The sequence below is a fragment of the Lactuca saligna genome, chromosome 1 (assembly GCF_052625555.1).
Source record: "Lactuca saligna cultivar CGN05327 chromosome 1, ASM5262555v1, whole genome shotgun sequence".
Taxonomy (NCBI): Eukaryota; Viridiplantae; Streptophyta; class Magnoliopsida; order Asterales; family Asteraceae; genus Lactuca; species Lactuca saligna.
This window is the reverse complement of record NC_136417.1, coordinates 31378807-31450895: the sequence shown is the minus strand read 5'-3', so window position 1 is coordinate 31450895 and position 72089 is coordinate 31378807. Positions and strand designations below refer to the sequence as shown.

General features: G+C 34.1%; 3 protein-coding genes, 1 long non-coding RNA gene and 1 pseudogene across 6 annotated transcripts; 3 read left to right on the top strand and 2 right to left on the bottom strand.

The window, feature by feature from the left end:
- The first annotated feature begins 25222 nt into the window (after positions 1–25222).
- On the top strand, positions 25223–26301 carry LOC144996953 (uncharacterized). Its single transcript, XR_013659683.1, has 3 exons — positions 25223–25568; positions 25675–25838; positions 26090–26301. It is a non-coding gene; the product is annotated as an uncharacterized LOC144996953 (long non-coding RNA).
- Positions 26302–37560: 11259 nt separating this feature from the next.
- Positions 37561–38761, top strand: LOC145004477 (E3 ubiquitin-protein ligase RSL1-like; annotated as a pseudogene).
- An 8302-nt stretch (positions 38762–47063) lies between these two features.
- On the bottom strand, positions 47064–48460 carry LOC145004467 (uncharacterized). Its single transcript, XM_078963402.1, has 2 exons — positions 48062–48460; positions 47064–47924 (listed from the first exon to the last, which is right to left on the bottom strand). Exons 1-2 carry the CDS (start codon positions 48458–48460, stop codon positions 47064–47066), a joined length of 1260 nt encoding a protein of 419 aa, XP_078819528.1.
- Positions 48461–54551: 6091 nt separating this feature from the next.
- On the bottom strand, positions 54552–57801 carry LOC145031218 (uncharacterized). Of its 3 annotated transcripts, none has more exons than XM_078979739.1 (8): positions 57481–57801; positions 56564–56946; positions 56351–56474; positions 56014–56238; positions 55810–55941; positions 55598–55735; positions 55301–55522; positions 54552–54876 (listed from the first exon to the last, which is right to left on the bottom strand). In XM_078979739.1, exons 4-8 carry the CDS (start codon positions 56152–56154, stop codon positions 54742–54744), a joined length of 768 nt encoding a protein of 255 aa, XP_078835865.1. In that variant the 5' UTR covers positions 56155–56238; positions 56351–56474; positions 56564–56946; positions 57481–57801; the 3' UTR covers positions 54552–54741. The 3 variants fall into 3 exon arrangements, with proteins under 3 accessions (XP_078835865.1, XP_078835874.1, XP_078835859.1); XM_078979748.1 differs by having other exon boundaries at positions 56564–56634; XM_078979733.1 differs by lacking the exon at positions 56564–56946.
- A 1107-nt stretch (positions 57802–58908) lies between these two features.
- On the top strand, positions 58909–59995 carry LOC145004460 (E3 ubiquitin-protein ligase RSL1-like). The gene is made up of 2 exons (XM_078963390.1): positions 58909–59837; positions 59919–59995. Exons 1-2 carry the CDS (start codon positions 58909–58911, stop codon positions 59983–59985), a joined length of 996 nt encoding a protein of 331 aa, XP_078819516.1. The 3' UTR covers positions 59986–59995.
- Positions 59996–72089: the final 12094 nt, after the last annotated feature.

Sequence of the window (72089 nt, the reverse complement as noted above, 5' to 3'; positions counted from 1 at the left end):
GAGCGTTAGATAATGCTTATCTCGGGATTTCTTGCTGTTTTTGCATTTGGATAGTTACCTTATCATGCTAGATCAATATAAATCCGATTTTATGATATATATGACTATATTCTTTATCTAATTAAAGATAATTATCAATTAACAAGATAATTGTTTCCTTATAAGATAATTGATTAATTATTTTGAGTAAATTGATAAATTGTTTTGCAAGAAATCATTAATCAAATCAAATATGGATAATTATGTAACTAAATGTTAGTTTAGATTATTTGGTATTTGATCCTTGTTGTTATGAAAAGTTTCATATTTTCCCCTTTAGGTTTTATAGTTTAAATTCGAACCCAAAAGTTTTGAAGTTTTGAAATTTAAATAGTTAAAACCCTAATGTTTTGAAATGTTTCAAAACTTGCCCTCAAGTTTTGGAATTTAAAAGTTGATTAAAGGTTTAATTAGAAATGTTAAATTCTAAAACCCTAGTAATGTTTTGAAAAGTTCAAATCACACCCTTATGGTTTTATTAATTAATTAAGGAGTATAATTAAAAGAGGTTTACTAAATCCATAAAAGTTTAGGTTAACCATTTAATTGAATTAAAAGTGTAATTGTTAAAGTTAACCATATAGTATTTCAAAAGTGTGAAATACACCCTATACTATATATATAACATTAAAGGTCTAACATTATATATATGTATGAGTAAAAGTCAGTCTTACCGTTAGTAGGCCTCATTCACGAAGCTGGTCTATAAGGGGTGTTTAAGGAAATTGCCTATAAAATGGCGATTGAATGGGTATCCACTCTTACCCACCGCACTCTTGACTAGTGGAGGGTCGTTAGCCGAACGGGTAGGATAGGACGAAACCTTCCATTATAAGTATAATGAAATACAAAGTAACTAAATGTTTTTCAAATTCCCAATCTTAGTTACTTAGGCAAAAGTGAATTGATGCAATTCCATGAAATTACACTTTGTGCCCTTGCGAAGACGTTAGTGGAGCGTGTGTGGTTTACCGGCACACTAAATGGTTCTAAGCAAAGGTAGCAAAGGGCGACTCAATGTTTGTCATAGTTCGGTGGAGCGTGTGTGGTTTACCGGCACATCGAATAGCTGATTGTAACATGTGAGGGCACCATGTAGTTTGCATGGTTATTCACACCCGCTTTGTGATCCTCGGCATCCCAGTCACAAACTAGATGGGCATATCGAGATTTGAACATGCCATTGAAATGTTCAATGAATCTCAAAGGATCTAGGAGTTTTCATAGATTTAAAACTTAAATTTCTTTTTCGTTTTTCATGGTGGAAACTAGTGAATCGTCATTCACTTACCTTCAAATGTTCTGCAATTTGGGTTACGGCATCCTTCTCCCGAGTTGTAGGATATTGTGTTGGGTCCTAGCCTTGGAATTTCATTTGGGTGATTTACCAAAGACTCAATCAATCAACTAACTTGAATTCGTTTTTCTCCCGATGTCAAAGTTCGACAACTATGGTCTTCTCAAGTCCAGTGGAACAAGCATTCCACATGAAGATGATATTCCACGATTCGATCGAGGAACAAGAAATCATGCTTCACTTCCTCCTCCTCGTCCAATTATTCTCCCTAACCCACAAGATTGTAAAATTGAAAGGTTCAATATCACTCAAGCCCTTTTGGCAAGTGAACATAAAGAGGGCAAGTCGGTGTGTGCACACGTCTTAGGGATGAAGTCACACATTGATAGATTAAGAATGATGGGATCCATTGTCGGTGAAGCAATGGCTGTTGATTGGGTTCTTCAGTCACTTCCTAACTCGTATAGTGAGTTCGTAAGAGAGTACTATATGATGAACCACGACATGACACTTATAGATCTCACCTACATGCTTATTGCTGCTGAATCAACAATGGTTTGGCGCAATAGAAAAGCAAAGTTGATTGGTGAATCTGCCTTCAAGACCTCTATGGATATAGACAATGGCAATGAAAGACATGCAATGATCAAAAAGTTTGATCATAAGAGAAAGGCGATGTCTGAAGTAGTTCCATGTGTTGTTCCAAAGGAGTCAATTTGTTTTTATTGCCAAGAGAAGGGGCATTGGGGACGAAGTTGCCCTATTTACCTAAGAGATCTAAGAGATGGGAGAGTCAAAAGTATGACTACGCTTTAGGTAAGAATCCACTATCTAACTCCATTAAGTTCCTATTCATTGATTCTTAATACATGATGTGATAAGATTACATTTGAATGTTTTGTAGGATCGGTGAAAAGAAAGGAAGCTTGATAAGAGAGCAATATGAATCTAATCACAAGAGATGGATCTTGATCGCATGGACTTGAAGATTGGATTTTGAGCTTAGATAGTTATGATAGAGTTGTTAAAAAATTTTCATTTTTTACATAGTTTTCAATGGATTTTGCATTGTAAGGACAAATGTTTTTCCACTGCTTTTATAAATAAAATAAATTTTGACTCACTTATTTATTTGTTTCCTTGCAATGAAATCGTTATGTAAATTGATGTTTGAATATTTCTACAACGAATGGATATGATTCTTAGTTATGTTATTTATGGAAATGTCAAGAATTTACCAAATAGGGAGAGTTTCTCATCGCCCAAGTTTTAATTGGACAGAAACTTGGAATCATGCAACGTGGATGCACGATGAATGAGAAATTTCGTATTTGGAAATTGGACTAATTCATTGACAAAGTGTCAAGTGAAGGACTAGGAGATCGAGTACACAAAGTTGTGTGTTGATCAAGTCCACCATAAGAGTAACAAAGATATTCGTCATGATTTACTAAAGGCTTAGTAAATATGATTACACTTACAAGATTAAGTGTAATTTTGAATTGATTAAAGGGTTTAGATCAATAGCAAAACGAATAAGAAGAATCAAGTAGGCAGAAAGATAAGAGTTTCTCCATTCTAAGAAGAAGGGAGAGTAGCTTTTATGCTTTATGATAGGTCTTAATGATTAAGAACCATATCTCAATTGATCCTCTAATGAGTCTTGGTACAATTGTATGTCCAAGAAGAGGAATCAAAGATTGAAGAAATGGTCAAATCAAGAAGTCAATCATACTTCGTTCCAAAACAAGTCTTAAAGTCAAGATTGTGATATTGAGTGAATAGTATTAAGAAGGTTTATAACATTCATCAATTGTGGAAAGTTGTGATGTCTTGGATAAGACAAAGACCAACTAAGACCAAAATTATGAAGTGTTTTGTTTTGATATAAGCTACACTAACTCTTGAATATTTGTTTGTCAAGAAATGTTTTGATAAGAGAATCGTATATGTCAAGGAGTCAGTGGGAGTCTTAATAGTCTTGAAAAGTTTCAAGAACAAATCAAATAAGCCTTATCAATCATCACTAGCACACGAGTTGAGGTTTACAACCTATCGTGAAGATATTATTTTGTTTCTGTGCCAATCCAATCGAGTTAATTATGCATGTGAGTCCTATGAGTTCTCATTTGAATGCATAAAAGGCAAGGACCTTGATCAATGGAAAGTACATTGATAGGAAAAGGTGAGCTACTTAACTACTTGGAAGACGTGGTGGGCAGCTGTGCTACCATAAGGCAAGAAATCAAGATTAAGAAAGTTCGATCCATATGAGTTTGAATTTGTCGTAAACCTTGGTTTTTAACAAATTCACATGGAAAGGAACACATACACCGTTTAAATCTAAGTGTCATAAGATTTCCTCCTTCATGAAAATGATTGTGAGAAAATGCTTTCACTAAGAAAGATTTTAAAGATAATGATTGTAAAATTGCATTCTCGAATTCGATCATGGTTACGGTATCCCTTTCCATAATTTGAATTGTGAGGTTTGGCAATTAGTCTTAATTGTTAAGACACACATATGAACTATCTAAGGCAAAGGTGTATAAGTTCAAGAAGCCTTGATAAAAGATTATCAAAGCACTAAGTATTAGAAACATGGACTTAAGAAATTCAATAGGTATTGTTTTTCTGAAAGTTAAGATGTTTATGAATACATGTCGAAGCTGGTGGGAGCATAAGTGTTATGTTTTATAATAATCATCATGATAGTGGGAGCATAAATGTTATGATTGTATGATTATTAAGGCACGTATTGCATAGTTGGCAATATTAATTATAGAAAACAAGAGTCATACTTTGCAAAGTTGTAAGAGTTGAAAGGTTGTTTTGCTATAATTAAGGGAGAGAATATTATGCTTCATTTCAAATCTAAAGGATTAGGTTGTGGAATGTTAATAAATTTAGTCAAAGGTACATAGTGTGTTCTTAAAATTTCGATTATGATTACGACATTCCTCTTCACAATTCGAATTTTGAGAACATAGAAAATAAAACATTGTGCGTCGTGTCCCATACGCTTCGAGTATAGGATCGATTGCAAATGATTTAATGTTTGACCATTCTAAAATTTTCCAAATGTCTAGTGCATTTAGAGGGAAAAGGGACTAGAATTGGTTCTGACTAAAATAATTAAACAACTATCAAAGGACGATTCGAAGTTCGACGAGAATTGGTCGCTTGTGAGTAGTTGGAAGTATAGTATTGGAAATTATGGAAATGTTTCCATATTGGATGGACAATATCGACATCATTACGAATATATAAGATTCTATTAAGAAATTAGTTGTCATATGGAAAATATGGAAGCGTGTCCATATTGGGAAGTAAATATTGAAAATCTATGTCTAGATTAGAAACTTTTATGCAAAAGGATGTTCAAAGGAATGTACTTTTAGAGAGAGACATCATATCTAAGGAATTGTCTTGTAACAATCTCCGTTAGAGGAATTTGTAATATCATTGGCAATAGTCTTTGAGACTTTGGTGCAGTGACATTACAGAAGGATCGTTGCATAAAGTGTTAGAATCTAGTATATTCTATAAGTAACAAGAATTTGATATTCTTACACTTAAGAAAATGGATTTGGAGTTGTGAAATGAGAATGATTGGAAATGTGTTCAATTTGTCTATTTCCCAAAAGTAAGAACCATAGGTAAATATTGTGTGCATGCTAGGAGCATGGGACAAGTGTTGGAATTCAAGTAAGAAGTTGATTACCCGAAACAACAAATAATGAGTAATCGATATGGTGAGAAATAAAACGTGTTTTGTTTATACTCAAAGGTTTGAGGCCCTATGGGATTAGTATTATTCTTGTGTTTCACCTTGCATGTTTTGACTTCCAGAATAATTGAGTTTATTAAGAATAATCGGATTATTCAAACGGGCCACAGTCGTTCATATGTTGGAAGTAGATATGAATGAAGATTGTCGTGAATTGGTGTGTGGATTGTCTAAAAGAGTATTAGACATAAGCAAATGTTTGCTGCAACGTTCATGAGTGCTTATGAATATGATTTGAGCATTGGATTAAACCCACGCTCACTTGGATCACTATCTCGAGTGATTAGTGAGACGATAACATCTTATATTCTTGAAACCGAGATGTGTGAGTTGTATCTTGCTAATCGGTTGCACATTGATAATATGAAAACACACTAGTAACTTGGTGTTATAAAACATATTGTTGTGTGTGATTTGGTTAGTGAGTGCAAGCAAGCATTGTGTCAAAGTTTATCCGTTTCTTTTATCCAAAGAAGGATAAAAGCGATATCTTAGGGCCCCTCGATGGTTTAGTGATGACATACGTAAATGCTCGGCCGGGCTAGGGCTAATTTGATTTGTTCAATTAGTCTGTCGTCATAAATCGGAAATCGAGATAGAGTACAAAGAGAATGATTTGAAATCATATCTCATACGATATCTAGAATGGAGGAATATATGATCCCTTATCTAAGGACACGCGTATCTGATAGGATCAGAGTTGACAGTGGCTTTGGAAAGCTACGATTGCATATCAGGATCTGAAGTCATACGCAGAATAGTTATTAGACTTATCCAAGTGGGAGACTGTTGGATTAGTGTCTAAGTCCATAACTATTTTGGTATGTACTTGACCCGATGGTGCATGGTCCTTTTGGGTTGCCTTCACCAAAGCAACTTGATTGGAGAAATGAATAAAGAGAGAGAGGATAATATGATTTATTAATATGTTATAAGAATAATATATTAAAAGAGAAATCATATTTGTTTAATTAATATTGGTCAATAATTAATTAAGAATTAGTTTTGTGATCAAATGTAATTAATTAAACTAGAGGGGCTGATTTGTAATTATGTGATAGTTACAAAATAAGGTAAGGATTATCTTATTTATATGGTGGACGAATTTAAGGTTGGAAAGCATTAGAATTCGAGTATGATAAGGATTCAAGGATTATCTTATTGGTTGCTTAATGGATAATCAACTAGATAAGGATAATGACTGAAACCCTATCTCTACATCTATAAAAACACCCCTAGGGCCATGAATTCGTGTATCCCTTCCCAAGAGGTCCTAGATACGAATTCTAACCTCTCACCTCTCTCCTTATACCTTCTCCATTTGCTCTTGGTGTTTGTAAACCATTAGAGGAGTGACACTTGTGACTCTAAGCCTTCCAAAGTCATTACAAGGAGATTTGGGATTGTTATTGCTACATAACAATCAAGGTATGATCTTAAACCTAATTACACATTAATATGATTACTTGAATGCTAGAATTAGGGTTTATAGTCTTGGATTCAAAGCATTTACAATAGAGAAAACTAGATCCAAGCATTAGGGTTTGTATGAGCACATAGGATGTCTTATGACCAAAACCCATCAGAGTCCTTGGGAGCAATTTGGAGCTTAGATAAGGGAGTTTTGTGAAGAGATATTGAAGATCAAAAAGCTTGGAGCAAGGGGATTTGTAGAGAGTTGGATTATTCTTCAGTGGGAGGTCATCCTTGAGGTAATAAGCTGTTACTTTGGCTTTATTGCAATTAGATCTATTCTTGAATGAGATTTTGGGGCTATTTTGGTAAGATTGAGATCTATTTCGGGTTTGCGACTTAGATCTGAGGTTGTTACTTTAGATCTAGGGTTGTGATGGTCCAGAATGTCTTAAAGCTGAAGTCAATAAGTAATTGGTGAAGCCTCTTTGTCTTAAACCCTAGCCCTAGAGTGTTTTGGGCATTTAGCTCCTTGGTTTCACGTAAAGGTTGCAACTTCATGTGAGGGATAGACTGTAGAAGAGTGGATCTATAGATTGGAGCCCCTACATGGCTCGAAAAGCCACTGTATGGATTGTGAACTAGAGAGACTCGGCGAGTCACATGGGTGTACTCGACGAGTTGTGTGAACTTGTGCATGGACTCGGCGAGTTGGAAGAACAACTCGGCGAGTCTGTTGAAGATTGCCTTGGACTCGGCGAGTCTGTTCTTGGACTCAGCGAGTCTGATCGCAGAACCTCCACCTTTTCTGGTTAAGACGCAGATCAGTGAGTTGAGTGGTGACTCAGTGAGTTTGACAGGATGGGACTCAGAGATCGTTGAACTCGACGAGTCATAGGGTGACTCGGCGAGTTGAGTTGTATTTTGAGAGTTTCTAAGTTTAAGAACTCGGCGAGTCTATGAGTTGACTCGGCGAGTCGAGTCAACTGGAAGGTTGACTTTAACCAGGGCTTTGACTTTGACCAGAGTGGACTTAGTTTGACTTCTAGAGTTCAGTTTGGAACTAAGTGTTATGTCGATATTAGTAGCTCGGGGAGCTAGTGGAGCAGCGGTTCAGAGAGTTGCTGGTCAACAGCCGGAGGATTATCAGCAAAGTTCACCCGTACGAGGAGAGTCTCCTCACTATTTGTATGGGTCTACGGATACAATGTCAACCCATTTAGTCTATGTATGACAGGAAGACCCAGGGGTTAGCCCTAGACTATATGTATGAAAGACCAGGAGGCGGCTCCTGGCAAACTGTATGTTATTATGTATGATAGGAAGACCCGGGGGTTAGCCCTAGGCAATATGTATGAAAGACATATTGTGTATGAAAGACTAGGAGGTGTATGCTATTGTGTATGAAAGACCAGGAGGTGGCTCCTGGAACACTATATGCGAAGTAGCCTAACAGAGTAGTATGTATAGTTGTCTTTGTGATACTTGCATGAAAGACCAGGGGGTGTCCCTTGGAACTTGTCTGTAAGACCCAAGGAGTGGCCCCAGGCTTGACAAGGAAGACCACGTGCGGCCCGTGGCATAACCGCAAGACTATGTTTGGCACATAGCACCTTAGCAAGACTATGTTTGGCACATAGCACCTTACTTGATTATGGATAGGTTGGTTATGTATGGATCTTGGCTATGTATGGTATGTATGGATGAGTTGGTTTGTATGGTATGTGGTATCTGGGGAACTCACTAGGCTTCGTGCTTACAGTTTTTAGTTTTGGTTTCAGGTATTTTGTTTTTAAGGAAAGGAGTCGACTCAATCGCAGCGCATCACACTATGTTTTCCGCACATGAGATCTTTGGGATTACACTATGATGGTTTTATGATAATATGTTTTGATTACTGACACTTTGGTTTGTCATGAGATATTATAATGAATGTTTTTGTACTGATGGTTTTATGTAATATCTTATTTAAAAATGAAATTTCTAGCCTTGAATTGTGGGATGTTACAAGTTGGTATCGGAGCCTTGGTTTGAGGGATTCAGACATACCCTTAGGTGTGTCTGAACTCAAACTAAGGGCTTGGTATGAAATTTTCAAAAGGAAAACCATTTTAAAAAAATGAGTTTGAAAAGAATTTTGAAAGAGAACAAAATTTTAAAAAGAACAAGGTGTGTGATGCGTGCAACCGGCCGAGCTCAAGTAAGTATTCCCTTTAGTACCCATGCCAGTTATCTTATGTTTATCAGTTTCAGTAGAACAACATGCTAGAATAGGACTAAGGATCTAGGAATGATGCCTTATGTGCCTGCTTTATGTGCTTCAGCTTATGAGAATTGCGTGCTAGTATTGAGTAGACAGTAGTAGGATAGTCTGTGTTAGGTTATGCCTGGTAGTATGAGCTCAACATAGTATGCTAGTTCAGTTTCTCAGTATGAGGACATATTTGCTTGAGTAGTTTTCCTACGTCCGAATGCCGATTGATTTGTGCTTTATGGGACTCTGAGTGATGGGAGTTAGCCATTAGGTGAATACGTCATGTCACATGTGATCAGGGTTGAATAATCTTAGAGTACTGGATTTGGCCCTATTGTGCAGCTCTCGTCTGAGTCTAACCGTTGTAGGGACGAGTCTGTTACTTGAAGGATTATTTGAACCTCATCACATGTGATGGTATTCAGGTAATGGTTAATTTGCATTACAAGGAGGCCTTCAGCAGTTGAGGACCGGTTTGGGTGGAGTTAGAGATTTTCCCTAGGGTAGGCCTAGGATGGGAATAGCAGAGAATCAGCAATGGTGAAAGGGACTTGGTGGAGTCGAGGCAGTACTTGAGGAAGGTACGGATAGATGTGGAAGGTAGTATGGGCCCGTACTACTGAAAGCAGATGATCCATACCTAAATTGAGGAAGGCTGAGAGAAGACCAAGGAACTTGTAGTGGATGTGATCCTTCGAGAAGTATCGGTATCACTAACGGTCGGTATTATGTTTTGTAGAATGGTAGTACTACGACAGAGGCCAGTAGTTGGCAGTTCAGGAGAGGGATCGGGTTCGGGATCAGTTTCTGAGCCAGTAGATGAGAGGTTATGCGAGTTCATCACATCCGAGATCACGAGAGGTATCCTTGATGCGACGCCGGTTATCTTCGGGTCGATCAAGGAAGGGATCATTGAGCTGATGGAGGATCGGGTCCGAGATTTCAGGAGCGATTTGGCATCTGGCCAGGCGGGTACGCGCACACTGTCCTTCAAGGAATTCAGAGGGAGTGGTGCGCCAGATTTTCACGGGGTGAAGAACCCCATTGCTGCTAGGAGATGGATCGCAGACATCGAGTCTGCGCAGCTGACAAGCTTCTGCCCGGAGGGGTCGAAGGTCCGCTTTACGGCAGGATGTTTGAGAGATAGAGCTAGAGACTGGTGGGAGTTAGTTGGTGATTCCTTGGGAGCCTCATCCATTGAGGCTATGACCTGGCCCGACTTTCTGACCAGGTTTAGGGCGGAGTTTGCACCAACGGTGGAGCTTCAGCAGTTAGCCAGAGAGTTCCTAGACATGAGACAGATGACAGAGTCAGTGGCGGAGATTATCGCCAAGTTTCAGGAGATGGCCTTATCGGTGCCTCAATATGCAGGGGATGATGAGATGCAGAGGACCTGCTATCATGACATGTTGAGAGCTGATATTCGGGAGTATGTCAGCTTCTCGGCATGCCCGACCCTGGACTCTATGATTGCCAGGGCACGGGAAAGGGAGATCGATTTGGAGCACATTGATAAGAGGAGGTCAGATCAGATGTATACTTTAGAGGGTCCCAGGAAGAGACCCAAGACTTCAGATCAGTGATTAGTAAGTCGGCAGGTCCGAAGTCAGTGCAACACGTGCAGGAAACCACATGAGGGAGTTTGTCGTTCCATGGGTTCAGGCTGCTACAAGTGTGGTAGTGATGATCACATCATTAGGGACTGCCCACGGGGGGCAAGCCCATTATGTTTTCATTGCAATCAGGTGGGTCACAAGAAGGCCGACTGCCCGACGGTGAGGGGAGGAGCAGGGAGTGCATCTACCCCGACAACTTTGAGGATTACGGATGGGTGAGAGGGTAGGGCTTTGGAACGACATATGAGGGAGATCTAGATTACATCAGAGAATGCTGAAGGTATGTATCTATGGCTATTTTGATTCCATGTGTATTAGGGTTGTTCTTACCCCGAACTCTGGTGATAGTATGTATGAGTTGTCTCTCTGCTTGTATTCAGATTGTACTTTCAGAATTGTCTTATGCCAATTGCATACCAGGAACTATTAGTAGCTAGTGTAGGGTCATCTCTCACTTCGGGTTCGAAGTGTCCGGTATTATCTCGATTATGACCAAAAGCGGTTTAGGAGTGTTGAGTGGAGGTCGGTGGGCAGGGTCCAGGGAGTAGCCCTCCACCATTATCAGGGTTTGGAGACTCTGGTCTTGGTACTTGGGATAGCTTTTGGAAGCATCCAAAGAAGTGGTCTATCAATGATGGGGTTGCTATGAGCATTAGTTATTCGGACCTTAAGGGAATTAGTTGGACCCCAGGGGAAAATCAGTATCGGGATGCAGGAGGTGTTCATCTAGTATTCGGTAATCGTACGATATTTGGAATGGGATAGTGATGGATCGCTAGCGACATCAAGGCGATCGTAGTTATCATGCCTATTGTGCAAGGGAGGAAGGAATGGAAATCCTCGGATTTTTCACGTGTAGTAAAGACTTAGCCAAAGCTAAGTGGGGGATAAACAATCATGTTATAGGAACAACAACAGTTTTGGAACCAGGATAAGTTTTGCTCTCCTGTCAGGAAGAAAGACGGCCTAAATGGCTGTATGAATTGAGGAGAGTGTGAACCGGAAATTCAGAAAACATGCCAATTATGAGATCACATTCTCGGGTTGCCTGATAACAGATTGCAGAAGAATCGGTTAGGAGTTTCAGATAGGACATGAGTACAGCTCGGTGGAACTAGATTGTCCTTGTATGCCCGACTATGGGTTAGACGTAGCATCCACTAGCAGCCAGTCGGTTTGGAAAGGTGTTGTAAGACTACCGGATAGCCGTAGCATTCACCAGTGGTCAGATAATAAGAGGAGTGTGGTAAGACTGCGGTGTGGCCGGTAGCATTAGTTTAGTCAGATTGCGGTGTGGCCCGTAGCACTAGTTTAGTAAGGTTGCAGTATGGCCCATATCATTAGTTTAGTAAGACTGCGGTGTGGCCCGTAGCACTAGCTTAGTAAGGATGCAGTATGGCCCATAACATTAGTTTAGTAAGACTGCGGTGTGGCCCGTAGCACTGGTATAGCAAGACTACAGGGTGGCGCGTTGCTTTAGTTGGCTGGCAGCGCTGAAGTGTTGTAAGACTATGTGGGTGGCCCGTAGCATTCACTAGTTGGCAGAGCGAGTATAGTAAGACTACGGGGTGGCCAATAGCATTTGTCGATCCCTATTCGCTAGTGCGAATGTATCATGTGTGTGATTCAGTGGCAGTTTTTTTTCCAGATAGTTAAGTTCAAGATAGGGCAGCCGCTCGGATGTGAGTGGGCCACATTGTGATGGGGACCAGAAGACGGTAGGTCATTGGAGACCAGGAGTGGCATAAGACTGCGGGTAATCTGTGGCATTCATTAGTAACTTGGTTCACGGAGTGTGGGTGGAGGGGCCCATATCTCCGAGGTAGCATGGGGGAATACGGTATTCTGGGTAATGGAATGTCAGTTGGGGACAGGGTGATCTTGGTTCATCTGGTAGGCGAATGGGATTCAACAGGACTTCAGGTAGGAATGATGGTAAGGGATTTGATGCGAAAAGCCATGAACTGATCGGATGATGCTAAGCTGCTCATCGCGGGATCAAATGATCTCAGAGTAAAGGATTTGGCTCGGTGGTGCCGTTCTCGTCTGAGCCTTAAACGTAGCAGAGAGGGATCTGCTACCCGAAGGATTATCGGAATTCTCATGATTAGGTGGAGCCTTCAGTATTAGGGCATTGCATGGGGGTTATTCTGTGAGTGTTGGTATGATGGTCGGCACTGGGAGTTGCCGGGATTGCGGTATCAACAGAGGATCGGTCCTCGGAGAAAATTGGGAAGGTTGTTGCTTGTGGAAAGTACCTAAGAAAGGCCAGTGACAATGTAGGGTAAAAGGGTAAACCCCTTGCGAATCAAGGGTAAGTGTAACAGGAGTATCGATATCATTACCGGTTGGATAAAAGTGTTGTACTTAAAGGTAGTAAGGAAACGGGTTATTCAGAAGATGACATCTTCAAGGTTTGGATCGGATGGGCGGAGTGTGTACTTAGTGGTAAAGTGGTGACCATATGGTAAGGTAGTTGGCCGTGGGAGACTTCGAGGACGAAGTCTAGTTTAAGTGGGGGAGTGCTGTAACACCCAGAATGATGAAAGACCAAGAAAAGAAAGGAAAGGCTCTAAGTCAATAGTCAACTCGTCGAGTCCATGGAGGATATCGACGATTCGGAGCGGGATCCGGGGCATAAAGTAAGTGACCGACTCGACAAGTCGGCTAGTGGACTCGGTGAGTCTGGTCTGGATGAGGAAAACCCTAATCCCAGGGTTGTGCCCTATTTAAAGAACATCACATCCCTTCCCTCGCCTCTCTACTTCCCTTTTGAGATCCAGAAACCCTAAATCGTGAGTGAGAGTCCTTGGGAGCAATTTGGAGCTTAGATAAGGGAGTTTTGTGAAGAGATATTGAAGATCAAGAAGCTTAGAGCAAGGGGCTTTGTAGAGAGTTGGATTATTCTTCAGTGGTAGGTCATCCTTGAGGTTATAAGCCGTTACTTTGGCTTTATTGCAATTAGATCTATTCTTGAATGAGATTTTGGGGGCTATTTTGGTAAGATTGAGATCTATTTTGGGTTTGGGACTTAGATCTGAGGTTGCTACTTCAGATCTAGGATTGTGATGGTCCAGAATGTCTTAAAGCTGAAGTCAATAAGTTATTGGTGAAGCCCCTTTGTCTTAAACCCTATCCCTAGAGTGTTTTGGGCCTTTAGCTCCTTGGTTTCACGTAAAGGTTGCTACTTTATGTGAGGGATAGACTGTAGAAGATTGGATCTATGGATTGGAGCCACTGCATGGCTCGAAAAGCCACTGTATGGATTGAGAACTGGAGAGACTCGGTGAGCCACATGGGTGTACTCGACGAGTTGTGTGAACTTGTGCATGGACTCGGCGACTTGGAACAACAACTCGACGAGTCTGTTGAAGATTGCCTTGGACTCGGCGAGTATGTTCTTGGACTCGGCGAGTCTAATCGCAGAACCTCCACCTTTTCTAGTTAAGATGCAGATCAGTGAGTTGAGTGGTGACTCAGTGAGTTGGACAGGATGGGACTAAGAGATCGTTGAACTCGACGAGTCTTGGGGTAACTCGGCGGGTGTAGTAGTATTTTGAGAGTTTATGAGTTTAAGAACTCAGCGAGTCGAGTCAACTGGAAGGTTGACTTTGACTTTGACCAGAGTTGACTTAGTTTGACTTTTAGAATTCAGTTTGGAACTAAGTGTTATGTTGATATTAGTAGCTCGGGGAGCTAGTGGAGCAACAGTTCAGAGAGTTGTCGGACAGCAGCCAGAGGATTATCAACAAAGTTCAGTCGTACGAGGGGAGTCTCCTCACTGTTTGTATGGGTCTACGGCCACAATGCCGACCCATTTAGTCTATGTATGACAGGAAGACCCGAGGGTTAGACCTAGGCAATATGTATGAAAGACTAGGAGGCAGCTCCTGGCACACCGTATGTTATTATGTATGATAGGAAGACCCGGGGGTTAGCCCTAGGCAATTGGTATGAAAGACCAGGAGGTGGCTCCTGGTGCACTGTATGCTATTGTGTATGAAAGACCAGGAGGTGGCTCCTGGAACACTATATGTGGAGTAGCCTAATAGAATAGTATGTAAAGTTGTCTTTGTGATACTTCTATGAAAGACCAGGGGGTGGACCTTGCCCCTTGGCACTTGTCTGTAAGACCCAGGGAGTGGCCCCGGGCTTGACCAGGAAGACATGCGGCCCGTGGCATAACCGCAAGACTATGTTTGGCATATATCAACTTAGCAAGACTATGTTTGGCACATAGCACCTTACTTGATTATGGATATGTTGGTTATGTGTGGCTCTTGGCTATGTATGGCATGTATGGATCAGTTGGTTTGTATGGTATGTGGTATATGGGGAACTCACTAAGCATCGTGCTTACAGTTTTCAGTTTTGGTTTCAGGTATTTTGTTTTCAAGGAAAGGAGTCGGCTTGATCGCAGTGCATCACACTATGTTTTCCGCACATGAGATCTTTGGGATTACACTCTGATGGTTTTATGATAATATGTTTTGATTACTGACACTTTGGTTTGTCATGAGATATTATAATGAATGTTTTTGTATTGATGGTTTTATGTAATATCTTATTTAAAAATGAAAATTTTAGCCTTGAATTTTGGGATGTTACAGGTTAAGACATTAAGATGAATCATATTTCGATCCAATATCAAATTAAGATTGTGACATCGAGTGACACATCTTAAGTAGGTTTATAACACTTAAATGTGGAATAGAGAAAATTTTCTTATTCCTACACATTTGAAAGTTGTAAGTTATGATGCCTTGAATAAGACAAAGAGCAACTAGAACAAATTAAGTTAAGTGTTAGTCTTGATAGAATCTCGCGCTAACTCTCGGATATTTGTTTTGTCAAGGAATGTTTCTTGACAAGAGAATCATATATGTCAAGAGGTCAGTGAGAGTTTATATGATCTTGAAAAGTTTTCAATAACTAATCAAGAATAAACCTAATCAACAATCACTAGCACACGACTTGAGGTTCGTAACCTATCATGTTGACATATACTTGTTTCTATGCCTTTCCAGTTTAGTCAACTATGCGTGTGAGTTCTACGAGATCTCAATGGGCTGCTTAGGAGCTAGGCACCTTGATCAATGGATAGTGCATTGAATTGTAGGGTTGAGCTGCTCAATAACTTGGAAGTAATGGTGGGACCCTTAATGACAAGAAATTAAGAATGAACATTCTGTCCTTAAGATTTTGGATTTGTCACTAACATTATCTTGTGATTTTATAACAAATTCACATGGATAAGGGCACATACACAATAAAGTCTAAGTGTCATAAGGTTTCTCTCCTTCATGAAAATGAACTTAAGAAACTCAATAAGCATTGTTTTCTAGAAGTTCAACTATTTTCTGAATACATGTCAAAGCTAGTGGGACCATAAGTGTTATGCTGGTATGAATATAATCATCATGTTAGTGGGAGCATGAAAATTCTGGTAAGTTGCAAGTTAGCAATATTAATTATAGAAAACAAGTGTTTTAATTTGCAAAGTTGCAAAGGTTGAAAAGTTGTTTTGCTAAAATTAAGGGAGAGAATATTATACTTCGTTTCGAAAACTAAGAGCTTAGATCGAGAAATTTTAATCAAATTTAGTCGAATATATGAATTGCATTCTCAAAATTCGATGATGATTACGACATCCCGTTTCTTAATTCGAGTTTTGAGAACATGGCAAATAGAAATATTATGGCAAAAGACTGATAAAGTATCGCATCTTTATGTAAGACATTATGCTTCGTGTTCCATACGTTTCGAGTATAGGATCGATCGCATATGCTGTAATAATTGATCGTTCTAAAATTTTCCAAATGCATAGAGCATTAAGAGGGAAAAAAGGACTAGAACCGGACATGACTAACTTTATTAAACAACATTCAAAGGACAATCTAAGGTTCACCAATGATTGGTTGCTTGTGAATAGTTGGAAGTATAGTAGTGGATGTACCATATTGATACTATTTGATAATGAGTTGTCATATGGCAAATGTGGAAATGTTTCCATATTGGGAGTTGGACGTTAAGAATCTATATGTTTCGATTAGAAACTTTTATGCAGAAGGATATTCAAAGGAATGTACCTTGAATATAAGACTTTGTATCTATGGAATTGTCTTGCAACAATCTCCAATAGAGGACTTTGTAATTTCATTGGCAATGGTACATTCCTTTGAATTGTTTGTATAAAACCCATCAGAAAGTCTCCTCCTCTTTATCAATTGTTTATCAACAGAACCAAACTCCCAATTCAAAATAAATTTGTTTAACCCAATTTAAAAATCTATTACAAATCTAGTCCCTAACTCAATAAACTTCATTTAATTTGTGCAAAACAAACCCTCTCCTACAAAGGATTTTTATACCGGTCCTAATAGCCTAAACTAATAATTATTTTATTAACATTTAACCCTCTTTGTGATTTATTTGCAAAATAATTTCAACCCTATTGCAAATATGTGTTTGTTTCTTGAATTCATGACTGAGAATGAATGTAGATGTGTGTTGATAATTCAATCACAACTCTTGAATTCTGCATTCAATCACAACCCTTGAATTATGTATTCAATCACAGCTCTTGACTTTTGTAATGTATTATATTAGAAATTATTTATATAAATGTATTCTGTTAGAATATTTGAGAATAATTGCTAACAATAAGTATATTTGTTTAACTGGTAATGAATTTGTGATACTTTATGGTTGAGTTTATAGTCTCTACTACATTTTGTCAGAATTGATAGTTTTTATTTTCTACTATATTCTGTCAAACTTTATAGTCTTTAATACATTCTGTTAGAATTTATAGCTTTTATTATCTTAGAATGCATTGAATTTTTTAAAATTTTGAAACTTGATTATGTTTTCTTTGTGGAATTAGGTTTTGAAGAGGCTAACATTTATGTGGAGAAGGAAGAAAACATAGACAACGAGAGTGTATTATACAAGAATGTGTTATGCTACAATGTATAAAGTGTTGCTTAAAAATAATATTCTCTCAGAATAGATTAGTGTTTTTGTTAGATTTTGATGTTTTTTTGTCTTTTTTCTTTTAGATTGTTGTTATTATTTAATGAATCACAATCATGCAATGTAATTATTTGGTATATTATTGGTTCAAGAATTGATTTTGTGTATTCTTTTCAGAATGTATTTACTAGTTTATGGTTGGAATTCTATCATTCTGACATAATAAAATTGAAAAATATATTAACTAGTTTATGGTTACCATTCTATTATTCTGACAGAACAAAATCGGATTTTTAAATTTAAATTAATTTAAAATATTTAGATTTTTAAAAATAAAGGAATTAATTATCCCTAAAAATCCAAAAATTTCTTTTTTTAATATTGGTTAATTGACTAAAATGCCCTTATGCTGAAATTTGTGTGATTATATGGTACATGTTATCCTATTTTACTATCATAGACCTTCAGATCATGACATTTGATTATATTCCACCCACTGGTCCATATCTGTGCATTCTAGCACACAATAGTTACTAGAAACAAAATAACCTAACCCTATATAAATATATATATATATATATATATATATATATATATATATATATATATATATATATATATATATATATATATATATAGGGTTGAGATCGGTTGAGAACTCATAGTTTCCCGAGAACCTGAGAACTAAAAGTGGAGCGTTGGATCAAAAGTAATTCATTAAGGACATGATCGTTATCTTACCAAGCTCATTTAATGTTTAATTTTTTGTGTTATTGGAAAAATTAATAAAAAGTTTTAAAAATTAACATAATACCTCAAATTTCGGTTTCTAAAAAAAATGATTTTCATTTTTTTTTAAATGGAGATATTTTAGTTTTTTTTTTTACGAAAACATGATTTTTATAAAAAAAATGAAGAAAAATATTATAAAAAATGGCAAATTTTTCAAAAAAAAATTGCATTTAAAAAAAATTATCTTTTTTTGTTTAAAAGAATACTGATTTTTTTTCAAAAAAACTGTAATTTAAAAAAAAAACTGCAATTTTTTCAAAAAAAAAAATTGTATTTCCTTTTAAAAAAACAACATTTTTTTTTTAAAACTACAAACTTTTCAAAAAAAAAAAAAGAGCTACAAATTTTTTAAAAAACTTGTAATTTTTTTTTAAAAAAATGCATCTATTTCAAAAAATTGTAGTTTTTTAAAAAACCAACTTTTAAAAAAAAACACCATTTAAAAAAAAAACTGCATTTTTTTAGGTGTATATATGCATATTTTTGGTACATTTTTGCATATTTTTATAAGTGTATATATGCATATTTCATATATTATAATATTTGTAAATCAATCATAAGAAAACTCATTTTATTTACTAATCTATAAGCACAATACAATAAATATTTTATTCGATACAATATAAAATATCAAAAACAAAAAAATGCTACAAAATTTCAAAGCGTTTTAATGTCTTTGTGTTAATATTTCCATATTTTCTTCAATTTATCATTTTTCATATCTTCAATATTCAATACAATTTCTTCCAAATCTATAAGAAAAATAAAAAGAAATTTATTGATGCAAAAACACTCACAAAAATACATATGTGATTTACATGTGAATCACATGTAATTCATATGTGATTTACATGTGAATCACATGTAATTTATATGTGAATTACATATGATTTACATGTGAACCACATATAATTCATATGTGAATTACATGTGCTTTAAATTTGAATCACATATAATTCATATGTGATTCATATGTGATTCACATATAATTTATATATAATTCACATATAAATTATATATAATTCACTTGTAATTTATATGTGAATTACATGTAATTCATATGTGATTCACTAGTGATATGTAATAGTGTTTTTTTTTTTTTTTTTTTTAATAGAAAACCATTTTTATAAATTACACCATAATGCATTAACAAAAGCAAAGCAAAGCAAAGCAAACCTTTGTTTATGAGCGAGGGGCGGCCATTTGTTGCTTCTTTATCATGTTTTACCATGATATAATATATATATATATATATATATATATATATATATATATATATATATATATATATCAAGTAATTAAATAAAATGTTACAACACTATTCTTTTTTTTTCTTTACTACGGAACTTGTCATAAAATGTTATAAACATCTCTTTTGTAAATAAACAACGAAAAAGAAACAAACTTGAATTTAGTGGGTGACCTTATATCATGAGATGTAATAAATGTCCACTGTGGTCCCATTGCCAAAGCAAAATCCACAATCGTGTCCAAGCTTATTTTTGTACCCACAACATCCTGCAATATAAAGATCATTAAAAGTTAAAACCAAGCTACTAATTGTGTTTTATTAAAAGAAATTTAATGTGGTACAACTAGTTATTCATGTAAAGTAATTTCACCATAAACACATCAAATTCATCCGTAGCTGAAATGGAGCTTCTATCATCTCATGAAGTGCAAGTGCAAAATACAGTGATGAGAATGATTTCTCTCATCCTGTTATGCACCATAAAGATTATTATACAAAAAGGTTAAAAAATGATAGCTAAACTCTGTAGATTATCCAAATATATAAAAAAAAGTGGTGATAGGAGTCATGTGGTTAACAAGTATGATTTGTAGGGAAACAGAGTTTTATAGGGCTTATGGCACTCGGTTCAATTCAAGTATGTAAATAAACATATGCAAGTCACTGACTCTCGTATACATAAAAAACATGATGATAACAACAAAATAAATTCACTAGGACATAAACATAAACACAAACACAAACACATGGTGTGCATGAGGAACTTAACTAGAAGAGAAACTTGTGTGTCCCTCGATTGAAGAATATTGATGAATAGAGAATAATTATCATACATTAACATCAAAAACTAACAATCGACTAAAAAAAATAATCAATGTTACAATACATTTCACAATCGGTTAAACCTTGAGTAGAGATGGAGATGGACCAATGAATTATACCTTTTCGATGTTACAAATTGCAATTGATCTGATCGGCATAAACTTCTGGTGTATAATATGAATCGACTTGTTTGTATAATCAGTAGACATGAATCAGAGCTACAGTCATAGAAAATTGTGACTATAACGACGATATGCAACCGATGGATTGAGATATACTTGAGAAGAATCAATTTCAATCTATGGAGATGTCGATGGAGATAAAAGATTGACGATGAAGAAGGTAATCGATTGATGGCGTGACGATTACTGGACACGACCATAGATTTCAGATGGTGGTGTTGGATTTCATCAAATAATCAACGATGAAGTTGTGAAAGAAAGAAGCAATCAAGGGATTAGAGAAAGTCTGAAATAGGGTGAATATCAAGGTGAGAGAGAAGGGGGTTGGTGAGGACGACGATGGTTTTAGGGGAGTAATCTGTGGGTTACCTGATCTTAAGGATAGAGCATTTTTCTACGAAGTTTACCGTCATGAATATTTTTAATAAATCTGATATGCCACTAAACTTATTAATATTTACAAATTTTACCACTAATCATCTAAGCCATACAAATAATTGATCTAACGCTCCACTTTTAGTTTTCGGGTCTCCGGGAAACTTTAAGTTCTCAAATGATTCTTCCTTTATATATATATATATATATATATATATATATATATATATATATATATATATATATATATATATATATATATATATATATATATATATATATATATATGGAAAAGTTCAATAGAGAACCATTATTATTCAATGAACCAATCCAAAGCGTCGGAATTTAAAGCGATCAACAGCAAAAGGAAGAGTTGTAAATTTTTATAATGGACGTACATGTATCGGATTATAACAAAACCCACTTCATTTTTTTCATTTAAATTTTTTTTAGTCCAAGTTTTTTATCGAAAAAAAAATCCGAATATACCGTTGTTCACGATATTTTGGTCCTCTTTCCATAGAAATCTATGATGATATATATAAAAAACGAACTTTTTTTTTTCCGAAAAAAACCCACTTAATTTTCTTATTTTTTTTTTCAATATTTAAGCTTTTATTATATAAAAAAAACTAATTATACCAAAATTATTAATTTTTTGTACTCTATTAATAAACATCAACACCGATTAAAAAAAACATCGAACAATGTAGATTCACACTGTACATCTAAACTGTAAATATTTCAATTTTTAACATTCACAATATGAAAAATCTCGAACAGTTCAGATTCACATTGTGAATCTGAGAAGGTTCAAAAAAAAAAAAAAAACTCGATCAATGTAGATTCACATTGTGAATCTAAATTGTAAATATTTTAAATTTTAACATTCACAATGTGAAAAAGCTCCGATCAGTTCAGATTCACACTGTAAATCTGATTTATTATTATACACACTGTGAATTTGAGGAGGTTCATAATGTGAATCTGTACAGGTTTACAATATGAATCTGAACAAGTTCACAATGTGAATCTGAACTTGAATATCGTTTTTTTTTTTAAATATGAATATGAATCTATGTTTAAAAAGTTAAAAAAATATGAATTTTGATATATTTATTAATTTTTTTCTATAAAAAATAGACCTTAACTTTTTTCATTAAAGAAAATGAAGTGGTTTTTTTCGAAAAAAAAATTCGTTTTTTATATATTATCATGGATCTTTATGGAAAGATGACGAAAAATCGTGAACAATGGTATATTTGTTTTTTTTTTTTTTTTTTTTTTGATAAAAGACATGGCCTAAAAAAAATTTTAAACGAAAAAAAGTGATGGATCTTTTGTAGAGGGTGGGTTTTTTGGTATAATCCGGTGTGTGTCCGTCCAATGTAAAAGTATACATCTATTTTCTTGGCCGTTGATCGTTATGAATTCTGATGCTCACGATTGGTTCTTTGATTTTAATTATGATTGTCTATTGAACCTTACCATATATATATATATATATATATATATATATATATATATATATATATATATATATATATATATATATATATATATATATATATATATAAATAAATGAGTTGAATCTATCTATGGTTGAGTTGGCACTTGTGTTTATTATATGCAAAGTAGTTGAATAATGGTAAACTTAACTTTCCAATTTTAATCATATATCATACTCTTTTTATTAATAAACTGATGATTTAAAAATATATTTATATGTCACTCACGACTTGCACGTTTTGATTGTGTAAACATATTATATGTCCATGGAAACGAATATAAAAAGGCCCACTCCGAGTTTTTGTCAACCAAACCTACAGTCCCCACACACACATGCATCAATCCGAAAGCCTTTCCAAATATCATTAAATTCCCAAAGTTTTACACCCAATAATATTACTATATTGAGGTTTTTAAGGATCCTAAATTAATACAATACTATCACTTTTTTAACAAGTTTTTCCTAGTAAAATGTAATTCAACAATCGCTTATACGATTCTTTGTGAAATTAACTACCATGTAACTATTACTAAATTTATATAACTATTACCAAAAAATAAAAACGTAAATTATTATCAACAAAAAGCATTCTCAACTCCATATACTTTCTTTCCGAAAAAGTAACAAGGTTTCTCTAACAAGGTTAAAGACGTCAAAGACTGCCAAAACACTGTTTGACGAAATTAAGGCAGGGAAGTGAGATGCATTTAACGACAAAAAGAAAGGAAACATATGGTAAACATGCTCTCCCTTTTTTGATATGATTTTTATAATGGTTAAATTGAGCCAATAACTCACTGTTGTGTATCTCTTTAAATATCCTCGATCGATCCACTCATATCTCTCCTCTGAACTAAACAAACCAGAAGAGAAAATTGAAATAGAATGATCTCCATGGCCATGGGTTCATTATTCAAAGTGGATGAAACTCATGCGACCACCAAGATAGCTTCCATGGACTCAAAAGCTGTTGGGTTGAAGATTCTTACTACTAACACCCCTCAACTCAATCATTCCAAACCCATTTTCCAAAGGAATCAAATTCCTTCTTCTGGTTCTTGTTTCATCAAATCTTGCTTTCTTTGCCACAAACGTATTTCCTTTAATAAAGACGTTTATATGTACAGGTAATCATTTAATACTTCGCTAATCAATATTCAATACCATCCTTTAACTTATTCCAATAATCATGTGTATAATCATCTTAAATCAATCTATATGCAGAGGGGATCAAAGTTTCTGTAGCGAAGAGTGCAGGAGTAGGCAAATATACATAGATGATATTAAACAACTTGAGATCTCCACCAAGAAAATGGTAAAACGCTATCGCCAATCTCACTCCATCTCTATGGCATCGCCTGTATTTTGTTTGTAGGGCTGAGGTCTTGATTTTTTGGGTTTGGTTGGAGACAATGAAGAGAGATATGTTTAGATTCTAGATGTTGATAGGTAGAGTATATCATGTTTACGGAGTTATACAGTAATTTATGTTTATACGTATCTAAAGGATGGGTGAAAAGAATTTGAACCCTGTGTTTTTTTTAATATGGGTCTTGTAATAATAACATAATAAAAGAATATTTTTTGAATTATCTTCAGAAGAAATATCAAACCTATTGATGTTAAAAAAGAAGTATATATGTATACAATCTGATGGTGGTCGATCATGCGGGATAGAAATATGATAATATTCTTGGTTTTAGAATTGAATGAGAAGAAAGAGATAAAAGTGGTCTGGACAATTAGATGAATTAATGAAATAACGATCATTTCCTGCACCATAAGGAAAATACTTGTCATGTATAACACGATTACTAATTTTAGGTTGTTTTAATTACATCTTTTAGTTCCATTGGATATCAACCTAATTCAATAACTAACTTGAAACTTTTATCTATTTAGGTAATGTATTTTCATTGCTACAATACAACTACCATTTTGGTGATTAATTCACATGTTTAGATAACATTACCGATTTCTGAAGACTATTCATTCAATTTGTTTACCAAATACATAAATTATTTTGATAACATCTTATCGATCTAGGTAACCTATTATCGTAAATAGCAATTTACTTTCTGTTGTTTCTGTTATATTATATTATTGTTGCATATTATGTAAATTTATTTCATGGGTATTCCATTGATGATTTACCTACATATTTCTATTGAATATGATTTTTTTTTTTTTTAAATAAATCAATTCGGTGGATTATTGTTCTTCATATTTCCCCTACATATGAAACTTTTTTAAGTAAGTGAATTATACGAATGGTCTTTATAATTTATTCCAATATGCACCTCTAGTTGCTAACTACTTTTTATCAATCTTTTTTATTAATCAGATCAGATGGTTCTTTGGTTTGAATTTGTTTTGGCTTTGATCCCGAATAAATTGAAATAATCATTTACTGTTAATGATAATTATTTATTTATTTTTTGTGTTACTTGTGATATTATTAAATAGAATAGAGAATCAAAGACCCATACCACCCACCCACCCTACCCCATACCCTTCCCTTTCCCCTTCCAGGTTCTTTGTATTTTATTTAATAATATGACAAATAATATAAAAATAAGGGATTATAGTTGTAATTAAGGATAAAACAGTTATTTTAACTTGATTCCAGCCCAAACCAACAATCATTCCAAGTGAAAAAAGCACACAATGAAAAAACAACAGGGGCCATTAGTGTAATTTACTCTTTTACATAAAAATCACCTACGGAATGGATTTATTTAAGAAATAATCATATTCAGTGGCAAATCATATTACTTGGAGACATAAGACAAGAAAACCAGGCCCTGCTACCTTGAATTCATTTCATTTAGACATTTCATTGAACACTTAATATGCACATACTCGTTGAAGAAAGGGAATTGTGCAAGTGATTAAATGATGACGACAATGTGAAAAGAAACGATTACATACCTTACAACTGATATAACCTAACATTGTTCTTGAACTCTTCAACTCCAAAAATGACGAACACCTCAAGGAATTTCTTCTATTAAACTTGATTTCAAAATTTTGATTGCTTCTACTCGATTTGGTTATGATTTTAATTGATTTAAAGTAGCAATAAAAGGTAAAATGGGAATGTAATTCCTTTCCTGATGTGATTATGTACCACATACCAAACAGGGGTTAAGTGTTAATGCTATGGGAATGTAATTCCTGGATTTAACATTATGAACGGGTTCATAATTATATGCATGAGAGAGCGAGACATCAGGTGCCTCCAATTCAAGGTATGGTTTTTCTTCTCAGTGATTAACTTCTTCTTTCTTACATTGCCCTGATGTGAAAACTGTTTAATTCTTATTTAATTGAATCAATGTGATCATGTAATTGCAGATGATTCCTCTTACATTCTGCTTCGTAGATGCAATGATCAGTGGCTTACATAGTAATGAGAAAAGATTTTGTTTAAATGATGTAAAGTGTCAAAACATGAAGTAGAAGGACCTGTTTTACCACACGTTGAATATATTTGAAATCTGGATTTGGATTACGACGAGGTAAATTCTTCTGTTATCTTCTTAACTATCAGTTCATTAGCAAGCGGTAATTTTTTATACGTTGAATAGCGGAATCAAGAGTTGAAATAGCAAAATTCCCTGCTTTGATTGCATTACATGAGAAAACTTGGAATTTGTATAAGAAACCTTTGATCAGTATATCTAGCATCAAATAACAAACCCTTCGTTTTTTCATAACATCTTTCGGTGTTATTAAGCATTCAATAACATGTATGATACAAATTTTACAGCCCAGAAAGAAGCGCATCAGTCGGAAGAACATGGCTAGCAGTTCAACGTCTGCTATGAATCACATTATAGATGTAGATAAAATTATAGATAGTTAATTATAGGTTGATTTTTTATAAATATGTTGATTTTTTATAAATATGTTGTCTAAAAATATCTCATTCGTAGCACCTGAATGCATGGGTCTTCCCTAGGAGAATTTAATAGAATTTAATGAGATCATAAATTTAGTTGTTATTCAACAAATGAAATATTATTATTTTAAATTAGAGATTTTGATGAGGTATAACTTAGTTGTTATTCGAATGATGAAATGTTACTATTTTGATTTTTGAAATGTCACTTTGACTGATAAATTTGAAGTTCAATTTTAAAAAATGAATTTGAAGTTCAATTGAAAATATTCTCTAATTCTTATGCAAATGAATGCCCTGAATTTAAATGTGTTTTATTTTTGCTGAATTTAAAAAAAAAATTAAATTAAAATTTTTTCAGTCCAACGAAAATATGGTTCAGATTTACATATTCATATTGTTAAATTTGATGTCCAAATTACATGGAGATAAAAAGTTTTCTAATACTTTTTTTCAATTTAGTTATCCACGGATCTTTTATATATATATATATATATATATATATATATATATATATATATATATATATATATATATATATATATATATATATATATATATATATATATATATATATAGTGTTAGGTTAATGCGAGACGGTTTAATTTTGTGAGACAGTGAGACGCATTTTTTTTATTTTTTTAGTTAATTCAAGTTCCGAAACTAATATTTAAAAAAAGAATTTTTGGATTTTTCCATTTATTTTGCATTTTAAAATTATTTTTTACAATATGTCAGTGTAATATTCTATCAGAATATTTCATGTATTTTAAAAAAAAATGGAATTGATTTTTATTTTTTTTAAAATTTTTAATAGTTTTTTTAGTTAATTCAAGTTCCGAAAATAATATTCAAAAAAAGAATTTTTAGATTTTTCCATTTATTCTGCATTTTAAAATTATTTTTTAGAATATGTCAGTGTAATATTCTATTAGAATATTTCACTTATTTTAAAAAAAAAACGGAATTTTTTTTTAATTTCTTTTTAGTTAATTCAAGTTCCGAAAATAATATTTAAAAAAAGAAGTTTTGGATTTTTCCATTTATTTTGCATTTTAAAATTATTTTTAGATTTGGTCTTACGGTCTCACAAAATTAAAATGGTTTTAAATGAATCTAAACATATATATATATATATATATATATATATATATATATATATATATATATATATATATATATATATATATATATATATATATATATATATATATATATATATATGAAAACCAAGAATTTGGGCAACCACATGACCAATTATGTAATTTTGTCTAAAACTTATTAAGATTTTTAATAACAACTTCGTGAAATTTTAATCTTCGAATTATAATAACTAAAAAAGACTATAAATTCTATTCGGTAGGGACTTAATGTACGTACCAGTGGTGAATATTGGTTAAGAGATTTGGAATATATGTTCAAAAATATTCAACATAAATGAAACCTATAATCATATCTATTTTTGGCTTATCAAATTTGTCTTTATGATTTTTTCGATGATTGGTTACACGGTTCGATAAAATCTTTAGTTTTTTCGGTTAGTTTACAAAAGTACTTTCAATAAATATTTAAACAGTATTATTGTTAGTTGGATTTTTTTATTTGTATCATCCATAATTATAATATTCTAAATAGTTCAATAAATAACTAATAACATAATCTCTATATGCAAATTTCGTAGATGAAAGTTCTAAAAAATCAAGAAATATATCATCTTCCATCTTCATATTTTTTCAAATTCTAACTCAACCCATTCCATCCGGTAATTACATCATTTGCCTACATAAACACAAACATTAAACTGTATATCGCATAATAATAATAATAATAATAATAATAATACCCGCTCTCGCACCGTCATATATTTATTTTTAGCACCATAATATCTTCTTTCTCATATTAGTTCATATGAACAGCCAGTACATATTTAAGACTTAGGAGATAAACCATATGATCATTTCTCTTTTCCCACCTCCCAAAAACATTTTTAAAAAGTAAAGATATTAACCATAGGTCAACAATTAAATTCAAAATCAATGCATATATAAATAAATTCAGTCTAAAGGGAAAAAAGGTTACCCTTCAATTAAGTTAAATGATGGTAAAAACCATTGACCAATGTTGAAATACATTGCCTTTTATAAATTATCTACACAAGCAATAAAAGCAATAATTACCTTTAATTATCTTTGATGGATGCTTCATGTCCCATTTCTAAGAGACATTTACTATTTGCAATGGATATAATATTTATTGTTAATAATAGTAAATTAACTTAAATAGAAGTTAGTGATAAATTGCTATCAAGTGACGTTATTGTACCTTGACTTGAATTTATCAACAAAGCAACAAAGCTAAATTCCTACAATTTGCATTATACCAGCCTACGAGTAAAAAAACCAATTGTTTAGTCTCTAATGTGCAGTGTAATTAGCTTATACCAGTACTTTGAAGACCATTTATAAAACATTCAGCAAGAGAGGTTATATATTTGGATCCTCGCAAACCATAGAGAAGATTTTCAATGTCACACAATAGATATATGTAACAGATATATACATATTCTTGAGAGGTATAAAAAGAGAAATGTGCATATATTTCTTTAAGTGGGGCTGTAAAAATAGAAAGTCGAAGAAACCTTCCTCAATTGCTTCAATCTTGGTATATCGACCTAACACAAAACATTACAATATACCAGAAAATGAAATGCTATTCGCTACAACTAACACTAAAAAAACGTAACCATCAATATCAATCCTCTCGGGAGAGGTACTAAATAGTACTTAAGCAAGAGTATAATATGAGCACAAACAGTGAGGTTCGACATAATGTCATACTAATCATAATAAAAATTATGATTTGCTCTAAAAAAATTCTAAAAAGATAAAGTAGGCATGGGTTGATACCTTAAAGGCTTAATTAAACTAATCATCCCAATAGTTTTGATGTAAAAAGTAGTGAACAACCCAGAAAGTTACTCTGGCTTTGGCTTATCGAACTTAATGAGATCAAGATTAATTTTGACCACATGTTGGATACACCAAAATTGTTGGCGAATTTATGAGACCGATGTGGTGTATGCATATTCTATCCATATCATCTATTTACTTGGAGTGTTGTCCAAGCCTTGGTGTGTTGTCCAAGTTATTCTAGAACTACTTAGAGTTATAAGGAAATATTAGTTTGTTTAGGAATCCTAATTAGTTTTGTTTAGTATATATATAGTTAATAGGTTCCTGTAATCAGTAATGATCGATTGAAGTTTTTGCGTGATTTTCTTCAATAAAACAAACCTGCGAGTTTATGTAGTAATAGCTTTCTGTTTCCCTTTAATGGTTACTTTCATCAAATTAATGAAAAATCTTTAAACCAAATGAGTTTCAAGAAATGAGTAGTACCAAATATCTACCTCCATCAATTTAGTCAAAATCAAAACATTCCTATGTTTATTCTGATAAAATTTTAGTATTTATATGTTGATAATGTATTCTAATAGAATTTTACTGTTGCATTTTAACAGAATTTTGCTATTTATATGTTGGAAGACTTTTTAGTAGATAAGTGTGCATTACCAAAAGTGATTTAATCTCAATTTACTTTTATTTTTTATTTTAAAGTTGCACAGATCATTGTTCAAACTAATGATTTTTCTTTATGGCTTTCAGTTTTTTAAGACGTTGTCATTGATGTGGAAAAAGAAGAAAATATGGAGCGAACAAGAGTGTATTCTAGCAGATGTATTCTGTTAGTATGTATAAAGTGATTCTTAACAATAATATTCTTTTAAAATTGATTAATGTTTTTGGATTTTTTTTCCTTTTTAATCATTTTAGTTTTAACTTTAAAGAACGAATGTAATTTGTAACCATTATAGTCATTTTTTTTTCCAGAATGAATGTAATTGTTGTTTATAGTCTTATTTTGTAGAATTAAGTAATTAGTAATTTTTAATGAATAAAACATGTTTCATATAAAAATATTATTCTTGATAATGTATTGTACAAATCTTTAAACATGTTCTAAAAACATGTTGAATGCAATTTTGTAAAACTGAAATCAGTAATATCTTTACTAATTTATGGTTGACATTTGGCTATTCTGACAGAATAAATTCGGATATTATTCAAAATTAAGTTGAAATTAAAATTAAAATAAAAAATTCAGATTTTAAAATTATGAAAATTTATGATTTCTTAAAATATGAAATTTTCATTTTTAAATACGGTTATTTGTCCAAAATACCCTTATGCTGAAATTTATGTGATTATATGATACATGTTACCCTATTGTAATATCATAGACTCTCAGATCATGACATTTGATTCTATTCCATCATGTGGTTTAGATCTATGCATTCTAGTATACAATAGTTAGTAAAAATAAAATAACATAATTATATATATATATATATATATATATATATATATATATATATATATATATATATATATATATATATATATATATATATATAACATCCATAAAAATTCGAGCAAATTTAAAACTTTTTAAATCATTTAAACCATTCAGTAACTACAATTTGTTTTCAAAATAGATTAAACATCAGAGTTCTCAAAAATCATAATTATCAATCGAGGAAGTGTACGGTCACGCCTTCGACTTCCCGCGGTCATCCACTGAAACCTGAAACAATAAACTGAAATTGTAACCGTAAGAGCCTAGTGAGTTCCGCCAAAATACCCATATAACTATAAAAAATTAACAGCATGAACTGAGTCCATAATTTACAGACTGGATTACCCTTGGGCCCATAGTGTGAGTCTGGATTGCCTTCTAGGCCCACAACTCACATCTGGATTGCCATCAAGCCTACAGTACGAGTCTCCCTCAACCCATAACTGGAATGCTTCTGGGTTTGTTGGATTACCGCACGGAGCAGTATCACCTCAACCCGTCTATATAATATGTCGACATATACACAACTAATGCACATACATATAATAACATGATATTACAGGTAGTCCTACAGATCTACCTAACTGGCACAACAACTAATACGCAACACTAACTCATACTTAACGTACTACCAAGATACTTATCTAACATATCGTATCAACATATAACAACCTATGTACCAGGATACCGATCTAACAAATCATAATTGCATATACCATCCTATCTACCAGGATACCAATCTAACAGATCATAACATCATATATCATCCTATCTACCAGGATATCGATCTAACAGATCATAACAACATATATCATCCTATCTACCAGGATACCGATTTGACATATCATAACAGCATAAACATAACCTCATCCTAACTACTAGGATGCAAACCGATAAACATATCATGCCATAAGTGGATACAGTCCATAAAGGGCCGACCTTGGTGCCTTAGACCCTATTGATATAATGAGGATAACTCAACTCACGATGTTGGATCCGAACTAAAGAGTCGAACTCCCGAATCACCACCTCACCGAGGATCACGAATTATCTTTTATCTTTTGGACTAGAAAGACTTTTGTCTTTTAGCCAAATGCCAACGTTTATAATTTATAAAAGAAGTTTACAAAATTTATTAACTTTTGTCTTCTTTTATATCTTTATAATAATGAATAAAAGAAGCATGGACTTTTGATTATTTAAATAAAAAAAAGCATGGATTAAAGTTATGGGGAACATTAGGGACATGGTAGGTCTTAAAGTGCTAAGACCTTATGGGTATTACTTTTTCTTTAAGACCATAACATGAAGGCTTTCATTTTTGGTGCTTTTTAGTGTAAAAAACTGTGACCTCTCTCCCCCTCTTACTTCTCTCTAGTTTTGGTTAAAAACTTGAAGAATACTTGCTTATCTTTTTCTCTCTTGAAGTTCATATTAGTTATGAACTTCAAGCTTAAGAGTTAAGAGTTTATGGACTAGCATCTACATCAAGTTGAGTCATTGTTGGTGTCTCAAAGGTTCCACATTCTTCATCAACTTCCAAGCCTCCCAATAGGACCCAAAGAACAACAAATGTTGTTATTTCTTCATCCTTTCTATGGTTGGTATTTGATCTGTCTATAACTTGCAAGAATATCCTTGGTGGGTATAAAATGTTTATTTTATGTTCTAAAATATAGTCTTCTGTTTGCCAATCTTTGTAGTTTTTGAAACTACTTTTTGAACAAAAACCTAAGACGAGAATCCCTACGCTTCGAACAACACTCCCAAGCCTTAGAACCTCGCGAACAAAACCCGAAATCCATAAGAGACCTGAAATATCAAATTACGATTGTACCCTTGACCTCCAAAGACACAATCGAACAATTGGATCACTTTGACCATAACACCCACACCCGAGAAGGGCCAAATTCTTCCTTTCCCAAGGCGCTAGGCCTCATGACCACTGAAGGTTGGGTCGCAACCCTGAATAAAGAAGCAAATCCAAAACCGATTGTTACAAACTTGCCCGATTGTAAAAGGTCAAGGCGATCCGGATCAACCAAATATTACTCCTGAAGGGGCAATCTTTATTTACAACAATGATGACATTCGTGAAAACATTTACAAGTTCGTGATTCAAGAGGGCTTGCCTTTCAACCACTTCGACAACCCACAATTAACAAGGATTTTGCAGGAAAAAATGCAACCACAATACTGGAAAGTAAGTCACACTTCTCTTAGAAGTGGTGCTATAAAGTATTAGGGTATAGCCAAAAAGGATATGCAATTGATATTTTTAAATATAAAACCTGTGTTTCTTTAACTTGTGATGTTTGGTCCTCCATCAGAGACACATTGGATAGACCCCTCTACTTGGGTAACGAACAAACGAGTTATTGCTTTTGAACTTTTTGCGCATCCTCACACGGGGACAACGATTATTTTTAATTTTAGTAAGCGTTATATAGACTTGTAATTTAGGCGACAACATCTTCTCTATTATGTTTGACAATGCAAGTAACAATAACACCGCCGCAAAAAAATTAATTACAAAATATAGACCTATTTTGGATGGTTTGTTTTTTCATACTCGATGTGTTTGTCACATTATTAATCTAACGATACAAGATGGTTAAAAAATGATTGATTCGGCGATTGAAAAATTCAAAATGTTTTAAAGAATCGTTTTGCAATTATTAATATCCCCTTTCTCTTTCTTTCTCTCTCTCTCTCTCTCTCTCTCCTTAAATTACCTTGTCTAGTTGCTTTGGTGAAAGCAACCCAAAAGGACTATGCACAACTGGGTCAAGTACATACCAAATATAGTTACGGGCTTAGACACTAATCCAACAATTTTTAATATAATTATACTATCGATTGAACCAATGAACTTTTTCCTTTAATTCCATTCGCTTAGTAACAACATCTTCTTTAAGGAGGTGTTATCCTTCTCCCATCTTATGGTTGAACAAACCTGTTATGTGGGTCCATTCATCACCTACAAGGAAATGAGGCAGAGCTATTGGTGTCACACCCTCGTTAACGTTCATCCAACATCGTGTTAGGACCATCACATTTGTTGTCGTCCATGGAGGTGGAGCATCGGTTAATGTCACTGCATATGAAGAAGTTGGTACATTAGTAGCCATTTCAGAATAAAGGTGTGAGTTTATTGAAGAATGAATGATGATTGAAATAAGATAAATGACTCTGCAGATTGACAAACAGCTATGCAGACTGACAACAAGCTCTACAGACTTGCAAATAGCTCTGTGGGCTGACAAACAACTCTACAGAATGACAAACAACTCTGCGAGCTGACGACAAGCTCTGCAGACTTGAAAATAGCTCTACGGTCTGATGCTCTACGGAATGACAAACAACTCTACGGATCAGTGGATACATATTTCATTTAAATTGGACAAGCCTTTTAATTTTGAGAACTTGGGGAAAGTTGTGAAAATGAGTTCCTGCAATGAGGTGTTAAAAAAAGTTTTTCCAACCTACCGATTTTTTTTCATAATCTGCAAATAATCAATCCTAAGACCTTCACATGCATTAAGAAAGATATGTACGATCATTTCCAATTTTTTTTTTGTGGCATTGGGATGCATGGTATGTAATCCTTTATACTAAGTTTTTGGTTATTTGAAGTTGTTAACTGCTACTATTCTTATCTTTTCTTGTAGATTTGTACATTTCTCACGTCTATGATACCAATCATATTCGTTTGTCACGTACCTCTAATTGGGACCTACATAACATCCATGTACATTGCGGTTGCTTTAGATGGAAATCATGAACCCCTACTTATAGCAGTTGTTTTGGGAACCATAAACTGTGACGAGTTATGGGTTTGGTTCATGAGGAGGGTGAAAGAATGTTTAGGTGATAGTATGGAAGTTGGTTTCATAAGCCATATGTCCGACTCTATAGACTTCGCTGTACAGAGAGTCTATCCTGATTCATATCATGGTTATTGTGGTAAAAATATAGTTGAGAAAATAAGGGCTTCCACCGGAAACAATACAGTTGTGGAGCAGTTGCTTTGGAAGACATGAAGAAACGTATAATGTATCTGATTTTTATGGGAGTTTGAACACCTTACAAAATGAGGTGAATGAGAATGATCTTCACTGGCTTGACAATATTTCCATTGCAAAATGGGTATGGACATATTTCCCTAAAGAACGATTCAATGTGAAATTTATTGACATTCCCAATGTCGTCAATTGGATAATGACAAACAGGCATGAGTTACCAATAACAACAATCATTTAAATGGTACATGACTTCATGCAAGGAGTGTATTGTCAACGTGCTGCATTCGGAGGTAATAATGATATGTTTTAATATAAATTATTACATCATAATTTTTATTTGATGATTCAGTTAATTTATAGGGGGATTTCATGATCTTCTGGCCCCTTATGCACTTAAGGTGCTTCAAAAAAGATTTATCAACTCCGATGGTTGTAGGGTTAGACATATTGTTGGAGACAGATATGAAGCGAGTAAGTATTTTACCACCGAATCCGTGCAATTAGATCGTGACATTTGTACTTGCGGGAAATGGCAAAAGTGCGGTATACCTTATCATCACGCTATAGAATCACTACAAATGCTTGACATTGAAGAAATCCAACTTATGGTAAATTATAAGTTAACTACTATGGTGTATCGAAATGCTTATCAAACTGAGATGATGAATCCTATTCCAAACCTTATGTATTGGGAAATACCAGTTGAAAGTGTCGTCGTCTTACCTCCACGACAATTTACTTGAAATGTAATGCATGGATGAAACTAATATTAGTTTATATTTACTTTTATGTTAACCTTAGTTTTGGTCTATTGACGTTGCCATATTTTAATAAATAATGTGTACCTTTTAATTATTAATATTTACCTTTAATAAAAAATTGTAATATATGGATCACAATTATTGGTTAAAGACAGCTCTATGGACTGACAAAAAGCTCTACGCACTGACAAACAACACTACGGACTGACAAAAAGCTCTAAAAAGTTGAAGAATGTATAAATACTCATACATGATCGTTGAATTTTTCGTAAAGAGTTGCATTTTTTATTTATAATATGAGTTCATATTAAAATTTCTATATTTACATTCGCAGAAGTTGGTGCATTGGAGGCCATTTTTATATTTTTCAATATCGGGGTGAGTTGATACAATATTTAACCGGTATGACAATTTATACACTGGATTTCCAAATAGTTTTGTGGACTGATATTAAACATAAGTTCATTATTTTTAACTTTTTTTGTCAATTTTTTTAATATAATAATCATATAATACATTATGTGATTAAAAAAATTAATATTAATAAACAAAAAAAAACGAAAAATGAAAAACATAATAAAAATTAAAAATTAAAAAAATCCAAGATCCGCAGAGATGTTCCATTTCCTCAGAAGGCTTTCTCGATCCGCAGAGGATGCCTTACAGACTCTAGGTCAGATTCCGAAATTCGTTTTTTCATGGTCTTTTTTTTCCCTAAAGAATCCCTTTTTTTTTTTTTTTTTTTTTTTTTTTTTTTTTTTTATCGCTTACCGAATTTTCTCTTGTTTAAAACACTGTGAAGAAGTGGGTTCTCTCAAAGCACATTGATTCAAGTGCAATCTCTCACAATGTGAATGACTAAAGAGTTGCGAGTTAAGTGGTGATGGAAATTGAGCAAAGCAACTATAAGAAAGATCAATAATAAGTCAGTGAGTACGGAGACACTGTGAGGACCAAGGGTGTGCGACGGGGCTAAGTGTTAATGATAATGCAAGTCTTAACAGATTACCACATACCAAACTGGGGATACGTGTTAACGATATGGGAATGTAAGTCCTGGATTTAACATAATGAACGAGTTCATAGTTATATGTATATATATATATATATATATATATATATATATATATATATATATATATATATATATATATATATATATATATATATATATGAGGGAGAGAGAGAGAGAGAGAATTTAGGGATCCTCGCATATCTACTCCATATATAATGTACATCCACTGTATATTTACAGTATTATTATCAAATGTAATGGTTTCTTAAACATGTTAACAGTAGCGCCGAAGATTGGGCGGTATATATTTTGGTTGCGACACATCAAGTGCCTTCAATTCAAGGTATGTCGTTCTGTGAATACAAGTTTTATGTGGGGTATTGAAATTCTTTTAGTTCGATTTGCCGAAACAGACGGATTAGAAAATAAAATACATAAATCCTCAATCCAGGGTTTCAAACCTATACAGAAAATTTTCGAAGACTGCAAATCGATATTCCTGATATGTTAGGAGTACGTTTTTTATTTGATTTTCGATCTTTCTGCTTTATGCTCGTAAGTATATGTCATATTTGTTAATAAAATTTGACAAACTGAAAACAAGAGCGTCTTCATGTAATTTCGGAATAACCATTCTGTAAGATTGTAACTTTATAACAAATGCATGGAAGATATTAGATAGTTCTTTTGTCGATTGGCTTTCTCTTTCTTACCTTGCCATGATGTCAAAATCAATTGCTAGGTAGCATGTTTACTTCTTATTTACTTCAATTTAGTGTGATGATTTATTGAACATGTTTCGTCTTACGTTCTGCTTGGTAGATGCAACGATCATTGGCTTATAATATTATAGTAATAATAAAACTAAAAGATTTTGTTTCAAGTATCAAAAGTGTGAAAACATGAAGTAGAAGGACCTGTTTTACCATGTGTTGAATATATATAACTGAAATCTAGATTTGGATTACGACGTGTTTTACATTGTTACGAAGCGATCCAAGAATCACATCGAAGATCATACAATAACCGGTGACTTGACTCACACGCAACCGTTTTTCATCTCAGGAGCAAACCAAAATCTAATATAGAAAACTCGATCAAGGGAAATAGCAGCAAAAACAAATGTCGAAGTTTGTTAGTTGTTTGAAGGCAAAGGTAATTAATTCTTCTTTTATATTTCTTCTAAGTTATTAGTTCATTAGTAAGCGAAAATTGTTATCAAGCTATTAATTACATGCTTTCAAAGTTAAAATTCCAAAATTCCCTTCTTTAACAAACCCTTCATGTTTCGTAACATCTTTTGGTCTTATTAATTTATGCATTAATCACTAATATGATAAAAATTTTACAGCCAAGAAAGAAGCGCATCAGTCGTAAGAACATGGCTAGCAGTTCAACGTCTGCTATAAACCACATCATAGATGTAGATAAAATTATAGATTTAGATGATTTCAACTTATCAGCTCCCCATGATGATGGGGATAAGATGTTCATGATGTCTGATGAGAAATACACACAGGAACTACAACTTCAAGAAGCTCTAACACCTTCAGCATCCAAAACAAATGTATCATCGTCATCACAAAAAGTTGCATCATCATCATCATTACACGAGCGCATTTGTGGCATTTGCTTGGACTCAAAAGCTCTACCAGAAATCTTTTCAAATGCAAAGGTTTGTGGCCATCTGTTCTGCTCTGCTTGCATAAGCCAATATGTATCTGTGAAGATCAAAGAAAACATCGCGAAGGTGAAGTGTCCTGACCCCATGTGCAAAGGGCTAATAGGACCTGAAGTTTGTCGAGATATAGTCCCAAAAGAAGTTCTTGAAAGATGGGAGGATGCTTTATGCGAGTCTATGATCATGGCTACTCAGAAATTCTACTGCCCGTTTAAAGATTGTTCAGCCATGTTGGTGGATGATGGTGGTGTAGCTGTGACATCGGCATTAATGCCCAAACTGCAACAGATTGTTCTGTGCACAGTGTAAGGTGGCATGGCATTCAGGGATGGATTGCAGAGAGTATACGAGGTTAAAGGAATATGAAAGAAATCCAGAATATTTAATGTTAATGGAGTTTGCCGAGAACAAAAAATGGAAGAGATGCCCGAACTGCAACTTTTATGTGGAAAAACTAAGCGGTTGTCATCGCATTTCTTGCAGGTTAATTAATATATTACAAATTTTGCTTTTTGTTTCCATTGAATAGGATTGATTATTCAGGTTACTGATCACTGGTCTCTTAATTATTGTAGATGTGGGAATCATTTTTATTATGGATGTGGGAAGAAACACGTTGGAAGCTATGCTTGTAATATTTGATTTGCGCGTGGTATTTGTGATTTATTTCTCATTTTAAACCATAACTAAAGTGATTCTCATTCTATTCGCACATTCTTGCTTTTTAATTTGAACTATATTGCATCTACGAAGCAGAAACGAAAGAATAAAACATGTTCAATTACATGAATCACACATTCAATTTAGGGGTTTTGTTGTTTTAGCTTATTTTTTGGGCTTATGAAAAAAAGTTGTGTTTGTGTTAGCTTATCAGATTAAGGTGGTGGTTGTGTGAGCTTATCAGATTAAGGTGGTGTTTGTGTGAGCTTATTTTAATGAGTTTATAAGATAAAAAAGTATTTGGATTGACTTATGATTTATATGCTAATAAGCTCTTTTAAAAACAGTGTTTGGATAGCTTATTTTTTTAAAAATAGTGTTTGGATAAAATTATACAATAAAGTTATGTACTTTTGTGGAAAAAATAGTTATTTATGGTTGAGGGTAAATAGATAAATGTATACAAATAAACCAACCCTTTAAAAAAAAGTTGTTTTCATGTGGTTTATGAAAATTGACTTATTTTTAGGTAAAATGAACTTATAAGTTTAATCTAATAAGCTAACTCAAACACTAATTTTTTCATAAGCCCAAAAAATAAGAAAAACCCTTGAAAATAAGCTATAAAACTACCACCCTCTAAGCCTAGGAGCTTATTTTACCTAAAAATAAGCCTTTTTTTTTTTTTTTTTTTTTTTTTTTTTTTTTTCGTGAGGATTGGTTTATTTGTATATATTTACCTATTTATCCTCAACAATAAATAATTTTTTCCCAACAGTACATAACTTTATTGTATAATGAAACCATTTAAGTATGTTCTTATTAGTTATTTTACAAAAATAAGATAATCCAAACACTATTTTTAAAAGAGCTTATTAGTATATTAGTCATAAGCTAATCAAAACCTTTTTTTTTTTTTTATCTTATAAGTTCATAAACTCTTAAGCTCATAAGCTTAAGCCCAAAATAATAAACTTATACAAACACCCCTTTAATTAAATAACAGGTAAACATGATAACTAGCAATGGTTTGACATTAACGCAAAGGTAACTAGGTAAGAAAGAGGATTTATACATTCTATTTTCTAATCCTTCTGCTTTCGCAAATCCAACTAAAAGAATTTCAATTCCCGAAAAGAAAAAAAAAACTTGTATTCACCATAAGATAGTGAAACTAAAATTGATGGAAATCTTTCGATAAAAATTAAAGACCATGGAAAGTTGGGTGCTATTTCCATACATGATTGAAATCTTTTCGAGTTACAATATTATGTATCAATGATATTTACGAGTCTAACCTTGCATGCAACAAGATCATGACTCCAGTCTTTGAAGCAACCACCATCAACACCTAAAATACCCAAGAAACCATGTCAGGAGAAGTTACAAGCACAAAATAATCACATGAAATTATTTGTATTAAACAAAAATTTTGATTAAATAAAATCCTTAAAACTATTAAATGCAAAGCAAATTGAAGTTCCAATCAAAACCAGCTACATTGTGTCCAGACCTGATTTCCCTAACTTAGAACAAGATATAGAGTAAAGGAAAAGAATAATAAAATAAGAATTAATACATTGAATTCATATTTGATAAACAAATAACTACAATTATCACATTAACATGAATAATATTATATATAGATCAATGTTTGATAATAAAAACATACTTCAAACCTTTTGTTTCATAAAACTTATAGCAGTATCTGATTAAACATAAATTACAAAAAAAAAAAAAAAAAAAGGCTGATGCTAACCTAGTAACCAAAGATTGTTGTTTTGGCTAATGTAAGATAAAAAAAACCAGACCTGAATTCATTTCATTTAGACATTTTATGGAACACTCAATATGCACATACTTGTCCAAGAAAAAGATCTGTGCAAGTGACTAAATGACGATGAAAATGTGAAAAGAAACGATTAAATACCTTGAAAATCATATAAACTTCATTGTTCTTGAACACTTCAACTCCAAAAATAACGAACCATTGAAGGAATTTCTTCCACTATTGAACCTGATTTCGAAATTTTGATTCCTTCTAAATTAGGAATCGATTATCAGTCTATTTTAAATAGATATTTTTCTAGCGATTTGATTAGGATTTTAATTGATTCAAAGTAGCGGTACTAGAGGACAAAATTGGTAGTTTACATTCCTCGCTGAAAGGAGTGAAATAATACAGGGGTAGCCGAAATGAAAAAGACGCATTTTCAAGGAATGACATTCCTTCTTTAATACAAGTTTCATTTCCAATAGCCAACCATGGGTTGAATGTTAGGCTATGGGTAGTGGTCACACCCATCCTACCGGAAAAATGTTGCCACATGTTCATCATGTTAGCTTCACACTCAACCCATTACCAACGCACTAAAGATTGGAAATGGTTACCACTCCACATTATTTAAATTTTTTTTTTTTTTAATTTTAAAACATTAGATTAAATAAAAAAATATTATTATAAACTTAAGTAATCATTTTACTAATTAAAAAATCAAATAAACATATTATTAATTTTTAAAATTAAATAAACATTATTATAATTATATGTAGTTAATGGTTTAACTTAATTCAAATAAAAGTGAAAGGATATAATACGATTAAATGATAGAATCTCAAGGACTAAATTCGTAACTTCCATTAAAACATATCTAATGTCCACCCGTTTAGGGTTGGTTGTCTTCTTCACCCGATTTTTGGAAAACGTGTATATCCCCCACTTTTATTTTTTTTTTTTTTTTTTCTACTTTGATGATTAAAAGAAAAACCAACAAAATTAAGGGGCACCAACAAAATTAAGGGGCAAAGGGTCAAAAAAGAAGCAAGCCAATAGGAAGCTCCATCTTCTCCCGTCTCCGGAGCCACATCGCGCGCACCCAGTGGCGGATCTAACCTAAAACTCAAGTGGGGTGCACTGTTGACCGTTGACCCAGTCTCTTTACCAATCTAATGGTAGTAAAAACATGATAAAAGAGCGACTATATTTAAGAAAGATGAAAGAAGAGGGGTTATATTGGTGAAGATTAAACAGAAAAAAATAAGCTGCTATGCTTTTGAGCATTCAAATGAGAGGTAAGTGGGTGCATATGAATTTTCAGTGGGGATCATGCACTTGAAAATTTTCTATTTTTTATTTTTTTATGTATATAATTGGTGGGAACTACATTTAAGTGGGGTCCATGCACCCAACTAGTAATGCATTGGCTCCGCCACTGCGCGCACCCCACCGGACTTGGGAACAGTGTTTACGTGTGGGGAGACGTGCCACCACAGCCCAAGACGCATGAAAACGCTCCCATACCGGGTAACCTTAATGCTACAGAATCTAATCCCTGAATATATGCATGAGCAAGGTTTTGAAAACCAGACCGAACATCAAACCGGTAATCTTATCGCTTCGATGGTTCAACTGGAGACCGGTCAAAAAAACCGGATATATATATATATATATATATATATATATATATATATATATATATATATATATATATATATATTAAAAAAACTATTATTAACTATTATCCTAAATAATTAAGATGACGATATGAATAATGTTGATAATTATATTTCAAAAATATATTCTTGCCCATTTTATAACATGTAGCTTCTTGGGGAAATGGTTAAGTTGTTAAGGATATCTGAAATAAAGTGAAGTCCCTGTTTCGAAACTTGTCTTCACATGTTGTTATTTTAATTTGCTAGCAATTTCTTCTATCTCACATCGATCACTTGATAAAACCTACACCCATTTAATCTTCTATAAAAGGATTGTCAATTTCCTTTTACGTCTAAACTAGGAGTTGTCCCACATTGCTGGTTTGATCCTCCATATAATGATAGTGATTGGACAAGGGGCCAATAGTTAAAGAAAAACCGGTTACTTAGCAGTTTCGACCTCACCGATTTAACACGTTTTAAACGAACCGTCCGGTTTAACACTGGTTCAAAAACAAACGGTTTTCGGTCTAAAAAAACCGGCTGGTCCGAAGCGGTTTTCAAAACCATATGCATGAGATAGAGGGAGAGAGAGAGGTGTTACCTTAACAAAGGGAACTTACCATATATTAGGATCCTAGTTTATCTATTATATAATTACAATATTTTATTATATAATTACAATATTTTAGTTGCAACACATTAAGTGCCTTTAATTCAAGTAATGGCTTTGCTGTTCCACCAAAGTTTTGTGAATACAAGTTTTCTGTGACGAATTGATCTTTCTTGATATGTTAGAGTTTTTTTTTTTTTTTTTTTACTCTTTAAGTTTTAGAAGAAAATAATGGTTGAACATTGTATTATATCATATTTGCTAATATAGTATGAGAAACTGAAATTAAGAGTGTGTTCATGTAATATTATTGGAATAATCAATGTTATAATGTAATATGTTTCTTCTTTATGTTCTGCTTCATAGATGCACTGATCATTGGCTAATATAGTATATAGTAACAATAAAAGATTTTGTTTCAAGGATGAAAAGTCTCAAAACAAGAAGTAGAGGGACCTGTTTTACCACATATTGAATATATTCATCCGAAATATGGATTTGGATTACGACGAGGGTTTGGTTTGTTATGAAGATAGTCGAGAATCACATGAACATCATACAAAAACCAAAATCTGATTTAGGAGAGAAATAACAGCGAAAGTAAAGTGCCGAAGTCAGTTCATTGTATGGAGATGTAGGTAAATTTATCTTCTAAATTGTCAGTTCATTAATAAATGTTAAATTTTATACGTTGATTAATGGTGGAATCAAAAGTTGAAAAATCAAAATTCCCTACTTTGATTGCATATTAAGAAAACTTGGAATTTGTACAACGAAACTTTTCAGTATAACTAGCACCAAACAACGAAACCCCTCATGTTTCAATTATATCTTTGATACAAATTTTACAGCCCCGAAAGAAGCGCATAATCAGTCTTAAGAACATTTTACACTCTATAATCATTTTTATAAAAAGTCCATATAATCAACTTCTTGTAATCATTTTTTTCGGAAAACAATGCAATTTCAATCAATAAAAACATTTCAAACATTAATTAGGGTTGTCTAAATGGTAAAATAGAGTGTCTTATTAGCCAACTTATTTTTTTTTTTAATTATGCTACTTGAAAGAAGTACCTTGGAAGCACCTTTGCTTTTTATAGCATCTACAATCCATGGTACAATCATAAATCCTACTATTGTGAGATGGCAATTAATATTGAACTTTTATACAAATATAAAGTTCACTGATTTTTAAATAAATGTTTTAAATATATTTGTGTGTTGCTTCTGCTCTAGAATTTTGAAGTAAATATGATTTATTTATCATTTTAAACCATAACTAAAGTTGATATAATTTTATTTGCATATTCTTGCTTTTTAATACCTACTTAAGATAATATGAAGATATGAAGATAATGTTTATTTGAATGTATATGTATCTTAGTATCTCTTTAATTATATATCCTCATATATCATGTATGCTTTTTTTAAATGACTATATGGATCTTTGTTTAAGATCGTTACAAAATTGTTGTATAGATTTGAAAGAATCTTTTGGTAGGTAGTTCTTTGCAAAAATGGAAAAGCCTTTGTAAATACAAAAAGAGTGTTATGAAATAGTCCATAAGAATGTTCACATAGATTTTTGTATAACATAATAACTAATAATACTATATATATTATCAGTACTTCCAGCGCAATGGCGATGAATTAGTCAATTAGGGGGATGTTTAATAGTTCTTTTGCTATTAGTTTTATTTTTCTTCTTCTCCTGTTCTGTGAACGATAAATAGTTTTTTCCAACCATCATTATCTCGTGCAATGCAGCGGAAAAGAATAATTATGGGCGGTGTTTACTAGTTTTTTTGCTATTTTTTTGGGCGCACGATAAATAGTTTTTTCCAATCAATAGTAACCGTCCAATGCAACAACATCGACTAATGATTGATGGACATCTATTAGTTTTTATCAACAGATTGTTTTGAGTTAAAACAAATGTGTTCCTATTTTTGATTAAAAAGAGAAATACTTTGTAGCTTTTCGTTAAAAAATAAAAATTCTGTCATATTTTGTTAAAAAGAAAAGTAAGTTTACAGTTTCATGTTAGCACGGAAGTATATTGTTACTTTGGGAAAAAAAAAGAGCATCATCTTGATCTTGTATTAATACATTATTCAACCTACAAAAACAATAGATATATTACACTACATTAAAATTAAGGAATATTATTATCATTGTCTTTTATTTTACCATGCACAACAACACTCAATATCAACAGTAAGGCCACAATGAGCTCCAAAATATTATCACCATGCACAAGAACACTCAACATCAACAGTAAGGCCACAATGAGCTGCAAAAAAATATTATCAACCTGTTGCACCATCGATTACAAAATCTCATTGTTATAATAATAACAAATCATATTTGGCACACTTGTCATCTCAATATCTATTGTTAAATTGCTTTTCCTGCTTAATGTTTTGTTAAATCAAATTATCCTTTTACCATTATATCCCTTACATGTTTCTTGCATCTAACTTGCAACCAAATTAAATTAATTGCCATAAATTTAGGAGTTTGTTAATACATTCACAAGGTAAATTCAAATCATCCCTCTTTAATCTATTCCAAATAAAATTATCTTTATGCCCCTCAGCCTTAAAATCTGCAAAAAAAAAAAAGAAGAAGAAAAGAAAAAAAAGTCGAACAAATATCAATACTCATTAGTTATGATTTGAATTCAAAGTTAACAATTAAGACCTCTAATTCAACCATCATATTATGATATTAAATTACACTCAAACAATAAAAAAATCTCTTTATTCATATTATACTGTCATCCTCCATTTTTCATCATGATATTACAAAATAGTAATCTGAGCATATTATTTAAACTCTATATCAAGATTGCAACCATATAATTAAGCCATCAATTTAACATATTATATACAATCAAATGTAAAAATACACATATTTATCCCCAATGTAACCTTATAAAGGTTTTTTTAGGCAATACAATATTATTTTTTTATTATATGTTGTTAAATCAGCAAACGTGATGGTTTTTTACAAGATTTTAATATTTTCAAATTATAATCAAATATTGCCAAACTATTAATATCAATACTCAAATTTGATTCATACCTTTCACTCTATTTACATAAAACTTCTTGTATAATCTTCATCACATAGAAAAATAACTCTACGCATTCAAAATAAAAAGTGCAAACAACTCATTTTTCTCATTATCTTTCATTGAATTCGAATAGAATGCTAGTATTTTTTATTAACATTTTGCTTATATATATATATATATTACTTCTTATTGTAACGTCCAAAAAATAAGACCAAATAATTTTCATTTTAAAATTAATAAACCAATATCCTCAAAACATCATCATAAAAATCCATATAAAACAAACCTATCAATCGACATATCATATCAGAGTAAATCACAAAATGCAGAACGTACCTCACGAACACAAGTGGGTAATATGAAGATTTAATGACATCTATTTTTGTTTTGTCTACCTCTAGACCCTTAGAAAACATAATATGACCTAGTATGAAACCTTTGTCAACTATAAAATGACACTTTCCATAATTCAAATAAGGTTGGTCTCAATATATCTTTGCAAAATCCTTTTTAAATTACTCAAACATTTATGAAAAGAATTACCATATACAGTGAAATCATCCATGAAAACTTCAATGATTTCCTCAACATACTTCGAAAAAAATACTTACCATGCACATTTGAAAAGTGGCGGGAGCATTGCAAATTCATAAAGGCATTCCCCTATATGCAAATGTTCCGAAGGGACATGTGAAAGTGGTTTTTTCCTGATTCTCTGGTGCAATGGGTATTTGGTGAAAACCGAAATACCCATCCAAGCAACAATAGTTTGTTTTTCCCGCTAACCTTGTCAACATTTGATCAATGAAGGGAAGTGGGAAATGGTCTTTTCGGGTTGAGGAATTGATCCTTCTGTAATCTTTGCAAACTCTCCACCCGGTTGGCACACGAGTGGGACCTAATTCACATTGGTCATTCTTTGTAACGGTAATACATGTCTCCTTTGATACAATTTGGACCGGGCTTACCCACTTGCTATCCGATATAGGATAGATCATCCCCACATTCAGCAATTTCAGAATCTTTTTCTTCACAACCTCCATCATTGGAGGGTTCAAACACCTTTGAGCTTCTCAGGAAGGCTTGTAATCTTCTTCCATAAGGATCTTATGCATGCAAAGTGAAGGACTTAGCCCTTTGATATCGGCTATAATTCACCTAATAGCTTCCTTATACTCCTTCAAAGTGATGACAAGCTCTTCTTCTCCTTTTGTTGATAACTTTATGGAAATGATCATTGGTAAAGTCTCTTTCTCTTTAAGATATGCATATTTGAGATGCTCGGGTATAGTCTTAAGTTCCAATTCCGGTGATTGCACAATAAAAGGAACAAGTTTCTCATTAGGCATCAGTAATTTCAGCTTCGGAACATCAAACCTCATTTTCTTCTTCTGATCCATGCAAGATACAACTTTCGTAATCTCTTCATCAATTTTGAATTGGTTGGAAAGTTTTTCCACTCCATCCTTTTGAAGATTCCTGTCTAAAATGAGAGCTAACACATTAAGATTATATAAATCAAAACACTCTTCGGTTAATGGTTCAATGACATCCACAAAATTCAAAGATGAAATATCACTTGGATATCTCATAACATCATAAATGTTGAAATTTATCACCTTTCCATCAAATTCCATGGACAATGTAGCATCATAAACATCAATTTTTGTCATGGATGTTTTCAAAAACGGTATTCCTAGAAGAATTGAACTCAAATTTGGTGAGTCAACATCATCCATGTCAAGGACATAAAACTCTAATGGAAATACTAATTCATTCACTTGGACTAACACATCTTCTAGCACACCTTTTGGATGTAGTAAAGATCGGTTAGCTAATTGAATAATTACCCCGGTCTTCTTCAATATAGCAATATTTAATGTTTTGAAAATGGAATATGACAAAACATTGATAGAAGCTCCAAAGTCTAATATAGCTCGTGGAACATGAAGATTACCTAACTTGCAAGGAATCGTGAAAACACCCGGATCCTTACACTTTTGAGGTAATCTTTTCTATAACACTGCAGATACATTTTTACCTACTTTGACAGTTTCATTCCCTTTTAATCTTTTTTAGATGTGCATAATTCCATGAGGAATTTAGCATACCTAGGGACTTGTTTGATGGTATTAATAAGAGAAATATTTACCTCAACATTTCTAGACATCTCCATGATCTCATTGTCTCCTCTTTCATGATTTGACTTGTTTAACCTTGTGGGAAATGGAGGAGTGACTTTTACTTCAATGGGAACTTGTTTTGAAGGTGCTTTTGACTTCTTTTCTTTTTTCTCTAACTCCACATCTTCTTCTTCTTCAATCATTTTTGGACCTTCATATTCTTTGCCATTTCTCAAAGTGATGGCACATGCACTATGCTTTGGATTCTTTTCAGTTTGTGCGGGTATTTTGGCTTGTGACTCCAATTTACTCACAGAAGTGGCGAGTTGAGTCATCTGTTGCTCCAAAGCTTTGATACTTACCTTGGTCTCATTTTGAAATGTTTGAGTACTTGTGGCTAAATGCTTGACAATGTCTTCCAAAGACATTCTCGATTCGCTTGAACTACTTTCTTGTTGCATATTTTGAGGTTGGAATTGAAATTGATGAGGAGGTTGATTTGGTTGGAAATGTGGTTGATAGTTTTGTTGATGATGTATTTGATTTTGAAATGGAGGTCTAGGTTGATAAGGTGGTGGTGGCCTTGGATGAAACTTGGCATTGGGTTGGTGTTAATTTGGATTACTTCCTAGCTGAAAGTTTCCTTGCTGTTGACTAGAAAATCTCATAGCTTGAACCGGCTCTATATCTTCTTGTAACATCGGAAACATATCAATGGAGTGTCCAACTTGTGTACAGATACCACAAGGTCTAACTGCTGGTGGTTACACACCCTTGTCCTTAGCAAGCATCATCACTACTTTAGTTAACTTAGAAAGTTGACTCTGAATTTTTGGGGTAGACATTTCTTTCATTCCTCTTGGTGCATCACTGTACCATTTTTCCTCTTGAGTTGTATGCTTCGACTCTTCTACCATGTTCTTGATAAGAGCTCTGAATCTGTTGGAGTTTTATCAGCCATAGATCCACCACTTGATGCGTTGAGTAATCTTCTATCCCAAGATGACATTCCCTCACAAAAATATTGCAACAAATGATACTCTGATATCCCATGTTTTGAACACCTTGAACACAATTTCTTGAACCATTCCCAATAAGAATGCAAAGCTTCTCTTTTCAACTGTTTGATACCAATGATTTCCCTGTGTAAGGCTGAAGCTCTCACTTTTAGAAAATATTTGTCCAAAAATATCCTTGAAAGTTCATTCCGTGTTGTGATTGACCCCAATGGTAAGTCATATAACCACTCCTTGGCTGAATCTTGTAAAGCAAAAGGGAATGCCCTTAACTTTATTTAATCTTCGGTAACATCATGTGGCTTCATACCCATACAAACAAATTGAAATTCCTTAAGGAATTTATGTGGGTCTTAGTTCTCAAGACCATGGAATGAAGGTAACAAATGGACGAGTCTCGATTTAAGTTTAAAGTTGGTTATTGACTAACATATTGAGTAGCCCACTGTCTAAAGGTTTGTTCAGGTGGTGGATTTGGGGGATTTTGGTTTCCTCCATGATTGTCTCCCATGGTATGATTAGTGGTTGAAGTTTGCGTGGATGTAAAGTTTGGATTGTTATAAGTGGGTGAGGATGGTTAAGGTGACAGTGATGGAGTGTCTATTTTAGATTCAGATACACTTGAGAGGGGTATATCCTCCCAAATGTTTACAACCGGAGGGGTAGATGATGAAGAAGTCCCAGCACCCTGTTGCTTCTTACGAAGCTTGGCTTGCTTCCCTAACTTCTTTGCAGTCTTCTCTGTCTCCGAATCAATTGGCAGTGGTGTACCTGTATGGAAAGATCTAGGCATAAACAATTAGTAGCACCGTATCCCTGACAATGACTCCAATTTGTTAGGAGTGTCAAACCCAACAAATAAAGGGGTATAAATGACTCCAAAAACACTACTACGTTGCACTAAAATGTAATACAAGGTAAGTAGGATCGATCCATAGAGACACAAGACAAATGCTTATACCATTTTTGTGTAAGATACAAATGGGATCACATAAGAGTGGGGTTTATATGCAATGAATCAAATAAGCAATTGATTAAATAAATTAAATTCAAGCCATAAAGTTGGAGAGTTTAGGTTTCAAGCCACACATGACTAGAACAAAGCACACACCTAGAAATTGAAATTAAAGTCTTACAAATTGAAATCCGAACAAAATCCAAGTGTTTCCAAGTATTAATTGTCTTCCAAATCCTCTAGAAAATCGCCTCCAGAACTCCTAAAATCGACTTTTTTCTAATGGAACCGGTTTCACCTTTTTAGAAAGAATAAAAACTGCTTTAAACTTACGACCACGTTTACACGGACCGTGTAAATTAACACTGCCATTTACATGGTCAGTGTAAATACAAAAATACACTGCGTAATTTGGTTAGGCCTTCGAAATACAATTTTTAAGAGTCTTCGTTTATGCGGCCCGTGTAAACATAAGGCTTCCATTTACATGGCTGTGTAAATCTTTGTAAAGCCAAAATCTTGATTTCTTTGATATCTTTCTCCTCGGTGCTCCACAAGTCTCGAAACTTCATCTAAATCTCTTATTTATCTCCTCAAGTAAGTTCTTACCTCCAAAATTCCCTGAAATATCACAAAAGTGTGTGAATGAAATTGCCTCATGAAAAATCCCGAAAAAGATGCATAATGCATGAGTTTAAGCCTATATGCAATGCACTTTTATCGAGTAAAACTACAAAATGGATGCATGAAATGCACCTAACAACCCCAAAGAATTTTGGTGCCTTACATCCCCTAAAATCCTTGATGGAGAGAGTTTGGGCTGCAGACAAGCTAGCAACCATATTGACCATGAAGATCCGATGGCGATCCTCCATTAGCTCGATGATACCCATCCTTAATCGACCTAAACATCACCAGGGTCACATCAAGGATGCCTTTGGTAAACCCTGATGCAATAAACTCATGTAGCCTCTCATCAATCGGTTCGGTACTTGTGCCCAAACCAGATCCAGATCCTGAACCCCTACCTCGTGACGTGTCACCGCCGTACCGAAACATAACTACATAAACATTTAGCAAACACACGGGAAGGTTCACACTTTTGAGTTCCTTAGATTCATCGTGGTCTTCCTGGTCTCGGGTATAAATCATGTGTTTCTAGTAATACGGGTCTAATACTATCTTTCATACCTATTTATACCCTCGTCAAGGACTACCCCGACTCCTCCAAGTCGCTCTTCCCAACTATTACACTCCTCATACTATAAGGCTTCCTACACACCAGTACGTCTTTCAGGGATTTTCGAGGACCTCCTTCCTCACCCCTTTCTACTATCAGATGTAGAAGGAACTTCCACTAATACTATCAAACTACTGCATGAACACAATTACATACTATCAGTACTAGATAATTCTTCGAATGACAGGTCACACACTACAATGGTTGGACTCAAGCAAGAGCTATGTAATAGAGTTAAACTCATCCTTTTAAAATTATTCAATCTTAATAATATGTAACCCAACGCATTCATCTACGAGTTGGTTGGTACCAACATAATTTCCTAAAGCACAAAGCCTGCAATATTCAAGCATCAGGCAATTCAAATAAGAACATAACTTTTATAGGCCATCCTATCAAATGACTAAATGTGAATCTATAAGCTCATAAAAAATAGGCACGTAAAGGCATCTCTTCTAGCATTCTATCATGCAATTCTAAGCAGATCCTTAGCCCCTAATCTAGCATGCAATCATTATATCATAACATAAACATATAACATATGTGGGAATTTTGGGAAGAATTTCTTGGGCTCGACTGATTGCACGCATCACACCTCTTCTCTTTATTAAAATACTTCAATTAAAATGTTTTTTTTATGGAAAATCTATCAAATCCTTGATTTGAGTTTAGGCACACCCAAGAGTATGCCCAAATCCCTCAAACCAAGGCTCTGATACCAACTTGTAACGTCCCAAAAATACAGAATTTTTTTTTTAAAATTCTTTCAAAACATGCGATAATCATATCAAACTGTCAAATGTGTATTATAGCAATAGTTTATCAGAATACAAATTCCCAAAATCATGTAATGCAGAAAAAATATGGTGATGTACTGCGATCATTCAAAACATGCGATAATCATATCAAACGACCAACGTACTCACAAACCCTTCACCACTTTCAAATTGAATAATAGATTAATTTCGTAACTGGCGACATGTCGCAACATTTTTTTCCAAGCAATCCAGGTTGTTTTGTGGTTATCGAAACTTCCACCCCAAATAAATTTATTACAGATAATTTCAAGGCATTTAATCACCCCATAGGCACTTTAAAGTGCAAAAAAAAAAAAAAGTAAGCAGCAAGGCTGCCAAGCACATTCTTACAAATGATTAATCTACCACCGAAGGATAGGTTATGCGCCTTTTACAATGAGAGCTTTTTTTTGGAAATTTTCAGTGACGGGTAGATAACTCAAGTTTCTAGACATTTTGGCCCCGATCGACCACTTAAATATAAGAGAAAGGGAGGGGGCCAACACTATAATTGATCCGACAAGCCATAAATGATATATCTAAGTTGCTAACATCGATACCCATCACATTGCTTTTATAAAGATCGACTTTGACACCGGAAGCAATATGGAAACATCTAAGGGAGCAAAGAAGATTGAGAACGTTCTATTCAGACCATTTATATTAAATCGGTTTTAGACGTGTTAAAAAATTAGGAAACCCGAGTTTTATAAATTAGTTAACACGGATATTCCAACAATTCCTTCTTAAACACAAGTTTCATTTCCAATAGCCAACCAAGTAAGGATTTTTTTTCATTACATTTTAATTATTGCATTCATTTCCTGATGTGATTAGTGAATACGAAACACAAGCTAAGTTTTAATGTTATGGGAATGTAATTCCGAGTATTAAAATAATGAACAAGTATATATTTATTATATGCAGAAATATTCTCCTACTTTATTCTTCAAACCGATCTTCTTATTATTTTTAGATGATGTTAACTTGATAAGTGTCATAAAAATTAATTAATTTAAATGTGACAATCTTAAGTAAGTAAAAAAATCGTAGTAGAAAAGAAACAGAAGGATATATTTGATGTGAGAGAGAGAGAGAGAGAGAGAGAGGAAACTTACAATTCAGGGATCCTAGTATATCTACTCCATTTATAATGTATATCTACTATATATTTACAATATTACTATCGAATGTAATGGTTTTTTAAACATGTTGCTGAGATTGGGTGAATGTGGTATATTTGGTACTTCAATTCATGGTTCGGTTTTTTATTTGATTTTCCATTTCTTTACTTTATTATACTCTACGTTTAATTTAGAGGACAACGGTGGTTATATATGGTATCATCAATCAAGTTGTCTTTGTTAATATAGTTTGACAAACTGAATATTGGAATAACCATTCTGTAATACTCTATGTCTATACAAATGCGCATGGAAAATATATTTTGTTTTTCTTATTGGTTGGCTTCCTCTTTCGTACACCCTGCACTGATGTCAAAACTATTGCTTCTGATCATTTAATTGAATAGGTTCCCTCTTACGTTCACGTTCTGATTCGTAGAAGCAATGATCTGATTGTCTTATATAGTAATAATAAAAAATTTTGTTTATAGGATGAACAGTGTCAAAATATGAAGTAGAGGGACCTGTTTTGCCAGGTGTTGAATATATTTGAAATCTGGATTTGGATTACGACGAGGGTTCGGTTTGTTACCAATCGAGCCGAGAATCACGTCGAAGATCGTACAAAAACTGGTGACTCGACCCCATATGCAACCGTTCTTCCTCTCTATAGAGCAAAACAAAAATCTAATTTAGAAAACTCGAGAGAAATAGAAGCCAAAGCATGTGTTAGTTCGTTGTTTGTTAATGAAGGTAAATTATTCTGTTATCTTTTAAAATTATCAGTTCATTTGTAAGTGTTAAACGTTCTCACGTTGAATGGGGGAATCAAAAGTTGAAATAGCAAAGATATATTGGAAGTTGCACAAGCACTACTAGAAAAATGGGTGGTTTCCTACAAGGAATATTGTTGGTATTTTGTAGGAAATAAAGTTTAGCTACAAAGTTCCTACGAAAAGTTGTTGTTGGAAAAAGGGCTGTGGGAAATAAGATTCCTACAAACTTCCAACAAAAAGTCTGACACATTTCCTACAAAATATTTCGTAGGAAACTCCAACAAATTTCCAACAAAATGCCAACAAAGTTTCCCTAGCCCCATGGCAGCTTTTTTTCCGACAGAATTCCTACATATCTTGTTTCCAACAGAATTGCTACAAACTTTTCCTACAAATTTCCAACAAACTTCCTTTTTAGAAAAAATAAATTCGATGTTTTTTTTCTGTAGGTATTATGTTGCAGTTTTTTTTTTTGTTTTTGTTTTTTTATTTTAAATACTATAAATTAACAATATTAATGAAATTCTAAATAATGCCATTTCTACATAAATTATATAATAAACTATAAATCAAATACAAATTCTTCAAATATGCACTTTAAACCACAATAATAACAAACACAAATAATTCAATATAAATCCAAAATGGTAACTACTATTCAATACCTCAAACATGATAGTAATTACTAAATATCCACAAAACCAATACTTCATCCGGATGATAGTTACCATCTACTACTTCACCAAAACAATTACATTTTTGTACTTCACCAACATGCTTAATAAAATATTCCAAACAAAACTAACATCGGTCTTCAGGAGGGTTACCAAATCGTCTCATTAGTTGAGCCAATTGTTGTTCCATCATTTCTTGTTTTTGTTGCATCAAAACTCTTTCCCTCTCCACATTTTCAAGTTGGTTTCGTAGCTCCTTAACCTAAAAACAAACATATAATTAACAAACAAACAATATATCAACATTCTTTATCCATTATAGAAACATACCAAAAATTTATTCCATAATAGCAATGTACTTTAATTGTTACCAATATAGGTCTTTTACTTATTTTTTATCCATAATATCAACACACTTTATTTTAACAAAATTCTAACAACGAATTATTTATTTATGGGCTGTTTTCATTCATAATAGTAACGTACTTTATTATAACAACATTCTTCATAATAACAAGATACTTTATTTTTCATTAATAATTGCAACATAATACTCAGTTTAAGTTTCTTGGCTGTTTTGAAATAAATATATTAGGGACCGTTTTCATGTCTCACAAAGTGTTTAATTATAGTAATGTACTTTCTTTATCTATAATATAAACAATATATTTATTAAGGAAATATACCTCCTGTTGAGACCCACAATAGGACGACGAACACCCCGCACCAACAGATGATTTCCCATTGAACAAAGAGTTTATATCTGAAGATCCAACTCCATAGATATAACTACTCCTCGAAGCACCACTTATCTCCCTTTGGGTTTTAGCCCACAATTCAGCATCATCAATCGGGTGATCAACCAAATCATCCCCATACTTCTCAAGCAAGGCTCGAGAGTACGCTTCCTACAAGGAAATAAAACACAACTATTATTGTAATAAAAGTTGGGACAAAAAAATATATATATAAAGATATCTTACATAAGCTTCCCTTGCTCTCTCAGTGCAAAACTGCTTTCCCTCAACATCTCCATCAAAATATTTCTTCTTTGATGTTTTATCTAGATGAGTGATCAAGAACAACTCCAAAAATGTGGGTGGTCGTCCCTTTTTTGCTATCTACAAGTATAAACGATGTAATTTATGTTAAACGAAGAAGATATTACTAAAATTTATTTGATATGAATACTTACGAATCTAATGCGGTGCTCATCATAACTAATACTACCCCCAGTATGTCTTGCTATTTTCCCACCACTATCAGCGGTATTGCGGTTACTCTTCGCGCTTGCAGATCTTTTCAGCCACGCATCCGTGTTCCATTCCTTTAAAGAGTAGTATATGTATAATAATATGAAAAGAAATAAACAATTAAAAAAAAGTATTATCATGCTTACCCTACACAAATCCTTCCACCTCTGAGATTGCATCCCATTGGGTACAAAATTTTGCATGATATTATAGTCTTTATTATCCGGTGAGATATCATGTCCAGCAGCTCTAGCCATATCTGCTGATCTATTCCTAAATGTACCCATGAGGTCTCTGTATCGATCTTGGACGATAAACTCAAAGTTTTCCCTAACTTTTTCATCCTCTCTAAAATCCCAATCATAAAGTGTCTGTAAAAATGAAAAACTATAAGTTAAAAGTGTAAATTTAAAACGAATGATTGTAAGATATACAAATAATTAATCCATGTTAAAATTGAAAACACTCGACTTAATATAACACCTTGAATTTAATCCAAATATGTTCGATCACTTCTTTAGGGATTTCTTTAAAACTTATCCAAGAGCCTTCTATATATTGATCTATCAGCCGCCTAACCGCCCGCACCACATCATATCTCCCAAATCTACAATGTTGAAAGAGTCCAGTAAGTATAAATATAACATACAAATTAACATAAATTTAGTTGTAAATTTAAGTGATCTAAAGACATACTTTTTCCCTATGCAAGAGATAAATCGACTCTGAGAGGTACCATAAGCAGGTATGTCCGTGTTATTTGAACCCTATGCAAGAGATAACTCACCATGTGCAGACCATTGATAATAGTTGGGCATGAAACCATTTTGACATATATCAAATTCAACCATCTGTCTCGACTTGTAATTCCAATTTTTGCAAACTGAACACGGGCATCTAATTTCGGAAACTACTAACCCGTTTCTTAGAGTTCTATATTTGACGACTGTGACATTGGTAAATGCATAATCCAAGAATTGCTTGACATAGAATTGAAATTCTGGATTAAAAATCTGATTACTATCGACTCTCATTGTGTACATCCATTCTCTATTTGGCCCCATTATCGATATGTAATTCTAATATATTGCAAATGTTAGAATGTAACATATCATCACAATAATTAATCCATCAATAAATTAAAGCTTTTAATTACTTCCAGTTTGAATGCTTTCTATATAAAGCTTTAAATTACTAGTATTGGATGTTGTTCCAACTCTAGTTTTCTTTTACAGAAATGGATAGAAAAATAGTTACATTTACAGAAATAGATTCATAAACACAGGATTCATACATAATTGTGAAAATAAAAGATTTTTAAATTGTAAATACAAGATTTATATATAATTGTGAAAGTTATAGATTATTAAAGGAAACAGGTCTAGATATGTTCATATACATACATACTGAAACATATAAGCACAAACAAGCACAAATAAGCACAAACAAACAGAAATATGTACAAATTGATACATATAGATGAAACAATTTGTACAAATAAGATTGTGAAGATGGTGATACATAATAGACACTAAGACGAACTTAGATTCAAACATACATTCTGATTTGTAAATTAGTTGGGTTAGGGGCGGAGGTGGTAGCTAGCAACTGACCTGAACTAACCGACGACGGAAACAAGTGGTGGTCTAGAAGTTATTGGCTGCGGCAACGGAGACAGCGCCGGCGTGAAGTGGCTGTGATTGTCGTTTGATGCAGCAACGGTGGGAAGAAACGCCTGCAACTGAGACACCGCCGGCATAAAGTGACTGTGATGGTGGTTTATCGCAGCAACGGTTGTGTTGTGGGGAAAATCGGCGGTGGCTAGAGGTGATTTGGGGAGACGCCGACCATGGTTTGGGGAGAATGGCCGATTCTTTGTTTTCTATAAGACTGAAGTAAGAAAGGCTAGGTAAAAGAAAAGAGGAAGGGTAAAAGAGGAAGAAGTAAGTATTTGGAGTTTGTGGGAATTTCGTCGGAACTTTCCGACAAATTTCCAACGAAAGCAAAAGAAAAAAATATAAATATTATATATTAACTTTGGAGTGTGATTCCGTGTGGGTGATGCATCTTTCCGTTTAAGATTAAAAACACTTTTCAAATATTATATATATATATATATATATATATATATAATATTATACTATATGGTGACATAAATATGATTATTAGATTTATTATTAATAGTTTTATTATTATAATTATTACTATATAAACTTATAACTATTAATAACTTGATTATTTTTTATATTTTTTTATTATTAGCATGTGTACATATGTCGTATGTCTAGTTAATTTTAGTTATACATATGGTAAACTTAATATTAATAACAATGATAATAATAATATAATTATAGTAAGCCTAATTTTAATAAAACAATATAGTTATATATTAAAAATATTAATAAAAATAAATTTGATAAGAAAATAATAACAATAACAATAAAAAATAATAATATTATTTGTTATATTTACATTAATAATAAAATAAAATAATAATAATTATATTTATATTAATAATAATATGAATTTTTAATTATTATATTTATTAAAATGATAATATTAAAAAAAAGGAGGGAAGGCAAAACAAAGAGGGAAAATCAAGAGGGAAAATCAAAAAGAAAAGATGGGAAAAAACTTTCATTCCCGCTGTTATATTTCCTACCAAGTTCCAACAGAGTTTTTAATTTTAAATATTAATTAATTGTTCGTTGCTATTTTGTAGGAAACTTCCAACGGGCTTCCAACAGACTCTGTATAGTATCTAATTCCATAGGGGTTTTGTTGGATTTTTGTTAGATTCTACTTTTGTTGTAAGGGTGTAGGAAATTAGATGGAAATTTCCAACAAAACAAAATCGTTGGAAATTTTTGGTAGCTAAATCCAAATATTCTAGTAGTGAAGGAAACCTTTCAGTATAACTAGCACCTAACGATAAACCCTTTCATGTTTCAAAACTTCTTTTAGAATTTAATATTACGCATTCAATAGTATCTCTGATACAAATTTTACAGGGCACAAAGAAGCGCATCAGTCGTAAGAACATGGCTAGCAGTTCACAGTCTGATGCACACAACACTTTAGATGAAGATAAATGTGTAGATGTAGATGATTTCTACTTCTCAGCTCTCTATGACGCCGATGGTGATATCTTCCCGATCTCCGATGAGAATTACGCCCAGGAACTACAACTTCAAGAGGCTCTAATATCTTCCGTATCCAAAACAAATGCATCATCTTCATCACAAAATGTTGCATCATCATCATCATCATCATCGTCATCACAAAAATTTGAATCATCATCATTATCGCAAAACTCACAAACAGAAGCATCGTCCTCGGTAATTCTTGAAACATCCCAACCTCCAAATATCTTAAAGAGGAAGCAACCAATGGAGACATCTGAAGAAGCCCAATTACCCGAGAGCTTTTGTGGCATTTGTATGGACACAAAAGCTCATTCAGAGATGTTTTCAAATTCAAAGGTTTGTGGGCATCAGTTCTGCTCTGATTGCATACGCGAACATGTATCTGTGAAGATTAAAGAAAACATGGCGGAGGTGAAGTGTCCTGACCCAAAATGCAAACGGCTAATAGGACCAGAACTTTGTGGATCCATCGTCCCAAAAGAAGTACTTGAAAGATGGGAAGACGCCTTGTGCGAGTCTTTGATCCTGGGTACTCAGAAATTCTACTGCCCGTTTAAAGATTGCTCAGCCATGTTGGTGGATGATGGTGGAGAAGCTGTGACATCGTCGGAATGCCCAAACTGCCACAGATTGTTCTGTGCGCAGTGTAAGGTGGCATGGCATTCAGACATGGATTGCAACGAGTTTAAGAGCCTAAGCAAGGATGAGAGAAATCCAGAGGATCTAATGTTGATGCAGCTTGCCAAGAACAAACAATGGAAGAGGTGCCCAAGGTGCAATTATATTGTGGAAAAACGAGAGGGCTGCCATCACATTTCTTGCAGGTTAATATTATGAATTGTGCTTTAGGTTGTGATTTTGAAGAAGATTATTTATGTTACTGATCGACTTGTCTCTTTTTGCAGATGTGGACAGCATTTTTGTTATGGATGTGGGAAGGAACATGTTGGAAGCCATGCTTGTAATGTTTGATATCAGTGACACTTCTACTAAAAGTGATTTATTTATCATTTTAAATCATGGCTAAAGTGATACATTCTGTTAGCACATTCTTGGTTTTTGATTTAAAATTTTCAATAGTTCTTAAGATAATATAAAGGTACGAATGAAATATTTATTTTAACGCGCGCATGTTTATATATATATATATATATATATATATATATATATATATATATATATATATATATATATATATATCTTTACTATCTTATAAAAGAAATCTAACTATTTCTATAATAGATTGATTATAATAATAAATTTTTTTAAGACGTCCAAATGATGAAGCTGATAGTACAATTAATCATTAATAAAATAATATTAAATTTTAACCATATTTTGAATTCAAATATTTATCATCAAATCTCCTTATATTTCTCAACAATTTGATATGGTTCCCTCAAATCTCGGATTCATTCAAATTTTGAACCCTTTTAGATATTCTTAAATTTAGCATGTCGATTCAAATATCCCTCCAATCGCATATACCTCTTTGCTCCCTCCTCTGCTATAAAGCCCACCGTCCAGGAACAAAAAATGAATTCATTTCCCAAATAAAAAACATAGTTTGATTATTTTGTCTTCGACATGTACTTTCTTTTGTAACATAACATTTTTGTAAAGGAAACATATCACCGAAAGAATTTACACGCCCCGCCGCTTTGCGCGGGTACACTGCTAGTATATATATATATATATATATATATATATATATATATATATATATATATATATATATATATATATATATATATATATAGACACACACAAGTAGCGGACCCGCGTGATGCGGCAACGCCAGATAGTTTCTTTCGACAAATAGTTTTGATTCGATGATTAGTTTCATTTTTGTGATAGTTTGTTTTAGCCTTTTGGCAAAATGTTTTGTGCTAGAAAGCTCTTTAAGTGAATATTCACACCGTACACCGATTAATTCTTTTCGGTAAATATTTTCTTTGCAATAGTTAGTTTCATTTCAAAGACATTTCAAATCATAAAAAAAAAAAAAAAAAAAAAAATTAAATACATCAAGTCCAACACGTCATGCATTATAATATTATGATCTTAAGATTTATGGATGTTTTTAAAAAAATTAATTTTGTTATAAAAAAGGTTATGATATAGTTTGTTCCTAGCTTCAAAACAATATTTTTTCATTTTCAAAAAAGTTTTATTATAAAAAGCCATCATCTATTTAAAAAGATCGATGCTTTAATTCAAACTATCATACTCCACATGAATCTATAATTTCCTTGGGAGTTGATTTTACGTTTATGATGTTAAATTATCATTTTCATTGTTAGTAGTTTTTCATGTTATTTATTTATGTATTTATCATTTCAAGTTTTCTTTACACTACCAAAGTTATTTATCATTTCAAGTTTTCTTCAAACTACCAAAACATATACATTTTTACTCTTGGATTTTATAATTAACAAAATTAATATCAATGGTTGCATTTTAAATCTGTTGGTTTTGTTATGTAATGTATGAACGATAAACAAAAAAAAAATGTTAAACCATTGATAAATAATATTAAAGTAAATTTTTTTATTTTTTATTTATTATTATTATTATTATTATTTTTTTTGCTTTGAAGCATTAATAGAGTAATTTCATTGTTCTTATACTTTAAAAAGGACAAATGTTGGCAACAAAATAACTAAGCACGATAAACACATAGATCTTAAAATTAGCAAATAAATTAACAAACTGAATAAAGTTATTTCAATTACAACTAAATTCTTAAATCATATTGATCCAAAAGTTACAAAAAACTTAAGAGCTTTCTTTAACTAATATTATGAAGGGAAAAAAACTAATTACAAGAGTTCAAGAAATAAATCTTAAATATCAAAATTTAAATAAATGCAGATTTAAACAGATTAGGGAACTATATTTTTATAAAGTATCAAAACAATAATAATGAGTGTTCCATTTTTCTTTTCTTTATTAATTTTGTCATCTCCTACAAAGAAAAAACGAAAATAAGATATATGGTTATAATAACATACCAAAACAATAAGAATGAGAGCTCCAAAAAGTTTCTGCATAGATTTATACATAAACACAACTTTATGCCGAGAGATTTGCAACACAACAACATACATACCTGCATATCTTCCCCATCCTTAAACCTTAGAAAACATACAAAACTTGGTAAAACTTTACAAACATAGAACAAATTATAAAAACAAAAGCTCAACAACAATATAATATAGGGTTGTTTACCAGCAATGGAGGTGAGTGGTGGTTTTCAGATAAGATTTTATAAAAATAGTGATAGGTGGCGATAAATAAGAAATGTATGCCATTGCAATATTTTCTTAGCTCCATCTTTTACAACTTCTTGAAACTTTTATTCTTATTTTATACTCTATATAATTTGATTTTTTTACCTTAGCATCATACTCTCCTCGTGGCTCCTGGGCATTTCTACAAGCACATTATGTGCACAGTCCTTGAGCATCTTATGAGCTTCTACCTTTTTTCTGGAGTAATAAATGAGATTAGGCTCCTACCTTTTTCTTTTTTATGAATCAACATCTCCAAACTCCTTAGATCAATAATCTACAAGTGAAAATATAAGAGATTAGCTTCCAATTGTTGTATAAAGTAACATTTTTTCAAAATCCCAAATACCCTTTTACACCACTTCAGATCTGTGCAAAGTAGAATGCCATATTATATACCGACAAAACTGCACAAATGGTCTTGTGATTAGCTTAAAATTGCCACTTTGGTCAAAGAATGTTTGGACTAGCACCACAGGTCTAAACTTTTTATTTTATTGCGAGTTTGGTCCATTAGAAAGTACGGATAGATGTGAAAGGTAGTATGGGCTTGTACTACTGAAAGCAGAGGATCCGTACTCGATTCAAGAAGGGATGAGATAAAACCACGGAAGTTGTAGTGAGTGTGTGAGATCCCTCAGTAGTGATGAGTATTCTGATGGTGTTTATGGTATGCTTGCAATATGGTGATGCTTCGGGGTAGACCAGTGGGCAATTCTGGTACAGGTGAGAGATCATGCTTGGGTTCAGGAGCTGAGCGGCTTAGGGAGCAGATATAAGAGTTTATTTCAGCCGAGATTACACGTAGTATATTGGATCAGACTCCTTTGATCTTTGCTACAATTAAAGAGGTGATTTTGTAGCTTTTGGATAGCCGCCTCAAGGCCTTTCGGGTCGAGATCGTCGTCGCACAGTTAGGGGTTCCGCTGGGGCCCAATGTTTATGGATCTATGAGATCCCTCGGAAGATAGGGTCCTGTTATCAGCTCTTGTCATCAGGGATCAGAGGTGGGTTACGCACCTTGTCCCCAGGAGAGTTCACTACATGATTGGATCATTGTGGAGGTTTCGCAAGCAATACGCGATGAGTTACCTGACATTATTGGGTGTATTACTGATAGGATGACCACCAGGTTTCAGGGTCAGAAAACGACTGTTCAGACGGTTGATGGGGTAGTCAGGGTGACTTGGGAATAGGGGATTGGCTTGGATGGACAGCTCGGAAAAAAGAAGCGAGCATATACCTCAGGACGATTGGAAGAGGGCGGAGAACCCAACTTGGCTGATTTGGGTGCTGTGAATCAGGGAGGCATGGAGGTGTGTGGCAAATGTGGGGGAACCCATGGGTTTGCTTGTCACAAGTTTAGATGTTTCAAATGTGGAGAAATAGGGCATATGCATAGGGATTGTAAGAAGAATCAGATATGTTTCCATTGTCACAAGCCAGGTCATTTCAACTATCATTGTCTTGATTTGGTGGTGCAGAGAGTTAAGGATCCAACGCCCATCGTTCTGCAGGAAGTCAAGATCGAGCCGCAGTAGATCACTGGTATGTAATCGAAATTCTCCTTTTGTAATGATTTTATTGCTATGGTACTGCATCGATGTTAGTAAGTGTATTTCTAATATATTATTTTTCTTGCTTATGATTAAGTTATATGCCATCTGCATACCTTGGATGTTAAAGTAGTAATTCGAAGATGTTTCCCTTTAAAGCAGGTTCTTAGGACGCAGTCACTATAGCAAGTGTGAGTAATGCTCGTGAGGTGTTCTATTAGTCATCCATAGTGGTTCAAATTTGGAACTGGTTAGTTTTGGGAACATTAGCAGTGGTAAGTGTTGGTTGCCAGCAGATCGACCATTAAATGGAATGAAGGATTGAGAATCCTTTACAAGATTGAGGAGTAGCATGAAGAGCACCTGAGGGAAGTGCTAGAGATTCTGAGGAGGGAGAGACTTTTTGCAAAGTTCTCCAAATATGAGTTCTGGTTGCATGAGGTGCAATCTCTTAGGCACCTTATCAACCAGTAGGGTATACTAGTCAATCCGGCCATGATAGAGGTCGTGATGCAGTGGGAGATTCTGAGGTATCCAGCTGAGATTCGGAGTTTCCTAGGTCTAGTGGGCTATTACCAGAGATTTATATAGGACTTCTCCAAGATTTCAGTTCCTTGGACCCGACTGACCAAGAAGTTGGTGACCTTTTATTGAGGGCCTGAGCAGCGGGCAACCTTCGAGACTCTCGGACAACGGTTGTGTGAGACTCCAGTTCTCACCTTGCCTGCAGGTATAGATGATTTCGTGGGTCATTGTGACACTTCGATCACGAGCATGGGTGCGATACTGATGCAACAGGGTTGCGTGATAGCATGCCTTAGGGAATCAGGTTGGGGATTCCAGTCAGGGCACGAGTTCAGAGAGTGTTTTAAGTCTGTGGGTGTAGTCATAGCATTCACTAGCATCCAGATAGTGTTAGAGTGTTGTAAGTCTGTAGGGGGGTAGCCGTAGCATTCACTAGCAGCCAGATAGTGTTAGAGTGTTGTAAGTCTGCGGGTGTAGTCGTAACATTCAATATCAGCTAGATAGTGTTAGAGTGTTGTAAGTTTGTGGGTGTAGCTGTAGAATTCACTAGCAGTCAGATAGTGTTAAGGTCTTGTAAGTCTGCGGGTGTAGCCGTAGAATTCACTAGTAGCCAAAAAGTGTTAGGGTGTCGTAAGTCTGCGGGTATAGCCGTAGCATTCACTAGTAGCCAGAGAGTGTTAGAGTGTTGTAAGACTACGGGTGTAGCTGTAGCATTCACCAAGTTGTTAGATAGCATTAGAGTGTTGTAAGCCTACGATGGTTGGCATAGATTCAACTAGGTTGACAGGTAGTACGGGAGTAATGGCAGATCCCGAGGAAAATAGTAGTACCCACTGGTTCGGATACAGCAGCAGGGATATGGCAAAACCACATATTGGAGTTCTGTTTTCCCCAGATGAATTAGACTTGTTGAGCCAGTGATGAGACCGTGGGAACGCCACTACATTCATAAGATTAAAGAGGTAGGGAACCGCTTAAGGTCAATTGTGATAGAAGGCTACCAATGGTCATGAAGCAATCACTTCTAGCTTGGGGTTTGGTGACGTCAGGACTCGACATATGGACCCGATCAGTTATATCATATGATCGTTAGAGCCACTGTGCAAGATATTTAGTGGCAACTGTTGACAGACAAGGATATCATTCGGAAGTTGTGTGGGGTGACTGTAAGATTGCTCTTGGAACGACAACCGGACAGGACTTCAACATTTCAGATAAGATGGGACCAAGGAGGTCTCGATGAATTTTGGGAAGGAGCCATGTGGCTGCATACTATTTCAGGAAGTTCAGTGTTCCATGCGATTTGGTGTTTCAGACAGTTCATTATCTTGGAAAGTTTAGTGTTCCAAACGATTCAGTGTTTCAGACAGTTCATTGGCTTAGGAAGTTCAGTGTTGCAGGAAGTTCAATGATTCAGATAGTTCAGTGTTTCAGGCAGTTTAGTGTTTCAAGCAGTTTAGTGTTTTAGGCAGATCAGTGCTTCGGGTAGTTTAATATTTCAGGCAATTCTGTGTTGCAGGTAGTTTCAGAGTATCAGAACGCCACGAGAGGTTGCGGGGTAGTTGGTCGTAATGGACTTTGAGGATGAATTCCAATTTAAGTGGGGAGAGTTGTAACACCTCGTTTTGAAAAGTACTTTGGTGGCGGTCTCGGAAGCCCATGGTATAAGCGATTTGGTTGTTTATGGATCTCAAGTTCTATTCGAAAGGTTTTAAGACTCGAGTGTGTAGATGGGAGCATAGGGCATCTTGCCACCTTTGCGTAGATATAAAGTTCGTCGAAAACAGACTTAGAATGAATGAGTTATAGCACTTTGAAGTTATTGGCAGAATTGGTCCTTGAATGGGAAAACTTACATTTCAGCCATGCATGCAAAGGTGATAACTGGGTGTATACGCCCATCGTAAGCTGGGGTACACCCAACATAGAAGATTAAATGATCACGGGTGCTGGAGGCGTACGCCTAGCGTACGAGATGTACGCCTATCGTACGTTCAGTGACACTAAACCCTAATTTTATGGCATACCACTATACAAAGAACATCATGCCCTGGATGTTAGCCTCCCTCTCATCTTTATTCAGCCACCATGAAACCCTAACCCTCCCTTGAGTGTTCTTGGAGATTTGGAGGACATTAGAGAGCATATTGGTGATTGTAAAGCCATTTTAAAGCAATTAAAGAGTATAGCAAGGTGGTGGATCAAAGGGGAAGTAGTAGATCCGAGTTTAGGGTTCCATTTCAGATCACTTAGAGGTTGAAGCCTTAGAGTCCAAATCTGATTTCTAGGCTAAGGGTTGCCACCTTTGGTGCTAAATGACTCCCTAAGACTGAAAGTCGTCATCTTGGTGGTCTTAATAGGTTCATGCAAGATCTAGGACCACTTTCATGGAAGTAGAATATCATTTTTGGAGTTTGGACATGTTTACGGCATGCAAAGTCACCAAGTCAGTGACTTTATGGATTAATATGTTGAAAAGGACTTGGATCTGTGATTCTAGCATCTGGGATCGAAATATTAAGCACTTAATGGGAAATTGACTTAACAAGGGAGTACGTTGAGCGTACATGCAGGTACACCCAACATACACACCATTTGGCTAGTACACTTAACGTATATAGGAGTACGCCCAACGTACTCATCAGATTTGGGTCTTGCGAGTTTTGGGCCTCGGTTTGGGCCATGCATTTAACCTTGGTTCTTGGGGCCTTAGGGGGCATCCGAAGTCAGATAATGTGGGCCAAGAAGATGTTTGGGCTTTGGGTAAGGACCATTAGAGGGATTGGGCCCAATTTAGCAAAATTGGCCATTAGTGGGCGACTAGTGGGTTTGGGACGTCCATCTAGTGTTGGGCTTTTTATAATATGATTTCAAGCCTTAGATATGGATCGAGTTGGACTAGAGGGTAAAATGGTCATTTTTCCCTAAGGAGGATTATTGTTTTGGACTAAGTGATATTTTGGTATTGATAGCTCGGGAGTTGAGAGATCAACAATGTAGGGATTTGCCAGCTAGCAGCGAGGGGTTATTCACAGGATTCCCCAGTCAGCTTCGCAAGGTGAGTTTTCCTCCAGTAGGAACGAGTCTAAGGCATTAATTCTATCTTGTTTATGTAGTTATAGTATGCCAGGGTTAGCCCTGTGTAGTTTATATGTTTCCAGACTTTGGTCTGATGTCGGGGCGGTCCCGAGAAGTAGTTATTGTGCGTGGTGTCTTTGTGATTCATGGATATTATATGTTATGTGTTATGTGTTCCGAGCTTCGCCCTGATGTTGGGGCAAGCCTAAAGTATAGTAGTGTATATGCTATGTGATATGTGTTCCGGGGCAAGCCCGGTGTATGTTAGTTTATATGTTATGTGTTATGTGTCTAGGGCAAGCCCGATGTATGCTAGTTTATATGTTATGCGTTATGTGTTTCGGGGGAAGCCCGATGTATGTTAGTTTATATGTTATGTGTTATATGTTCCGGGCTTCGGTTCGATGTCGGGGTAGGCCCGATATGGATTATGTAATTATGTTATGTGTTTATGATGTATGTTATGTTGTGTATGTGCTGGGGTAAGCCCGATGTCGGGGCAAGCACGATGCCAGGGTGAACCCGATGCCCGATGCGGTCGGATGTCAAGGTGAACCCGATGCCAGATAGGAGTCTGATATCGGGATCGTCCCGATGCAGTTAGGTGGTGTCCTATAGTTGTTTATGTGTGATATGTTATGTGTATGGTATGTGGTAGTTTGGGGGAGCTTACTAAGCTTCGTGTTTACCGTTTCAGTTTTGGTTTCAGGTACTTCAGCTAGCAAAGAGAAGGGCTCGAGATGATCGCATGGCACACACCACAATTTTCTTAGCCTGGGAGTTCACTCTGATAATTTATATGAGCTTGTGATATGATGACTATATTACCTTATTCTAAGATAAATGGTTTATGATTTTTATATGATGATGATATTTATGGTTTTATTGATGATTTAAGAACAAAATTTTTGGACCGTGTTTTTGGGATGTTTCATACGTAATCTTCTCCAAATTTTAAATCCATTGGCTAGGGCTTCAAGCTGCATATATCTAACGCATACTCGCTATGCATTTCCTATACATCTCCATCGATACCATCTTCCTCACCTTCACCTCTCTCATCCCAATATACCCCTCCGGTTCTCACATCTTTGTAAGTGGTCCTATCAGTAACACTCTATTTTGCCCTAACCACTTCATACATAAACTCTAGCAAACAACAACAACACTAATCCTCTTCTTGTTTACAAAAATGAGAGCTCCAATATGAGGAGGTATGTTTCTCCCTCTAATGCCAACAATCATTTTATTTTCTTTATTGGTTTGATATTTATATTAAACAAATTTGGGAATCTTTGATTGCAGGACGTGGTGGAAGCGGTGGTTTCAGGGTTTGACGTAGAGATGGAGGCCGTAGATGAGGTAGAAGGAGATGAGATTATTTGGTAACCTTTTGTTTCTTTCAACAATCATTGAACCAGTAAGATTTTTTTAGCGGTAACCTCTCTGACTCCTAATTGTAGGGCTAACTTGGTTGATATATATATATATATATATATATATATATATATATATATATATATATATATATATATATATATATATATATATATATATATATATTGTGTAGAACAAGTTTTTGATGAAATGTCTCACAAGCAATTATATTATTTTACATGTTGTTAAGTAGGGATGAGCAAAAGAACCGAACCGGCTGGAACCGGACACGACCCAAGAACCGGCTTCGGCCAAAATCAAGAACTGAACTGGCCTGACGGTTCTACCAGTTCCCGGTTCCTACCGGTTCTTGTCATGTCTTCAAATGTTGGAATCCTTGAAAAATAGCATCATACGGTTCCGGTTCTACCGGTTTTTGCTAGTTCTACTGGTTCCGGTTATATCGATTACGGTTCCTACCGGTTTCCGGTTCCAAAAATCCACAAAAATAACATCCCGGTCGCGGCCCGACCAGTTCTATCGGGTTCTGGTTCCAGTACTAGTTCCGACCGGTTCCTCGATCCATATGTTCATCCCTATTGTTAAGTGTTGTTGGAAAAAATTGGATATGTGAGTTCATATGTATTGTAGATATTGAAAAATCAATAATAAACAATAGAGTTCTCCAATCCTAGATGTCAAGTTCATTTTTCTCTTCTTTCATCTTCATGGAACTATTGTTTTAACTTTACATTTATTATTATTTTTTTAATTTTTCATAAATTGATTACGTTCTAGATGAGCCCTCAGTTGGGTTTCTCTTTACTAGATGGGTTTGTTGATTTGATTACATCTTCTTTACAAGGTGATGCACAAAAGGTTTGGTTATGAAGTGAGACCTATAGATCATATATTGTTAGGAAGTATTGGCGAGGAGAGATCACTACTAGAAAACAACCCTTTAATGACGCACAAACAATGACACGCAGTGATTTACGATACGCAAAAGCGTGTGCCTTAAAACTAATGTCATCTCTTCTAAAATTTGAAGGACAGAGGACACGCTTTTGTGCGTGCCCTAAAATTAATGACCAACAAAAAAAAACACGGAGGGCACTTATTTAAAAATGAGTGTCGTCTAGAAATATAGCTTTATATTTTTAATGAAAGGCGCGTTCTCTTCTTTTGCAGCTGGGGGGAAACGAAAATCCCAAAAGTTTGAAAGGCCACCATTGCTATCCTCTACCTTATTTCCATCGTTCTTTTCTATCTCTCTATCTCTATCTCTCTTTCTCTCTCTCTCTCTCTCTCTCTCTCTATCTATCTATCTATCTATCTATCTATCTATCTATCTATCTTTCTCACTCAAATACCCAAAAAACCCTAATATCATATGCAATCCTCTTTTCTCCCACAAAAAAATCACAATATCACCAAATCTCTGATCCCATCTTTTGAACAGATCAAACCCGCACGGGTTCTTGATTTCTCTGTGTTGATGTGTGGTGACACGAACAAAAAAGGAGTCTAGCGCCTCTACTTTTCAATTTCATTTGTCGGTTGCTACTTCCTCCTACTTCTCCCCTTCTAACCCATTCTCTCACCATGGATTCTGGTCCTCAGTCTGTCGTAGACGGCGGTGGCGGCAGATCCAGTGGAAAAGTCTATAAACAGCGAAGAAGCACTACCAGAAAGACTCCATATGACTGCCCCACTGCGCCTCCCCAACCAGAAAGCCCTAATTGGTTAAATGGACTTGTTTTCCCTGCCAAATTTGTTGTTGGTGGTGCTAGTAAACATTTTTGTCAATTTGGAACCCCAAGAGTTGGGACTTGCATTTGTCTTCTTCAGACAATGATTCTGGGGGGTGTTGAATTGAACCAGGTAATTTCAAAGTTCTTCTTTTGTATCATGGAACCCTAGCTTTATGGCCACACTTAATTAATGAGCCTAAATGTATATATATGTCTAAGTAGTATCCACTTTTATTATACCAGAATGAAGGCAGTTCATCTGGAAAGAGCATACTTACCAGAAACGCTCAAGTAGTCATGATCCTCGTACCCAATCGGGACGTACCCAATCGAAGCCAAATCGTCCCGGTACGTAATATCTTGGCGAACCCTAAAATTTCTCCAATTGATCCCAATCACGATCGGAGACGTTCCCACTAGCATCCCTGATGTCAAAAACGACCATACCTGAACTCGATTTTGTACCTTGCGATTAGAATTTAGGCGTCGACTGAACTGAATTTAGGTACGATGGATCGGTTGTTTGAATTCCTAATCATAATTTCATATTGTAAATTGGTCGTATTTGAGATTACTATATATACACCTTCAATCAACTATATATACACGTTCTATCAGACATCCAAAATCCAATTCACTTCCGATTTCGTCTTTCTATCTTTAATTTCTCCACTTAAATTTCCTATTTCTACTTTTCGGCGAGTTTACAAGTATCATAGTAAAAGGAGATGGACCGATTGTGTTAGTTTTAGCTCCAACACTTGTGAACTTGCTATTCAAATACAACAAGAAGCAACTAAATTTGGCGCATCTTCAAAGATTAAGAATACTTGCATTTGTGGTGGGGTTCCAAAGGGTCCTCCAGTTCGTGATTTACAGAAAGGTAGGTGGTGATAAGCTCAAATATGACTTTGCTACTATGGATTGGGTATATCCTAATGCTTCTTCAGCTTATTCAACATTTTCCAGCATTATATCTATATATCTTTGTTGTGCCTAAAGCACATGTTTCATCATCATTTTTTTAAATCTTTTCTTTCAAGTGTTGAGATTATCATTGCTACACCTAGAAGATTGATTGATATGTTGGAGTCTCATCATACAAACCTGAGGAGGGTGACTTACATTGTGTTGGATGAGGTAGATAGGATGCTTGACATGGGTTTTGAACCTCAAATGAAAAAAATTGTTTCACAGGTTTGTGAATTGTGATTAGTAGTTTTTAACCTTCCTTTTATAATAAGAGAAAACAAAAAATATATATTTTCATTTTTTTTCTTATCTTATGGGTTTTTGTATATACACAGATTCGACCAGATCGTCAAACCTTGTATTGGAGTGCTACATGGCCAAAGGAAGTCGAACAACTTTCAAACAGTTTCTTTACAACCCATACAAAGTAATTACTTTTTTTCTATTTTCACCATATGTTCATATTTAATCCTTTTTTGGACATTTGACATTTGGGCAGGTGGTGATTCGTTCACAAAACT

What these genes read in the sequence shown, in the direction of transcription:
- LOC145004467 (XM_078963402.1), bottom strand. Translation starts at nt 48,460, where the DNA reads ATGTCTTTGGAAGACATTGTCAAGCATTTAGCCACAAGTACTCAAACA. An exon ending in AGATGTCTAGAAATGTTGAG is followed by an intron (nt 47,925 to 48,061) that starts GTAAATATTTCT and finishes GCAGTGTTATAG; the next exon opens with AAAAGATTACCTCAAAAGTG.
- LOC145031218 (XM_078979739.1), bottom strand. Translation starts at nt 56,154, where the DNA reads ATGGGTACATTTAGGAATAGATCAGCAGATATGGCTAGAGCTGCTGGA. An exon ending in AGAGAGCAAGGGAAGCTTAT is followed by an intron (nt 55,523 to 55,597) that starts GTAAGATATCTT and finishes ATTTCCTTGTAG; the next exon opens with GAAGCGTACTCTCGAGCCTT. An exon ending in ATTGTGGGTCTCAACAGGAG is followed by an intron (nt 54,877 to 55,300) that starts GTATATTTCCTT and finishes GTTTGTTTTTAG; the next exon opens with GTTAAGGAGCTACGAAACCA.
- LOC145004460 (XM_078963390.1), top strand. Translation starts at nt 58,909, where the DNA reads ATGGCTAGCAGTTCACAGTCTGATGCACACAACACTTTAGATGAAGAT. An exon ending in TGCCATCACATTTCTTGCAG is followed by an intron (nt 59,838 to 59,918) that starts GTTAATATTATG and finishes CTCTTTTTGCAG; the next exon opens with ATGTGGACAGCATTTTTGTT.